The sequence below is a fragment of the Oncorhynchus mykiss genome, chromosome 27 (genome assembly GCF_057628025.1).
Source record: "Oncorhynchus mykiss isolate SJ-2025 chromosome 27, ASM5762802v1, whole genome shotgun sequence".
In the NCBI taxonomy this organism is placed as follows: domain Eukaryota; kingdom Metazoa; phylum Chordata; class Actinopteri; order Salmoniformes; family Salmonidae; genus Oncorhynchus; species Oncorhynchus mykiss.
In genome coordinates this window covers 33,959,627-34,031,715 of record NC_143048.1, presented here as the reverse complement: position 1 = coordinate 34,031,715, position 72,089 = coordinate 33,959,627, and the positions used below count along the sequence as shown (strand labels likewise).

The following is a 72,089-nucleotide window of genomic DNA, read 5'->3' as shown; positions in this document are numbered from 1 at the left end:
TCATTGACTGACAGTATTGGTTCAGTGAAGGTGGAGTGAAATGCAGGTGTGTCATAGTAGACTTGTTAGAAGGACAGAATGCCTTGTGAGGAGTTCAGATACACCAACTCTTGTCAGTGTTTGAGGAAACGACGTTTGAGGAGTCTCAGGCGCCAGGATTTGTCATTGTAACAAAATAAACAGTTGAGCTCTTAGGTTAAAGTTAGGGTTAGCTAAAATGCAAAATGAGAACTACTTTTGACGTTAATTTAACTTTTATGGCGGTACGCAAACATGTTAGAGGTGCATGCCGCCACCCACTGTACAGGGTAGTATACGCGATAAAAATAAAACATTAAGGGAAAGGTGAGAGATAAATCACATCGTTCCCAAATAATAAACAAATGACAAAGAAACAACTGATTGCTACAGGCTCTCTGGTGCCTGAGAAAGAATAACATATTCAGACAGTATTCCTTATGTTTCAGCCGTCAAATCCTGGATTCCCAAGACCCTTTCACCCGCAGATACAACGATGGCCAGTTTCTTAGACTCGTTTGGCCAGTACAATTAATCACTTGCACAATAAAACGCCACGAAATCAACCTTGACGATCAGTATATCAGTTTCCCTCAGCAGTTGAAGTGGGACCATTCTAGTCAATGAGACGGCAGATACGCGTGTGAACATGCATATAACACTGATATAAAGTCGTTTTTTCAAAGTTGCCGAAATTCCAAGTGTGTCAACTCATATCAGTGCATTCGTAACAACCTACCATTAAGAAACTTCATTCGATCAAATAAACCATGAATTGAACATTGAGACTCGGAGTGTAAGAACGAGTGGGCTACGGTCGTGAAAAAGAAAGGAAACAAAATAAGTAATGTTGAGATGGAAACTAAGAAATCCCTAGATTCGTTTATAGTCGGAGTGAGGGGGTTGATGTCACCTGTATGGAACGCCGCTTGGGTCTTAAAGCACGTGGTCAAAACGCGATCCTTCTAATGCTACGTGTGTAAAGTAAACAGGTGTAGGCGCTAAATTAACGTATTAACGCGTTCAATTAACGCCTACACGAATCAAATAGCGTGCAAATGTGCTTGCAGGCTGTTCAATTTGTGCTAAATAAAAGTTAACGCCTAGAGCTGCTAAGTATACACCTACACACGCTAATTGAACGAGTTCCTTAATATGCTAATTGTTTCCCTAGTTCCTTCTTTCAATCAGGTAACACAGTTTGAAGGAACGTCCTTTTCCACTGCAAGCCGAGTTTGAACAATTACAAGGTAACTTTGAAATTTGTTGTTACTGAATCGTAAAGTTTATCAGCTAGTTTACAGTGGAAGGATCTGTTTCTCATCACTGGCTATAAAATTCAGCTAACATTAATCTAGCACCAGGATCAGCAGTGTTTAGCATAAACTAAATCAGATATTTTGCTAGCTAATTTAGCTAACGTCGGTAGCCTCGAACCCCGGCCATATTATATCATACATTAGTTAGCCTCAAACTTTTCTCGGTCATACTGCTAGCTGCAGTGAACGGCACCATCATGTTTTATTAAAAACAATGCTGAAAAAAACATGTAAACTATAACAGCCACGGAAACACATTGGACTGTGTTAATGCTATCAAGGTAAATTAATTTACATACTAGCAAGATTGTTGCTGGCTTGCAGGGCCAGGCATACATAGATTAGACAACGGAGATGCTCAAAATCCTGGTAGTTCTCGATTTTTTTGGACTATTGTCTTTATTTTGCTTTATAATTGACTTAAGACAAGCTACCTAAATTGTGACTTATCGGCTAGTACTGAAGCAGGACATGTTTTTGAGTTACGTTTTTAGCCCAAAGCCTTGTATTTAAGCAAAACAACTTATTCAGACTGGCTTTCATTTAAACGCTAACGTTAGCCGCGCTAGCGATTAGCATGAAGACACAGAAAGCTCACAAAGCAAATTTGGCTAGTGACAACCTTATAAAGCCATTGCTAACGTTACATGTCAGCTTTCGAACAGAGTAGACTAATGTGCACGTTCACTTTTTTAAATATATTCCATCGAAGTTTATTAGAATAAAATAAATTCAGGCATATACCTAGTACTGCTTCAAAGGAATAGGGTTCCCATTCCTTCCGCTTTATTTTCACACAATTGTGTCTTGCAGAAGGGAACCATGAAGAGGAGCTTGGAGTGGGCAAGGGAGAGGCTGATAAAGCAGCAGAGGTGACCTGATTCATCAAGTATCAATTAATTTAGGTGATTCTTAACTGGTTGGCATGCACAACATAAGGAATGCAACATTAAGTCCAATCAAATATCCAATGTTATTAAAACATGTATCCCAATTTAAAGTCGAGCAACGTTTGTCAGTTGTGCTAATGTTATGAACTACAAACAATCTATGGTTCTTGGAGTGAATGAATCAATTGAAAGTGACTACAATTCGACAGTTTAAAACTGTGCCAGTAAAGATGACAAAGTAATCTGCTCTTATGGTTCTGTTTACATTTTTTCCAGACACTTCAATCTGACACTCTTGTTAATGTTTGACGTCAGGCAAAACGTCTTCAGCCACCGTAGGACGGAGAGCCGCTGGTTGGCATTTGACTGCAGTGTCTGTCTGGGTGTACCAGGAAAGGACGTTAGAAGTTAGGTCCCCATGATATCAAAGCTTCTTACCGTCTCCACTGCAGCCCAGTCGATATCGATAAAAAAAATAAAACTGGAACAAAGGATTGTACGACATTATGTACAACTCCAGTTTGCCTATTGTCCCAACAAATGTCAATTATACATTTTTACATACGTCAGAGTGCATTTTCTTTTATAGCTTTGCGTTCAACGCCATCCTTACCCACAAACTGGTTAGCAGGCTCTGGGTGTAAATCCTGTAATAAATGAGATTTTTTACATTATAAGAATGTGTATCCCCAGAATGGACCTGACACTACCATGGTACACATGAGTACATGAAGGAGCTGTGGGACCTGACAATGGTGATAGGACAAGTCTCAGCATAAGCAAAACAAAGTAGATGGTGATACTTGACCATTCTCCCATCTACTGTACATTGACATGGAGATGATCAGCAGCTGCAAGTTCCTGGGCACCCTGATATCCTTTTCTGCCCTCAGTTACTTCACTCAAAGTCCCACTTGTGCTTCTCCACTACCCTCAAACTTGCTGCACCATGACCTATGTACCAACTACAGTGTATTTTATTGCCATAACACATGTAAAGGAAATGTCCATATTTACTGTAAGATTTATTTATGGTAACATTGCACATATTGGAACATAGTCCCTTGACATACATGACTTAACTACTTTGCATAATGCTCAGTTTACCCACTAAAATCATAAATGTATTTAAATATTAACGCTGCATTATGTATTACTGTGTCCAATTTATTCTGATTGGTTGTAATGTTTTTGAAAACTTTTTTTTTGTTGCTGATGGACAATCCTGTCGGAAACTTTCATAATATAAATTATTTTGGGACACATCAATTAACATTGGCTGCAGTATTCTGAACTTACTAGGTGGTCATGCAATGAATGTTCTGGATAATTCCCCTTAAATTAATTATTTAAATCAAATTGTCTTTGTCACATGCACCAAATACAACAGGTGTAGTAGACCTTACAGTGAAATGCTTACTTACAAGCCCTTAACCAACAATGCAGTTACAAAAAAAGTAAATAATTAAAGAGCATCAGTAAAATAACAATAGCGAGGCTATATACAGGGGGAGTACCGGTACAGAGAATGTGTGGGGGTACTGGTTAGTCGAGTTAGTAAATAGGTAGAGATAAAGTGACTGCATAGAGTAGCAGCAAATAGTCTGGGTAGCCATTTGATTATATGTTCAGTAGTCGTATGGCTTGGGGGTAGAATCTGTTTAGAAGCCTCTTGGACCTAGACTTGGTGCTCCGGTACCGCTTGCCGTGCGGTTGCAGAGAACTGTAGCTGTGGCTTCACTGGCAATCCCAGCCTGGGAATGCTGAAGCCCCCGACGTGAAAATGAACCACTCCATGGTTAAAGGGTGTGTTCCCCCCTGAAAAAAGGGAAGGTGGGGACATTAATGTCCTTAAGTAACACTTGTTGGAGACCACAATACTCTGAAGTGAAAGTAGTTTAGGATTTAATTTACTACATTCTTAGGGGGCCCATGGAAGAATAAGGCTACAAAATGCTGTCCCACAGTTGAGTGATTAGGTGATGTTTTACTGATGTGGGCCATGTTACTTCAATGATCTCAGTCCCTCCAGAAACATATGACTCTTCTCTCTCTATTGCTCATTGATTGGTACCAGGTGGGGAGCGCTCTGCTTTGAAGAGAGAAGCTATGCCTTTGGCCAAAAAAGGTTTGTCAGAGTAGATGAAAACCTCTGAAGAGGCTTGAGTGTCTATTCATGTAAGGCAGGAGACCTATACACTCCAGACCCTCTTTGAATCTATAAAGTAAAAAAAGTATATGAATTTGCCCTGAAGAATTTAACTAAACTTGAGATTCCTTAGATATATGGAAACTCACTACTCAAGAGCATCCCGTATCCTGCTTTCTAAGTAGAACTTTGTGGCTGACTCCACCAGGGCATCCCTCACCAATGTACGAATGTATCTCACTGGACCCAACATTACCACTTCCTGTGCCTCGTCAACAATTTCTGCTAACTGGATATTAGATTGTTTATTGAACTGTTTTGGGACAAATTAGCAAAACAATAAACTGATTATCACTACCCTTAAAGATTGACTGCCAACAAAAATAAACCAAATCCATTTGGAAAAGTTCTGGGTTTTTTTCAAACTTAGTGCAAATTAACAGTAACATAACATCTATCACAATATAAAGTACTTACCTTCTCCAACTTCTCTCTGAAGTCATATTCCACAATTTCTTTCAGTTCTGGCGCAAGAGGTTTTAGGCCAGACACTTGCCTGGACAGCCTCTGAAAAAATGTGTCTCTACACCCCCATGTACCAGACAGACAGCAATCATGCGGCCCACCTGCTTGTATACGTCATCATAGAGTGCTGTCACACAGAAGACAAACAGTAAACAAAGGACACATTACATACAACAATTAAATGTCTTACTCAAGTCATATATATATTGCCATAAACAAATGTGTCTTTGTTGGTGTAAAAGTGTAACTCACCTTGAGAGTTGCAAGAAAGGCATTTTGTCAATCAGGCCCCTCAAATATTGCAGAGGAATGGATGGCACTCATTAGCAGCTGGAGAAATTCTCGAGGGACCACCCTCATCAGCTGCCCCTTTTCCATCAGCATCCCTAAAAACCATGTCTATTTTTGCCTCCAGATTAAAGCGGGCTCTCTTAAAGCCTCTCATTGCACAATCAGAAACGTTGTCCCTCATGACGTTCATTTGGTTGGCATCTCATTAACTTCAGCAGTGTTTGGAGGTCAACACTGAAAGAGACATTCAGAATAACAAAGCTCAGATACTTCCCACAATTCATCTGTAAAAACAAGACATTTCATTATTTACAGGGATGACTTACTCATTGTCATCACCAACATCAACAGAAGAGTGTGGTGAAGGTGGACGATAAGCCTCAGGGAATGGTGGAGGGGAGGCCACAGGAAGTGGTATAGGTGGAGGGGGGCCACAAGAAGTGGTGCAGAAGATGGGGTGCCACAAGTGTAGCCTCGTTTGTAGAAGTAGTCTATAAAAGGTCATTTAAAGGCTTATACATTTCAAAAACATGGAGAAAGCAAAAAGCTGTCCAACATAATGTGATTGCGTTCTGAAAAAAAATGTAGCCTCATGCATCACTCACTATAGAATGTAATCAATGTGTAGGCCAAGAAGACATTTTAAGGATGCATGTAGCTATATTTTTTAAATAATATTTTCAATATGTATTACATTCAACAAGCAGACAGTGTTGTTTTCTCCTCCATGGTCCGTCCTAACTCAGTACTGCTGCGATTGTTGCTGGAAGCACGGAGAAACACGGCGGCTGCACCCATCAATGCCACCATGTATGACTATCCTCTACCTAAATCAGAAAACACAGCACTGGTTGATACAAAAGCTGAACATATGAAATATACAAACATCACCATCCTCCTTTACCACATAGATGCTACATCGGGTTCCTGCAGTATATAACAAAGCAGCAGACCCGATATTAAATTAACATCCAAAATGTGGAACAATGTTGATGAGTCAAGAGGACAGACTCTCCTGTTGTTCACACTTAGGCACAAATGCTTTGTTCCAACCGTTTTTGCCTCAGTATGTCCTCAATGTAAGCATGTTTGTTAATTTCATGATGCAGGTATTCTATCGATCACAGAAGTAGCAGGAACACAATAAAACAATTATTATCCACCTGACTGACATATTGGGCCATTGCTTGCTAAACTGAACTGTTAGTTGTTGATGAACAATTTGACATGTACAACTTCTCACCAGTGATATAGATAATTGTGTCTATCACAAAGATACATCTACCTTATCAGTTTGTGGTTTCCATCAAGGTGCCATAACGAGTTTGGTCCAACAACACGGTATGACCTTCTATGTAGCCTCTGCGACATGGCTCTGAGGGCAGCCACCCTCGGGTTAACACAAATCATGCTGTCCCTCACTCTGCGTCTCTGCACCTGGATTACCAATGCCCTTAATTGTGCTCGAACAACTTCCGGTCCAAGTTTGTCGTTCCCAGCCTCCAAGTCAACCTTTTCATCCAGAGCCAAGTCTGACATGTCAGAATATAATGGTGCATGTGACAGATTGAAGTGTCTGGGGAAAACAATTGTAACAATGGACGGGGATGAGGTAATGTATATCATCATAGTAATTCTAAAGTCATGTTTTGATTGTAGTCATTCTAAATTGTTTGATTGGTAAGAAACTGGAAACCATGCATCTAAAATCTGTAGTTTATAGCATTTCGCCCAAGAACAACTGACCTTAGACAACTTTTGAGTGTTGATCGGAACACATGTTGAATATCTGAAACATCTGAGACACACTGAAAGCACACGACATCAGAAACCTCAGTTGCTCTTGAGTGATGGCATAACAAGATGCACCTCTAGCTCCTCTCCAAGTCCGAGGAGCCTGGTAACCGGAACTGGCTGTAACAATAACACTGTGCTTAATGTATTGTCACACCGCCCGCCCCCCTCATTGTCACAAATTGTGGCCAAGTAATGTTTTTATAGTATTGGATTTTAAAGCCAAGACATAAATAGGAATGTTGACCAAGAACGAATACAACGGGCAGCAGGAGAAGGAAGAGTGAAAGAAACAACAGTAAACCAAACCCATTACAATGCTGCTTACCTTGTTGTGCATGCCAGCCAGACGAATGAATCTCCTGAATGAACTGAGATACTTGATCAATTGGATCATCTGCTGAAGCATCATTGATCAGCCTCCCCTAGCCCAGGCTCCTCTGCATGGTTTCCATTCTGCAAGACGACAGTTTTGTGAAAATAGAGAACATAGGACTGCGATTCCTGTTAAAACAGTGCCATAGTACTAACGTTAACGTTCCTGGTTCTGAAGTTGTTAAATTCTGCATCGTAGGCTTAGATTAAATATTACAATTTCAAAGGGTATTCAAAAGTAATATCTGTGCTGTTGGAAAGCTGGTATGTTGTAGATATTAGCAACGTTTTTAGAGGGTTGTCTTAGGTCAAATGAGCTTTATGTGAGTTTTGTAAGTGGCTAAGTGGCATTGCAATTATAGCTAGCCAGCATGAAAATACAAAAAATACCTAAAAATACAAAAACGTGTTTCACGTCAGTACTCCTCGACAATAAATCACCTTTACGTAGCTAGCAGGGCTATAAAAATGTTACAAGACTGCGCCGTTCACTGCGGCAATGGCCGGGGTGTGCGGATCAACTTTATGATTAATGGTATTTAAAAAATAATCAACCTTGTTAAAGTGGACTCAAGGGCATCAAGTCCAGGATTATCAGAGAGCAGAAGCCAAGTGCACTTCTCGCCATCTTCAATTGATGTGTTGTTGCATCAAATTGACTGTACGCTGATTATTGAAACCTGGTTGAAAGAAGGAGCTAGGGAAATTGGCTAGTAAAATTAGCATATTAAGGAACGCATTAAATTAGCGTGTGTAGGTGTATATTTAGCAGCTGTAGGCATTAACTTGACGTGTGCAGGACCGATTGCAGACGTTTATTTAGCACATGTTGAACCACCTGCAAGCACATTTGCACACGCTTATTTGATGAGTGTAGGCGTTCAATTAAAACTTCTTAGGGCTGAGATCCCGTTAACGGGATCGATATGACAACAGCCAGTGAAAGTGCAGGGCGCCAAATTCAAAACAACAGAAATCTCATAATTAAAATTCCTCAAACATACAAGTATTTTATACCATTTTAAAGGTAATCTCGTTGTTAATCCCACCACAGTGTACGATTTCAAATAGGCTTTACAGCGAAAGCACCACAAACGATTATGTTAGGTCAGAGCCAAGTCACAGAAAAACACAGCCATTTTTCCAGCCAAAGAGTGGAGTCACAAAAATCAGAAATAGAGAGAATTAATCACTAACCTTTGATGATCTTCATCAGATGACACTCATAGCACTTCATGTTACACAATACATGTATGTTTTGTTCGATAAAGTTCATATTTATATAAAAAAATCTCAGTATACTTTGGCGCGTTATGTTCAGTAGTTCCAAAAACATCTGGTGATTTTGCAGAGAGCCTCATAAATTTACAGAAATAATCATTATAAATGTTGATGAAAATACAAGTGTTATACATGGAAATATAGATAAACTTCTCCTTAATGCAACCTCTGTGTCAGATTTCAAACAAGCTTTACGGAAAAGCAAACCATGCAATAATCTGAGTACAGCGCTCAGAGACCCAACAAGCCAAGAAGATATCCGCCATATTGTGCAGTCAACAGAAGTCAGAAATAACATTATAAATATTCACTTACCTTTGATGATCTTCATCAGAATGCACTCCCAGGAATCCCAGTTCCACAATAAATGTTTGATTTGTTTGATAATGTCCATCATTTATGTCCAAATAGCTACCTTTGTTAGCGTTTTTGGTAAACAAATCAAAACTCACGAAGCACGTTCACTAGTTGCAGACGAAATTTCAAAAGGTTCTGTTACAGTCCGTAGAAACATGTCAAACGATGTATAGAATCAATCTTTAGGATGTTTTTAACATAAATCTTCAATAATGTTCCAACCGGAGAATTCCTTTGTCTTCAGAAAAACAATGGAACGGGAGATACCTGTCATGTGAATTCGCATGACCAGCTCGTGGCTGGTCACGCGCAGTAGAAGCCTCAAACAAGTTTCTAAAGACGGTTGACATCTAGTAGAAGCCTTAGAAAGTGCAACATGACCAATATCCCACTGTGTCTTCAATAGGGGCTAAAATGAAAATCGACCCAACCTCAGATTTCCCACTTCCTGGTTGGATTTATTCTCAGGTTTTTGCCTGCCATATGAGTTCTGTTATACTCACAGACATCATTCAAACAGTTTTAGAAACTTCAGAGTGTTTTCTATCCACATATACTAATAATATGCATATATTAGCAACTGGGACTGAGGAGCAGGCAGTTTACTCTGGGCACCTTATTCATCCAAGCTACTCAATACTGCCCCCAGCCATAAGAAGTCATTTAACGTGTGAATACGTTCATTTAGCACCTGCACCTGTTTACTTTACACACGTAGCATTTAAAAGATCATGTTTTAACTACGTGCTTTAAGACCCAAGCGGCGTTCCATACTCCTGGGCCTGGGAGATTCTCACCTGGGGGTTTCATTTGGAGTATCGTGGATGCTTTGGATGAAGTGGCGTCAGTGAGTCAAGAGCTGGTCTTATTCTGATGAATGTCCGCGGAACAGAAGAAGCGTGCTTTGCGCCTCAAAACGATTTTTTTATGTTTTCATTATAGATTACCTGTCACAACTTCTGCCGAAGTCGTTGCCTCTCCTTGTTCGGGCGGGGCTCGGCGGTCGACGTCACAGGCCTGCTAGCCATCATTGATCCATTTTTCATTTTCCATTGGTTTTGTCTTGTCTTCCCACACACCTGTTTTCAATCCCATTCATTACATGTTGTGTATTTAACCCTCTGTTTCCCCTCATGTCTTTGTCAGAGATTGTTTTATGTCAAGTGTTGTTTTTTGGTGTATAGGTGCGCGACGGGTCCTCGTACCCATGTTTGTTTATGTATGTACATATTTAGTGTTTGGAGCATGTTAAGTGGACTTATATTAAAAGACTCCATTTACACTCTGTTTGATTCTCCTGCGCCTGACTTCCCTGCCACCTATACACACGACTCTGACATTACCGAAGCAGGGTGCCTGTCAGAGGGGTTATCTCTGGGGTTTTTATTTTTTTAATTAACCTTTATTTAACCAGGTAGGCCAGTTGAGAACAAGTTGTCATTTACAACTGCGACCAGACCAAGATAAAGCAAAGACCGAGGTAAAGCCAATTTCAGGATGGATATTCGACGGATATTCGCCTGTAGTTCTCCTTACGGCCACCAAGAGCAGTTAGGGACATAGTGACAAATCAAATTTTTCAAATTTCAATTGCTCTTTAACCATTACTCCTAAAACTTTCAAAACTGGTTGTAGCTAACCCGATGGCATAGACACACATTGCACACACTTTGTTTTGTCGATTTACATTTCACACTATTTTAAATGATTTATTTACATTTTTGAAATTCAATAGCTCATTGGTCATGTGACCTACTGGTTCAGAATGTCCACTGACTACCCTTCTATATTGCACACCCTTTAGGTTGTCCATTTTCATTTCACATGATTTTACATACAGTGAGGGAAAAAAGTATTTGATCCCCTGCTGATTTTGTACGTTTGCCCACTGACAAAGAAATGATCCGTCTATAATTTTAATGGTAGGTTTATTTGAACAGTGAGAGACAGAATATCAACAAAAAAATCCAGAAAATGTTATAAATGGATTTGCATTTTAATGAGGGAAATGGTTATGGTTATTATGGTTACATAATGTCTCTAGAGGCACCTGTTAAGCCAGGTGAGGACACCGCATGTGTGGGGGGTGGAACAAAAGGGCTATCTAAGGCATGTTGGGCAGGGCTGGGGGCTCTACAGTGAAATAAGACAATAATCACTAACCAAAATTGTATTTTATTTATTTTTATTTCACCTTTATTTAACCAGGTAGGCTAGTTGAGAACAAGTTCTCATTTGCAACTCCGACCTGGCCAAGCTAAAGCAATGCAGTTCGACACATATAACAACACAGAGTTACACATGGAATAAAAAAACATACAATCAAAAATACAGTAAAAAAATCTATATACAGCATGTGCAAATGAAGTAGGATAAGAGAGGTAAGGCAATAAATAGGCCATGGTGGCGAAGTAATTACCATATAGCAATTAAACACTGGAATGGTAGGATGTACAGAAGATTAATGTGCAAGTAGAGATACTGGGGTGCAAAGGGCAAGATAAATAAATACAGTATGGGGATAAGGTAGAAAACAGCAATTGACAAGGCATATTGACATCAGGGAGAGGCATGTGTAAGCCGAGTGATCATATGGTCCAATGAGCAGCACTAGATGAGTCAGGGAGCCAGGGTTGCACATTCAAGTGGATGCAAATGTTATACCCGAGGAAGTAGGTGAAGTGATTGGTGTACTTATTTTTACAAGTCTCTCCCTTCTCATGTTAAACTAGGCTTTATGATATACCCTATAATAGCTTTTGTGCATAATCCCCTCCAGTGTTATAAATGCAAAAGATGTGGGCATGTATCAAGTGTATGCAGAGGGAAATTATATCATATACCAGTTGAGGTTATATGCTGCAACTGTGGTCGCGAAATGCGCCCGAGTTCCCGGATTGCCCGGATTTTCTTTCCAATTTCATATTTTGAAAGATTGGAAAGCAGCTGCGGTCATCCCCCTCTTCAAAGGGGGGGACACTCTTGACCCAAACTGCTACAGACCTATATCTATCCTACCATGCCTTTCTAAGGTCTTCGAAAGCCAAGTCAACAAACAGATTACCGACCATTTTGAATCTCACCATACCTTCTCTGCTATGCAATCTGGTTTCAGAGCTGGTCATGGGTGCACCTCAGCCACGCTCAAGGTCCTAAACGATATCTTAACCGCCATCGATAAGAAACATTACTGTGCAGCCGTATTCATTGATCTGGCCAAGGCTTTCGACTCTGTCAATCACCACATCCTCATCGGCAGACTCAACAGCCTTGGTTTCTCAAATGATTGCCTCGCCTGGTTCACCAACTACTTCTCTGATAGAGTTCAGTGTGTCAAATCGGAGGGTCTGTTGTCCGGACCTCTGGCAGTCTCTATGGGGGTGCCACAGGGTTCAATTCTTGGACCGACTCTCTTCTCTGTATACATCAATGAGGTCGCTCTTGCTGCTGGTGAGTCTCTGATCCACCTCTACGCAGACGACACCATTCTGTATACTTCCGGCCCTTCTTTGGACACTGTGTTAACAACCCTCCAGGCAAGCTTCAATGCCATACAACTCTCCTTCTGTGGCCTCCAATTGCTCTTAAATACAAGTAAAACTAAATGCATGCTCTTCAACCGATCGCTACCTGCACCTACCCGCCTGTCCAACATCACTACTCTGGACGGCTCTGACTTAGAATACGTGGACAACTACAAATACTTAGGTGTCTGGTTAGACTGTAAACTCTCCTTCCAGACCCATATCAAACATCTCCAATCCAAAGTTAAATCTAGAATTGGCTTCCTATTTCGCAACAAAGCATCCTTCACTCATGCTGCCAAACATACCCTTGTAAAACTGACCATCCTACCAATCCTCGACTTTGGCGATGTAATTTACAAAATAGCCTCCAATACCCTACTCAACAAATTGGATGCAGTCTATCACAGTGCAATCCGTTTTGTCACCAAAGCCCCATATACTACCCACCATTGCGACCTGTACGCTCTCGTTGGCTGGCCCTCGCGTCATACTCGTCGCCAAACCCACTGGCTCCATGTCATCTACAAGACCCTGCTAGGTAAAGTCCCCCCTTATCTCAGCTCGCTGGTCACCATAGCATCTCCCACCTGTAGCACACGCTCCAGCAGGTATATCTCTCTAGTCACCCCCAAAACCAATTCTTTCTTTGGCCGCCTCTCTTTCCAGTTCTCTGCTGCCAATGACTGGAACGAACTACAAAAATCTGTGAAACTGGAAACACTTATCTCCCTCACTAGCTTTAAGCACCAACTGTCAGAGCAGCTCACAGATTACTGCACCTGTACATAGCCCACCTATAATTTAGCCCTATCAACTACCTCTTTCCCAACTGTATTTAATTTATTTATTTATTTTGCTCCTTTGCACCCCATTATTTTTATTTCTACTTTGCACATTCTTCCATTGCAAAACTACCATTCCAGTGTTTTACTTGCTATATTGTATTTACCTTGCCACCAAGGCCTTTTTTGCCTTTACCTCCCTTCTCACCTCATTTGCTCACATTGTATATAGACTTGTTTATACTTTATTATTGACTGTATGTTTGTTTTACTCCATGTGTAACTCTGTGTTGTTGTATCTGTCGAACTGCTTTGCTTTATCTTGGCCAGGTCGCAATTGTAAATGAAAACTTGTTCTCAACTTGCCTACCTGGTTAAATAAAGGTAAAATAAAAATAAAATAAATAAAACATTTATTTCACAAAGTGTAATGGATTTACACTCCAGTCCAGTTTGTGGCGGTAATGCAGCTTTTGGTTGCCAACTGTCATTTTAGAAGTCACAGAAGAAGAAGAAGTCTTACTTTCGTGGACAGATTTTCGGCAGAGTAAATCAATGGAGTAATGCAAATGATACTTTAGTTCCTCTCGTTTCGCGACTTCCGCTCTGCTGAAACATATTACTATTTTCCATATTGGATAAATATTTTGGTTAATTGCTGCAAAATATATTTTACGATATTGTTATTTTCCTGGAAAAGATAGGTAAGTGTTTGCTAACTGTTAATTGTTCACCTTATTTGGCCGGTGGTTTATTTGATTTCTGTAAAGGTGTCCAGCAAGCGAACAAGGCCTTGGCTGTTACTAGCTGGCTAACGTTAGCACTGGTAGCTAGCTATTTGCTTAACTACGCGTATGAACCTTGATACTAGGTTTTATTTATTTTAAATGTTGTATTTCTATCGTTAAAGCGATTATTTAGCTGGATGTAAAAGTTACAAATTGTGACAATCCAGTCAGCTTTAACTCGGTAGCTAACGTTAGGGGGCGGGACGGTGCTTATCCGGAGACTTAACTAAGAAATGCACACCGCCATCCAAGCTAGCTTCAACTCACAACGTTTTAGTTTGCTTGACCACATATTTAATGTTGGCTTGACTAGTTCGCTAGCTAGCTTGCCACCAATATAAACGTAGGATTCACTTGTCTCCATGTATTTTATATTTGACCTCATGGTTGTCTGCATTGAAATGAATGGGTTAGCTTTTCTGATGCAGTTACATATTTAGCCAACGTTACCATCGGAAAGAAACGTTATAGATTGCCAGAAGATACCAACTCTACCTTTACGCTTCTTTACACTGAGCAGCAGCGTAAACAAGCGTAACGGTAGGGTCTTTAGCATCATGCTAACCTTTAACAGTCCTTTAGAGGTTTTTGCTCAATGGGAGTAACTATTGCAGCAGGGCATCATTTGCAAATATACATGTTAGAAAAGGGAACGTTTTTTTTCCCTACAAGTTGCTAGTGTCCATCTGTAAAAAGCAGCTGAAACAATATATTTGTGTTTTAGATTAGAATGTCAAACTGAAATCGTGGTTTTATCTGATCTATTTTTCCCCTTTTTCTCAGGAGAATGGCTGCTGCCGAGGTGAACAGTAGTTCTGCTCCGGTGATGGAGGAAAAGGAGCCTATAGAAGTCACCACCGAAGGCGAGCACACAGAGAACTACCAGACACTAATTGATGCCGGACTGCCGCAGAAAGTGGCTGACAGTCTCAACAAAATATTCTCTACTGGTGCGGCATCCGTCATACAATGGCTGAGTAATCTATTTTCCAAAGAAACATGGTGTTGCTCAAGAATGCATGAAGTGGATAAAGGCCCGATTGTAATAGTACAAATCTGTCTTATACCAACAGGGTTGCTGGCATACGCTGACCTAGATGAGAGGGCCATCGATGCTCTGCGGGCGTTCAATGAAGTGGGAGCGTTGTCTGTACTGTCGCAGTTCAAAGAAAGTGACCTGACCCATGTCCAGGTGAGTTAGTGTGACCGGAATGAAAGAGAAGTCGGTTTAGATAATTGCATTCAAATGAGTCTAAGAAGTTGACATTGAGGGGTTTATAATTTTTCCTCTGATCATAACACCAATACATGAATCAACTCTGCTGTGGTTTGCCTTCCAGAACAAAAGTGCTTTTCTTTGTGCAGCTATGAAGACATACAGACAGAGGGAAAAGCAAGGAAGTAAAGTTCAGGAATCCTCTAAGGGTCCTGCTGAGTCCAAGATCAAGGTAAAATGCAGCTGTTTGAACATTCATTCAGTGGGTCAATAGAACCTGCTGTGTGTGTGAACCTGCTCAGGTTGTGTAGTTCTGTTGTGGTTATGCTGTTGTCGGCGTGTTCTGCAGGCTCTGCTGGCGCGGACAGGATACACCCTGGACGTCACCACCGGACAGAGGAAATACGGAGGGCCCCCACCAGAGGAAGTGTTTAAAGGAGCACAGCCTGGGATTGGAACTGAGGTAAAGCTGCTGGAGATGCTCGGTTTTCAAGTAACACTATTTGAAAGGTTTATGGTCATCGCGGCAAAGCTGTTAACTGATATAGAGTAGAGAGATGAATGTCAATTGAGAAGTTTATAGCAATACCACAGCATTCTTCCACGATCACACTGGAACCCTCATTCAGGCGGTTTTCTGCCTTTAGGTGTTTGTGGGAAAGATCCCCAGAGACCTGTATGAAGATGAGCTGGTGCCTCTGTTTGAGAAGGCAGGCCCAATCTGGGATCTGAGGTTAATGATGGACCCCCTGTCGGGTCAGAACCGGGGCTACGCCTTCATCAACTTCTGCAGCAAGGATGCAGCAGCTGAGGCGGTGAAACTTGTAAGTCCTTGCAGTCAGACATGGTCTTAGTTTACCTTCTAAGAACCAAAGGGCTGATTTCCCAGACCCAGATTAAGCCATGTCCTGCTTTTGAAAACCACTTTCAATAGGGTATCTTCATTGAATGTGCTTTTTAGTCTAGGGCCAAGTTTAATCTGTGTATCGAAACCGGCCCAAGATGTGATGCATATTTAATTTTGGAGGGGTCGTCGGCCATCCTCCTGCTACCTTATCAACCCTACAAAGCCATCTTTCCTCTATTCTTGTTTTCAGTGTGACAACTATGAAATCCGGTCTAGGAAACACCTTGGAGTGTGCGTATCTGTAGCGAACAACCGCCTATTTGTCGGCTCAATCCCAAAGAACAAGACCAGAGAGAGCATATTGGATGACTTCAGCAAAGTCACAGGTCAGTGACAGTGCAGACACCCCAATTTGGTTTACTTGGTTTTATGGTCTGTGGGTAATCATTGGTCAGATATCAGTTATGTCACTCTCGTTCTTGTTCCTCCAGAGGGGCTTCAGGAAGTGATCCTCTACCACCAGCCGGATGACAAGGAGACGAACCGTGGCTTCTGTTTCCTGGAGTATGAGGACCACAAGTCTGCAGCCCAGGCACGCCGCTGCCTCATGAGTGGCAAGGTGATGGTGTGGGGGAACCCAGTCACTGTGGAGTGGGCCAACCCGGTCACTGAGCGCGACACGGATGTCATGGCCAATGTGAGTCATCTCTCACTTTCTCTGTCCATTTCTCGCTTCCGCCCCATCTTGTTTGTTTTACATCAACACATGAACAACCCCCCCCCCATGTGTTCCACATCTGACTTTTATTTATACTTCTCTAAACGGAGTTCAACTTTGTCTCTGTGAGTCAGCAGGCGAAGGTCTTGTTTGTCAGGAAGCTTGCCACCTCAGTCACAGAGGAGCTACTAGTGAAGACGTTTTCTGCCTTTGGCAAACTGGAGCGGGTGTATAAGCTCAAAGACTACGCCTTTGTCCACTTTGAGGACAGGGACGCCGCTGTGAAGGTGGGTTACCCTCAGTAAAAAAAAGTATATATTTTTTAGCATTCTTCGGATATCTGATAAATGTTTTCTGTTTTTCTCAGGCAATGGTAGACATGAATGGAAAGGAGCTGGGGGGAGAGGCGATTGAAATAAGAATAGCAAAGAAGAAGAAGGCGCGGAAGACTCAGCGCCAGACCACCAGAAACCCAGGGTGAGGCCAATGAGACTGGTATTGACTTATATCTGATTTAGTAGATCTCCCATCATGGGATTACATTGAAAGTTATGTTTTTCCTGTTTTTCAGCAGGAATGCCGATTACAACCAGCCACCGCCACGCATGCCTCCACCAGATAGGGGCAGGGGCCGTGGTCACCGCGGAGGCTACGCCTCCTACCCTCCAGACTACCACAGCTACGATGACCACTACGGCTATGACTATCATGACCCCTGCAGGGGTTACGAGGACCCCTACTACGGTTACGAGGACCCCTACTACGGTTACGAGGACCCCTACTACGGTTACGAGGACCCCTACTACGGTTACGAGGATGTGTACAGCGAGAAGGGCCGTGGCAGCAGGGGAGTTCCGCCCCCTCCTAGGGCCCGTGGAACACCACCCACACAGGGCCGAGGGGGCTATGTGCAGAGGGGGCCACCCATCAGAGGGCCCAGGGGTGGCAGAGGGGGCCGTGGGGGACTCTTTCAGCCACAGAGGGCCCACAGTACCCGAGGAGCCAGGGGGAACCGTGGGGGCAATGTGGGCGGGAAGAGGAAGGCAGACGTCTTCAACCAGCCTGACTCAAAGCGCCGGCAGACCAACAAGCAGAACTGGGGGTCCCAGCTCATCACCCAGCAGCAAGGCGCCGACTATTCTTATAACTATGGTTAAGGTAATGACACCCTGGAGTTTCACAGGGTTATTATGGGCATTGGTGGAAGTAGACACATGAAAAAGGTATTTGACAACAAAAAAAAGTTTAGCAATTTTTGAATGTCTTTTTAATCTTCATCCCTTACAAAAAAAATATGAATTGTCTGGAATTGCATTTTGAAATGTGAATGTAACCATTTTGCTGAATAATTACTTGTAGTTACATGGGACAGATGTTTTAACACATCACTTATACCTAAAAGTGTAGGTCTAGCGTTTTTCTGGAGGTAGATAAATTGTTTTTTAAAATGTATATTATTATACCTTTGTTTTCTTTGGGAAGCCATAGCAGTTTGTTCTCTTTTGTATTTATACATACTTTTCAATTAAACTCAGTTGAGCATCATTCAATTGCCAGTCTATTCCTCACCTTACCTAAAATATCACATTTGGAACACTATTTTCTCTACTTTTTGCTCAAGGAATAAATCAAGAGACCAAATGAAATGGTAGAATACCAAAAGACTCCATGGCAGAGCGCACAAACAATATATGAATGACTGAATATTCTATTTCAACCCTTTTTCTTTTCCAGGAACTCGTTGACTTTTTGAGAGGAGTCTTTTTGCACTCTTTCCATAGAGAAATGCTAAGAGCAAACACCTTTGGTTCAATGACATCACCATTTTGTTTGTTTTGTCCTTCTATTCCAATTTACACAGGTGGTGAGGTGAGAGCGACAGCGCTTGAGTGAGACAAACTCACCCTGAACTTTGTTCCTTACAAAAGGGTGAGCTATAACTAGTAGTGTCTAGCCCAAACCGTTCTGAATCTACAGATTATTTTGTGAGAAGACCGATTTCCAAAAGATGTCTCCTGGTCTGACAAACACTGCTGTAGCTCTGCGCCACCTTCCACTGCCGATGCGGTGGATTGAGACGCGGCCCATGCAAACAAAAGTCTAGTTTAAACTAATGGATTTTAATGGTCATTTTGTTTATTTGATTTATTATGCTAATTACAGAGCAATTTGCTTGCCTTGCATATGCCATTCAATGTTTTCTCGTCAACTATTAGGATAAAGATTTGAGATGTCAGCAAAAATCACCAGTGATCAAGCTCCACTGCATATTTCTGGTCTTTTTTCCATGCAAGTCAAGAAGATAACAAAATAGATCCCGTAAAGGGGCCCGGTTTACAAAGTGTAGGCCAACTTCTAGACTAATCTCTTGTGGACAGATGAAATGGTGAGAATCTGTCAAGGCTCATATAAAATGATGTGATTACGAGCAGCAGTAGTTCCTGGTTTTGGGTTTTCGTCATTGATTTAAGTGGGACGAATCAGGTTTGGGCGACGGCAGTGTAAGAACTGGTGTGAGGAATTGAAGCATGTTTGCGGATAAACGGTTACCACATCCACAAAGTCAACTGTCTATTTCGTAAAAATTAATATAAACAAGTGTACGTTTTAATCATGTTAGGACACTAGGCATTACATTTCTGTAAAACCAATTCAGTGTGGCTAGTGTCAGTCTATTCCTTCATTCAGGGGACCCCTGTCAATGATGAAGGTCCTATCCAAATAAATTAAACCTCAGTGACATGAATTACTTAGACATCCCCTCACACTAAAGACACAGTATGGCTACCTTCCTCTTTAGTACCTGGCCATACATAGTCCTTTTAAGTGACGTTGTAAAAAGGCTATCTTTTCACACACTGAAGGTCCTATGCAAAATCAATCCATTTGACATCAATGTAAAGGACTTCCCTCACAATATGGACACAGCCTAGACGTGCCCTCCAATTTTAAGTGGCATTGTACACTGAACAAAAATATAAACGCAACATGCAACAATTTCAAAGATTTGACTGAGTTACAGGTCATATAAGGAATCAGTCAATTGAAATAAATTAATTAGGGCCTTATCTATGGACTTCAGATGACTGGGTAGGGGCGCAGCCATAGGTGGGCCTGGCAGGGCATACAGTTGAAGTCGAAAGTTTACATACACTTAGGTTGGAGTCATTAAAACTAGTTTTTCAACCACCCCACAAATGTCTTGTTAATTAACATAGTATAGTTTTGGCAAGTCGGTTAGGACATCTACTTTGTGCATGACACAAGTCATTTTTCCAACAATTGTTTACAGACTATTTCGCTTATAATTCAGTCGGTCAGAAGTGTACATACAATAAGTTGACTGCCTTTAAACAGCTTGAAAATTCCCAGAAAATGATGTCATAGCTTTAGAAGCTTCTGGTAGACTAATTGACATAATTTGAGTCAATTGGAGGTGTACCTGTGGATATATTTCAAGGCCTACATTCAAACTCAGTGCCTCTGTTTGACATCATGGGAAAATCAAAAGAAATCAGCCAAGACCTCAACAAATAAAATTGTAGACCTCCACAAGTCTGGTTCCAAACCACGTTCATCTGTACAAACAATAGTACGCAAGTATAAACACCATGGGACCACGCAGCTGTCATACCGCTCAGGAAGGAGATACGTTCTGTCTCCTAGAGATTAACTTTGGTGCGAAAATTGCAAATCAATCCCAGAACAACAGCAAAGGACCTTGTGAAGAGGTTGGAGGAAACAGGTACAAAAGTATCTATATCCACATTAAAATTAGTCCTATATCGACATAACCTGAAAAGCTGCTCAGCAAGGAAAAAGCCACTGCTCCAAAACCGCCATAAAAAAAGCATTCTTAAAATAAAATGGTGATCCTAACTAAAACAGGGAATTTTTACTAGGATTAAATGTCAGGAATTGCAAAAAACTAAGTTTAAATGTATTTGGCTAAGCTGTATGTAAACTTCTGACTTCAACTGTAGGTCCACCCACTGGGAAACCAGGCCCAGCCAATCAAGATGATTCCCCCCCCCCCACAAAAGGGCTTTCTTACAGACAGAAATACTCCTGAGCACCCCCCCCAGACGGTCCTGCAGGTGAAGAAGCCAGATGTGGAGGTCCTGGGTTGGCGGGGTTATATGTTGTCTGTGGTTGTGAGGCCGGTTAGATGTACTACCAAATTCTCTAAAACGATGTTGATAGAGAAGTTAACTTTAAATTCTCTGGCAAGAGCTCTGTTTGATATTCCGGCAGTCAGCATGCCAATTGCAAGCTCCCACAATCTGGCATTGTGTCGTGTGACAAAACTACACATTTAAGAGTGGCCTTTTATTGTCCCCAGCACAAGGTACACCTTTGTCATGAACATGCTGTTTTAATCAGTTTATTGATATGGTGAAAGAATTACCATGGCAAAGGAGAAATGCTCACTAACAGGGTTGTAAACAAATATGTGCACGAAATTTGAGAGACATGAGCTTTTTGTGCTTATGGAATGTTTCTGGAATATTTTATTTCAGCACGTTACAAATTGTGTTTATTTTTGTTCTGTATTAAAAGGCTGTCATTTCAGTTTTTAGCACAAATGAATGTGAAACTACTAGCTCTGTATAATATCAAAGCCTATAGCCAGGTAATTTAACCTGGAGGTTAATCTAATCCATGTGATGTGGTATAGCCTAGCTAGCTGCAGAAGCTGTGGTCTAATAGCACTCCAATGACTATCTGGTGATTGGGAGTTATCACTTCAAACCTCTCAGTACTGGGCCTATCAATCTGAACTGGTGGTGAGTGCCTGTCTTTGTTTCTGCATCGGTGTGATACTTGGATATGTTCATATACAATGATAATGTAATTATTATATAATTATCTGTTCCTTGTTTTAATGAGACCATGATACTCTATTATAAAACATGCATAAAGGAGGCTACATCATTAGCATGGACTGCTGTAGTACCCACATGCTATCCTTGGGACATCCCAACCTCATTGTGGAAAGTGGACATTTCAGATGGTTTAGGTAAGGATTATTGTTAGGGTAGGGATGTCAAGTATCCTTAATACCACTGACAATATCACAACATGGCTGCTTTTACTCTGAACATCTGATTTATCAGCAAAAAAGTAAACATTACTTTAAATGAGTGAGTCCTGTCTTGAGTTGTTGGCACCAGCCAGATGTCATAGTGTATAGTGGTCAGCTGAGGGCGCCAGAAGATGTGTTTTTACCTCAACATCCTGAAGGCTGTCAGCAAAAATTGTACCTTCAAATTCAGGATGCAGTGTGTGCACCCCTAGGTAAAGCTAGGTTCTCTGCTAGAGCACGATTGCCAAACCAACCAAGAAATAAAACTGATACAAAAGGCCACAGATTTCTTTGTTTTCTCGTCTGTATCGTCCTACCCTCAAAGGGTGTTACGGGGATAGGTCTGCTTCTTTCCTCTATGCACTATGTGGCAACAATACCCAGTAGACCATTACCTTGGGGAAGCGCTGTAGTCTACTATTCTCTAATCTCCCCTCTCTTCTGGGTGTCTCATTAAAAGTTGGAGGGAGACAGATGGTGCGGTTTAAGTCAAGCATGGCTGACTTCAAATGTCAGCTTCTCTATCTCTGTGTGTGATGTTTAGTGTACATCTTAGGCAGTGTTCAGACAGGCAGCCTAATTCTGACAAAAAAAATCTCACAAAATTGGTCTTTTGACCAGTCACATCAGCTCTGAAAAGATCTTATGAGCACAGCCTGACACTCTTCTCCCTCTCTCTCCTGCCCTGAGGGCGAGTGTATATTCCTAATGGTCCATCCTTCAGGGTTGAGAGTGTGGATGGATTGGTGGGATGAAAGTATAAAACGTGTTGGGGTTAGGAGTTTAAGAAATCCTTCATATAAAAACACATTTGAACATTTTTTATAATACACAACACCACAATCATACATATTGTACATGTAATAGTTTGATAAAATGTATTTCCATTATTACTCAAATAAAAACACCCCGAACCCCGAGAACAATGTACAGAAAAAAAGCTAAGGAGAAGCTCCCCTTGTAGCTGAACGCAACATATCATACAGAATAGGTCAAACATTCAACCACTATATTGAATAAGTATGCAGTTCATATACAGTAGGACCTCAGATTGGGAATCCAGGTTCTTTCAAAAACGTTGAAATGTTTGTAATTTTGCAATGTACTGGGGGGAAAGAGTTCAAACAATTATGGATAATATGAATTGAGTATTTCCATGTATTGGTCAACTGGATATGGTCTAGACTCCATCTCTATCATGGACTCAGAAGTACAGCAGTTTATTAGTAAACATTCAACAATCCTTTTCTCTAGGCCAATTTAAGACCTAACACAGGGACACTGATGAATAGTCATTGACTGAAAATGCTGGATAAAGTGGTTCAGTGAAGGTGGACTGGAATGTGTGGAGGTGGGTCAGAGTGTCAGAGTAGACTAGGTAGAAGGACAGAATGCCTTGTGAGGAGTTCAGATACACCCCAACTCTGTCAGTGCTGGAAGAGGGGGCAGGTATGACCGTGTGCTCATTTTTGTGCCAGACAGAGAGTTTGAGGAAACCATGTTTGAGGAGTCTTAGGCTCCAGGATTTGTCATTGTAACCAAGCAAACAGTTATGCCCTTTTCCAACCCTGCTCATGTGTTTATATGCCACACCTACATGAAACCCTTTCCCACTACACTCTGCCTCCCAGTAACAGCACCCAGTCAGACCCTCTCTACACAGCACCTGAGGACAGTCATTAAATCTTTCTGTGTGAGGCAAACATAGATGATCATCATCCTCCCATGTCACAGTTCTTCCGTTGTTAGACAGAGAGAGCGTTTTGTGTGCTGTGTTAGGGTCCAGTGTGAGCGCACAGGCATCTGCAATAAATAGAGGTTAGGAATCGGTACACATGCCAAGATTAATTTATGCATTTAGGAGACTAGAGAAGTTAACGATGAAAAACATACACTTCTTCAGGCCTGGTTTTAAGTAGCACTCTTCATTGTGTTCCACACTAAGGGAAGCAGAGGAACAGTGATTTAGTGACAGAAACAAGACTTGTAACTCAGTGAAACCGGCACTGAATAGTTATTCAGACACAGGTTAAGCCTAGTTTTGGACTAAGGAGCACTTTCAAGTTACTTGATTTACTTTAGTATGAAGAGTGGATCGCCCAGTACATCAGAGAGCAGTCTCACTCCTCTGTCTCCTGGGTGATTGTAGCTCAGATCCAGCTCTCGCAGGTGTGAGGGGTTTGACCTCAGAGCTGAAGCCAGAGAAGCACATCCTTCCATTGAGACAAGACAGCCAGAAAGCCTGCAAAAGGAAGACATCACTATTTTAAAAGACTTCTAACTACTCATTTCATATATGTACATGGTTAATTAATTAAATGGGCTATCTATTGAAATGGGCTGTGTATGACAATTTCATAATCTCATAACTACCTCAGTGTCTCCAGTTCACAATGTTTACTCCCCAGTCCAGCAGAGAGCAGCTTCACTCCTGAATTGTGCAGGTTATTGTCACAGAGTACTAGCGTTCTCAGGTATGAGGGGTTTGAACGTAGAGCTGAAGCCAAAGAAGCACAGCCTTCCTCTGTGATGCCACAGGATGACATCCTGCAGGAAGAGTTCAGAGAAATCTTAAATATTAAATACCACAATATTTGTGAGATTGTTTAAGGTGTAGTTACAAGGTTAAACCTTTAACATTTCTACCTGCAACGAGCACCAAATGCCAGTTACATCGTAGTAGCAGAGGAATAGAAATCCACGAGCGTAAAACGTACTTTGTAGAACGCTGTCTGATGGTGTAAAAATCAGCCTTTTTGTTGTGACTAGCCCGTTCGAATGTCACGTGTGCAACTTCCTGTATTATGATTGGGCCTCGTTGGCGTGGTTGATAAGGTAAGAACCAGTACTAAGGCTGGGTTTACACAGGCAGCCAAATTCTGATCTTTTGCCCAATTATTGTCAAAGGATCTGAATTGGGTTGCCTGTGTAAACCCAGCCTGTCATTTCAGGTGTTTCAAGGTAGTGTCCTTAAAAGAGTGGCTGCTTATTCGACTTTTCAGATATTTTGTTCTCCAGGCTAAAGATCCCGAAACGTTGGGATGTGCGGATCACATTTGGAGCTTCTGTTTATGCTCTACTTTACACACATTCTCTGCTCTACTACTCTGGTGAATGGTTAGATCAAAGCTGAATCAATGTCTGCAAAATCGCATAATCATAACAGAACTGAGTATAATAGTATTAATGTATGTTATTGTAAGACAAAAAACACATTTTTCCTCCCATGTGGCCGAAACTCAACATTATGCAAAATAAACACAAACTATGCTATGGTTTGTAAACACCATCTGCGCAAAAATCTGGTCACTGTACATCATTCAAAAACACTGTATAACTCAAGAAAATCTAAATGCACACCCCCATAAACTGATTGAAGTCAAATAGTTGGTATGCAGATGCTGCATGGACGTGTCATCAGTAAAACTTGAATAATTATCATTCCCGATTGACAGTGACAAATGTGAAGGGAAGGCAGACTTGACAGGTTTAGCAAAAATGTCTAGCTAAATGACCACAAAACACGCCCACAAGGCCTTTTCGCCTCAATTTGTAGGGACATGGGCTAGAGGTCGACCAATTAATTAGGGCCGATTTCAAATTTTTATAACAATTGGTAATCAGCATTTTTGGTCGCTGATTATGGCTAATTACATTGCAATCCACGAGGAGACTGCATGCGAGGTAAGTTGCTAGCTAGCGTTAAACCTATTAAAAAAAAAAAACTATCTTCACATAATCGTTGCAATCCTGCGTTGCAAATAATCAATGCGTTGCCTGTTAATTTATCATCGAATCACAGCCTACTTCAATTTCGCCAAACTGGTGATTTAACAAAAGCACATTCGCGGGGAAAAAAGCACCCTGTCCCTAACCATAAACATCAATGCCTTTCTTAAAATCAATACACAGAAGTATATATTTTTAAACCTGCATATTTAGTTAAGAAATTCATGTTAGCAGGCAAAATAGGAAAATTGTGTCACTTCTCTTACGTTCAGTGCAAGCAGAGTCAGGGTATATGCAGCAGTTTGTGCCGCCTGGCTCTTTGCAAACTGTGTGAAGACCATTTCTTCCTAACAAAGACTAATTAAATTTGCCAGAATTTTACATAATTATGACATTGCAGGTTGTGCAATGTAACAACAATATTTAGATTTAGGGTTGCCACTCGTTCGATGAAATACGGAACGGTTCCGTATTTCACTGAAAGAATAAATGTTTTGTTTTCTAAATGATAGTTTCTGGATTTGACCATATTAATGACCAAAGGCTCGTATTTCTCTGTGTTTATTATAATTATGTCTATGATTTGATATAGCAGTCTGAGCGGTGGTAGGCAGCAGTAGGCTCGTAAGCATTCATTCAAACAGCACTTTACGGCGTTTGCCAGTAGCTCTTAGCAATGCTTGAAGCACAGCGTTGTTTATGACTTCACACCTATCGACTCCCGACATTAGGCTGGCAAAACTAAAGTGCCTATAAGAACATCCAATAGTCAAAGGTATATGAAATACAAATGGTATAGAGAGAAATAGTCGACGTGTCATAATTCCTATAGTAACTACAACCTAAAATGAATTAACTGGGAATATTGAAGACTCATTTTAAAAGGAACCACCAGCTTTCATATGTTCTCATGTTCTGAGAAAGGAACTTAAACGTCAGCTTTTTACATGGCACAATTGCACTTTTACTTTCTCCTCCAACACTGTTTTTGCATTATTTAAACCAAATGTAAAGTTTCATTATTTATTTGAGACTAAATTGATTTTATTGATGTATTATATTAAGTTAATACAAAAGTGTTCATTCAGTATGGTTGTAATTGTCATTATTACAAATATATATATATATAAAAAACTCCCTCACTCTTCGACCTCCTCCACGAGAAAATTACCAATTTATTTTCTGTTTTTGTTGGCTCCCCCACGTGGGGGTTCATGCTCTCTGATTGACTCAAAGTCACGTTGTTGGCCACTGACGAACATTGCGATTCTACAAGTAGAATGGTAGGTTCGTCACTACCGGGTCGGCATGCTGCAGTTACCGCTTTTGTTCTAGCAAGAGAAAAGGAACGGCCTCCCACTGTGATAAGTACCTATCGGCAGTGAGAGCATGGTGTGTTTCCTGCTTTAGTCAATCATTCCAGAAGAGGTCAAAGGTCTCTAGCTTTTCTTTACTACAGAACACGCTTCTCTTTCTGAACAAAAAAAATGCACATACATCAAAGTCTCCAATTTCTGTAGTCCAGCAGAGAGCAGTTTCACACCCGAATCTTGTAAATCATTGCCACCCAGGTCCAGCTCTCTCAGGTGTGATGAGGTTGAGCCAAGAGCAGACTCCAAAGCTGAACAACATTCCATTGTTAGATTGCATTGATTTAGCCTTAGGAAAAAAATATACAGAATTATGGTTAATAGTCATAGCCTCCTACTGTCTATACAGAAATAAAAAAATCATTCAAAATAGACCAGAAAGCATAATTTCATTAGTTTAGGGAAAACAATAAGCTGTGGATTGTTTTAAATCGCATTGCCCACAAATCAGAAGGGCGAATTTGGGCAGTGCATGCTGAAAATACCAAATAGATGGTTGAGTTGCGACTGTCAGTGAAAAGTAGAGGCCCAGCTAGGCATACTTTTATTTAACTAGTCAAGTCAGTTAAGAACAAACTCCTATTTACAATGACAGCCTAGGAACAGTGGGTTCACTGCTTTGTTCAGTGCAGAACGACAGATTTTTTACCTTGTCAAGTCGGGGATTCGAGCTAGCAATCTTTGGGTTACTAGTCCAACGCTCTAACCACTAGGCTACCTGCCACCCCTACTGCAATATTTTAAAAAACAATTGCGGGAAACCATAGATATTTGCTTTCCAAACTATTGCTGTAAAGGGAAGACAAATACTTTAGTTATACAAATGATCTACTTAATTGAGAGAACAGTATAGCCTGTCTTATTGGCACCAGCGAAGAGCATCGGTCATATCCCGAGCTGAAACAAACACTTGAACTGGACAACTTTATCTCAACCTGTTCATTCAAAGACATGCTTACTGACAGTTATGGCTGCTTTCCGTGATGTATTGTTGTCTCTACCTTCTTGCCCTTTGTGCTGTTGTCTGTACCATGTTTTGTGCTGCTACCATGCTGTTGTGTGTTGCTGCCTTGCTATGTTGTCTTAGGTCTCGCTTTATGTAGTGTTGTCTATCTTGTCATGTGTGTTTTGTCCTATATAATATAAATATACACACACACACACACACACAGTGGGGCAAAAAAGTATTTAGTCAGCCACCAATTGTGCAAGTTCTCCCACTTAAAAAGATGAGAGGCCTGTAATTTTCATCATAGGTACACTTCAACTATGACCGACAAAATGAGAAAAAAAATCCAGAAAATCACATTGTAGGATTTTTAATCAATTTATTTGCAAATTATGGTGGAAAATAAGTATTTGGTCACCTACAAACAAGCAAGATTTCTGGCTCTCACATACCTGTAACTTCTTCTTTAAGAGGCTCCTCTGTCCTCCACTCGTTACCTGTATTAATGGCACCTGTTTGAACTTGTTATCAGTATAAAAGACACCTGTCCACAACCTCAAACAGTCACACTCCAAACTCCACTATGGCCAAGACCAAAGAGCTGTCAAAGGACACCAGAAACAAAATTGTAGACCTGCACCAGGCTGGGAAGACTGAATCTGCAATAGGTAAGCAGCTTGGTTTGAAGAAATCAACTGTGGGAGCAATTATTAGGAAATGGAAGACATACAAGACCACTGATAATCTCCCTCGATCTGGGGCTCCACGCAAGATCTCACCCCGTGGGGTCAAAATGATCACAAGAACAGTGAGCAAAAATCCCAGAACCATACGGGTGGACCTAGTGAATGACCTGCAGAGAGCTGGGACCAAAGTAACAAAGCTAGAGAGCATTTTTTATCCAGAAGAATATTTGGAGGATGTCATATGGTCAGATGAAACCAAAATATAACTTTTTGATAAAAACTCAACTCGTCGTGTTTGGAGGACAAAGAATGCTGAGTTGCATCCAAAGAACACCATACCTACTGTGAAGCATGCGGGTGGAAACATCATGCTTTGGGGCTGTTTTTCTGCAAAGGGACCAGGACGACTGATCCGTGAAAAGGAAAGAATGAATGGAGCCATGTATCGTGAGATTTTGAGTGAAAACCTCCTTCCATCAGCAAGGGCATTGATGATGAAACGTGGCTTCGTCTTTCAGCATGACAATGATCCCAAACACGAAGGAGTGGCTTCGAGTGGCTTCGTAAGAAGCATTTCAAGGTCCCGGAGTGGCCTAGCCAGTCTCCAGATCTCAACCCCATAGAAAATCTTTGGAGGGAGTTGAAAGTCCGTATTGCCCAGCAACCGCCCCAAAACATCACTGCTCTAGAGGAGATCTGCATGGAGGAATGGGCCAAAATACCAGCAACAGTGTGTGAAAACCTTGAAGACTTACAGAAAACATTTGACCTCTGTCATTGCCGACAAATGGTATATAACAAAGTATTGAGATACACTTTTGTTATTGACCAAATACTTATTTTCCACCATAATTTGCAAATAAATTCAAAGTGATTTTCTGGAAAATATTTTCTCATTTTGTCTGTCATAGTTGAAGTGTACCTATGATGAAAATTACAGGCCTCTCATCTTAAGTGGGAGAACTTGCACAATTGGTGGCTGACTAAATACTTTTTTGCCCCACTGTGTGTGTGTGTATATATATATACACATACATACACACAGTTAAAGTCAGAAGTTTACATACACCTTAGACAAATACATTTAAACTCAGTTTCACAATTCCTGACATTTAATCATAGTAAAAATAAATAAAGGATCACCACTTTATTTTAAGAATGTGAAATGTCAGAAAATAGAGAATTATTTATTTTGGCTTTTATTTATTTCATCACATTCCCAGTGGGTCAGAAGTTAACATACACTCAATTAGTATTTGGTAGCATTACCTTTAAAATTGTTTGACCCAAGTTAAACGTTTTGGGTAGCCTTCCACAAGCTACCCACAATAAGTTGGGTGAATTTTGGCCCATTCCTCCTGACAGAGCTGGTGTAACTGAGTCAGGGTTGTAGGCCTCCTTGCTCGGACATACGTTTTTTTTCAGTTCTGCCCACAAATTTTCTATAGGATTGAGGTCAGGGTTTTGTGATGGCCACTCCAATACCTTGACTTTGTTGTCCTGAAGCCATTTTGCCACAACTTTGGAAGTATGCTTGGGGTCATTTTCCATTTGGAAGACCCATTTGCGACCAAGCTTTAACTTCCCGACTGATGTCTTGAGATGTTGCTTCAATATATCCACATAATTGTCCTGCCTCACGATGCCATCTATTTTGTGGAGTGCACCAGTCCCTCCTGCAGCAAAGCCCCCCCACAACATGATGCTCCCACCCCCGTGCTTCACGGTAGAGATGGTGTTCTGTCTTGCAAGCCTCCCCTTTTCCCTCCAAACATAAATGGTCATTATGGCCAAGCAGTTCTATTTTTGTTTCATCAGACCAGAGGACATTTCTCCAAAATGCATGATCTTTGCAGTTGCAGATTTGCAGTTGCAAACCGTAATCTGGCTTTTTTTAATGGCAGTTTTGGAGCAGTGGCCTCTTCCTTGTTGAGCGGCTTTTCAGGTTATGTTGCTATAGGACTCGTTTTACTGTAGATATAGATAGATACCAGTCTCCTCCAGCATCTTCACAAGATCCTTTGATGTTGTTCTGGGATTGATTTGCACTTTTCGCACCAAAGTACGTTCATCTCTAGGAGACAGAACACGTCTCCTTCCTGAGCGGTATGACGGCTGCTTGGTCCCACGGTGTTTATACTTGCGTACCATTGTTTGTACAGATGAACGTGGTACCTTCAGGCGCTTGGAAATTGCTCCCAAGGATGAACCAGACTTCTGGAGGTCAACAATTTTATTTCTGAGGTCTTGGCTGATTTATTTTAAATTTTTCCAAAATGTCAAGCAAAGAGGCACTGAATTTGAAGGTAGGCCTTGAAATACATCCACAGGTACACCACCAATTGACTGAAATGATGTCAATTAGCCTATCAGAAGCTTCTAAAGCCATGACCTTATTTTGTGGAATTTTCTAAGCAGTTTAAAGGCACAGTCAACTCAGTGTATGTAAACTTCTGACCCACTGGAATTGAGATAATCTGTCTGTAAACAGTTGTTGGAAAAATTATCAATTAAAGTAGATGTCCTAACCGACTTGCCAAAACTATAGTTTGTTAACCAGAAATTTGTGGAGTTTTTGAAAAATTAGTTTTAATGACTCCAACCTAAGTGTATGTAAACTTCCGACTTCAACTGTATATATTATTTTTATCCCCCGTCCCCACAGGAGGCCTTTTGGTAGGCCATCATTGTAAATAAGAATGTTATTTCCTGACTTGCCTAGTTAAATTAAAAATCATCATAAATATCCCCGGTGATGGCGGTAGATGAATGACACGAGAATGGGCCTCAGGTTCTCGTCACAGTATCTGTGTGCATTCAAATTGCCATCAATAAAATGCAATTGTGTTTGTTGTCCGTAGGTTATGCCTACCCATGACGCAATACACGCTGCCTGCCATCTGCCCGGTACAGTTGAAACCAAGATTTATCCGTGAAGAGCACACTTATCCAGCGTGCCAGTGGCCAACGAAGGTGAGCATTTGCCTACTGAAGTTGGTTACAACACCCAACCTGCAGTCTGGTCAAGACCCTGGTGATGACAACGAGCTTGCAGATGAGCTTCCCTGAGACGGTTTGACAGTTTCTTCAGAAATTATTTGGTTGTGCAAACCCAGTTTCATCAGCTGTCCGGGTGGCTGGTCTCAGACTATCCCGCAGGTGAAGAGGCCGGATGTGAAGGTCCTGGTCTGGAGTGGTTTCACATGGTCTGTGGTTGTGAGGCCGGTTGGACGTACTGCCAAATTATCTAAAACCACATTGGAGGTGGCTTTTGGTAGAGAACTTAACAATCAAATTTGTGCACAGAATGAGAGAAATAAGCTTTTTGTGCGTATGGAACATTTTGGGGATCTTTTATTTCAGCTCATGAAACTACAGGACCATGCTGAGTTTATATTTTTGTTCAGTGTAAAAGGGCAACATTTTCCCAAGGGTGCAGTGAGAACCAATGGGTTGGACGATACTTCTCATCATCTTTAAAAAAAATAGTATACTTAGGGCCTCCCAGGTGGCGCAGTGGCCTAATGCACTGCATCGCAGCGCTAGCTGTGCCACGAGAGACTCTGGGTTTGCGCCCCAGGCGGGTTTGGCCGGTAGGAAAATCCTTGTCTCATCGCGCACCCTGTGGCAGGCCGGGTCCCGTGTACGCTAACCAAGGTCGCCAGGTGCACAGTGTTTCCTCCGACACAGGGTGGCTTCCGGGTTGGATGCGCGCTGTGTTAAGAAGCAGTGCGGCTTGGTTGGGTTGTGTTTTGAAGGATGCATGGCTTTCGACCTTCGTCTCTCCCGAGCCCGTACGGGAGTTGTAGCGATGCGACAAGACAATAATTACTAACAATTGGATAGCACGTAATTGGGGGAAAAAATAAATACATTTAAAAAAGGTATACTTAACTGGAAATCAACCAATTCTCAGTCGTTAACGAACAGGTAAAATTATGTAAAAATTGGAAGTGTGTAGGCTACGGAGAGAAACAAAGTGATGTGGGCGCTGGATATGGAGGTGTGTGCTAGTGGATCTGGACAGGTGTGATGTAGTTGATGTTTGTTTATAAAATATATGAAAAAGGAATAGTCTGCAAATGTGATGATGAATATTGGTTTACCCACGCTGCCTGAGGTAGTCTACACACATACTGTAATTACACCTAAATGTGGCACAAACAAACAAAATTTGCTCACCTCAAGATCCTCAGTTTACAGCTTTGACTACACAACCCATCACAGAGCAGATCCATACGAGAGTGCTGCAAGTCATTGTAACTCAGGTCCAGCTTTCGCAGTAAGTTTGTTGACTTTATAGCTGAGGCCACTACTCCCCAAGACCTCTCTGTGAGGTTACAGCCAGCAAGTCTACAACAACAGAGTAAATACAATTAAACTAACCTCTACAAATGTGTAGGTACAGTGCATTCGGAAAGTATTAAGACACCTTCCCTTTTAGTTACGTTTCAGCCTTATTTTAAAATGGATGAAATACATTTTTCCTCATCAATCTACACACAACACCCCATAATGACAAAGAGAAAACAGGTATAAAAATATTTGAAAAAACAGATACCTTTATTTACACAAGTATTCAGACCCTTTGCTATGAGACTCGAAAATGAGCTCAGGGTTAGGGTTACAGGCACACACCTGTCTATATAAGGTCACACAGTTGACAGTGCATGTCAGAGCAAAAACCAAACTGAGGTCGAAGGAATTGTCCGTAGAGCTCAGAGACAGGATTGTGTCGAGGCACAGATCTGGGGAAGGGAAACAAAACATTTCGGTTGCATTGAAGGTCCCCAAGAACAGTGGCCTCCATCATTCTTAAATGGAAGAAGGTTAGAACCACCATGACTCTTCCTAGAGCTGGCCACGCGGATAAACAGGGGAGAAGGGACGTGATCAAGAACCCGACGGTCATTCTGGCAGAGCTCCAGAGTTCCTCTATGGAGATGGGAGAACCATCCAGAAGGACAACCAGCTTTGCAGCACTCCACCAATAAGGACTTTATGGTAGAGTGGCCAGACAGAAGCCACTCCTTAGTAAAAGGCACATGACAGCCACTTGGAGTTTGCCAAAAGGCACTTAAAGGACTCAGACCATGAGAAACAAGATTATCTGGTCATGATTAAACTCCTTGGCCTGAATGCCAAGCGTCACACCTGGAGGAAACCTGGCACCATCTCTATGGTGAAGCATGGTGGTGCCAGCATCATACTGTGGGGAGGTTTTTCAGCAGCAGGGACTGGGAGATTAGTCAGAATCGAGGGAAAGATGAACTGAGCAAAGTACACAGAGATCCTTGATGAAAACCTGCTCCAGAGCGCTCAGGATCTCGGAAGGTGAACCTTTGCCCCCAGTCTAACAGGACAACGACCCAAAGCACACAGCCAAGACAACGCAGGAGTGGCTTCAGGACAAGTCTCTGAATGTCCTAGAGTGGCCCAGCCAGAGCCCGGACTTGAATCCGATCAAACATCTCTGGAAAGACCTGAAAATAGCTGTGCAGCGACGCTCCCCATGGAACCTGACAGAGCTTGAGAGGATGTGCAGAGAAGAATGAAACTCCCCAAATAGGTGTGCCAAGCTTGTAGCGTCATACCCTAGAAGACTCAATGTGCTTCAAAGGGTCTGAATACTTATGCAAATGTACTAAATTTATTTTTAATACAATTGTAAAAATGTATAAACCTGTTTTTGCATTGCAATTGTGGGGTATTGTGTGTAGATTGAGGGCAAAAAAACTATTCAATCAATTTTAGAATAAAGGCTGTAACGTAACAAAATGTGGAAAAAGACAAGGGGTCTGAATACTCTGTATGTGCATAATTAGCTTAACACTCACAAAGCGTTTCTGCAGTACTTGATAAGTGGAATCAGCCTCTTTCGTCCCTCCTCACAAGTGTTGAACTTCTTTAGGTCAAACTCATCCAGAATCTCCCTTGACATCAGCACAGTAGCCAGAGTTGTGCATTTAGCAGGTGAGAGCTTTGTTCCTCCACGATTTCCTGACCTCAGGTACGCTTCAACCTCTTCAGTAAGTGTATTGTCATTTATTTCAGCCAAACAGTATACAAGGTTAATGGATCTCTCGGGGGAGTTGTGCAACCTCAGCTGTTCCTTTATGTAAAACTTTGTTTCTTCAACACTATCTGCATAGCTCTCCGTCTCTGACAGTAGGTCTTGTAGGAGTCTCTGATTGGAGTCCAGTGAAAGGCCAAGAAGGAAGCGGAGCATAAGGTCCAGATGTCCATTCACACTCTGCAAGGCATTGAGCAATGCACTCTTCAGTAACACATGGAAGGATGGTTTTTCATGTAGAACCAGCTCTGAAGACTCAGAGCCAGACACTTCTTCAGCCTCATCATCATTGAATGACTCGGAGTGTTCCTCAGGCTCTTCCTCCAGAGTTGAGTTTTCTTCAATAGTGGACTCTAGACTTTCTCCAGACTCATCACTCTGCGAAGCATCTGAATGGTCGCCGTTATCACCAAACAAAGCCGCAGAACCTTCTTCCAGGTCCTCCTCAACAAACCCCTTATGGAGGAAAGACTCCAACACACAAAGGTTATCGGTTGTGTAGCAGTAGAGTAAATACAGAGCGGCAAAGTACTCCTGGATGGTGAAATGCACAAAGCAGTAGACTTTCTCGCAGTAGAGCCCATCTTCTTGTTTAAAGATTTCTGTGCACAATCCAGATTTCACTGAAGCTACATTGATGTCAAGGCCACACTCTATCAGATCCTTCTCATAAAATATGAGATTGCTTTTCTTCAGGTGTTCAAAAGCTAGCTTGGCCAGCTTTAGAATGATCTCTTTATCTGATTCTTTGATCCTCCGCGCATCTGTCTCATTGCTGTTATGATACTTCTGGTTCTTCAGGTTTGTCTGAATGAGCACGAAGTGTGTGTACATCTCAGAAATTGTTTTTGGGATTTCTTTGCAGTCATTTGTCAACATCTCCCCTAGAACCATAGCAGTGATCCAGCAGAAGACTGGAATCTGGCACATGATGTTGAGGCTCCTTTTTGTCTTTATGTGGGAGATGATTCGGTTGCCCAGGTTCGCATCCCAACAGAATCTCTTCCTGAAGTACTCCTCCTTCTGTGAGTCATTGAACCCACGCACTTCTGTCATCTGTGTTATGTTCTTCCTGGGGATCTGATTGGCTGCTGCTGGTCGGGAGGTTATCCAGAGGCGAGCACTGGGTAGCAGATTCCCCTTAATGAGATTTGTCAAAAGCACATCAATGGGCGCTTCTTCTGTCATGTCAAACAATATCTTGTTTCGATTGAAATCCAGTGGAAGTTGGCTTTCATCCAGACCATCGAAAATGAACAGAACTTGACAACCTGCAATTTTCTTTGCATCTATTTCTCTAAGTTCATTGTGGAAGCTACACAGAAGGCCATGAAGACTGAACTGTTTTTCGACCAAATTCAAATCCCGGAAAGGAAGCAGAAATATGAAATCCAGATGCGAATTGGCTTTTCCTTCTGCCCAGTCAAGGATGAACTTCTGGACTGTGACTGTTTTTCCGATCCCAGCAATGCCCTTGGTCATCACAGTTGTGATTATTCTGTCCTGTCCAGGTAAAGGTTTAAAGATGTCGTTGCAGTTGACAGGAGTGTCTTCTGATGTGCATGTTCGGGATGCTGTCTCAATCTGCAACACCTCATGTTTGTTACAGAGCCCTTCGGTCTCTCCTGCTGTGATGTAGAGTTTTGTGTAAATATTGTTGAGAAGAGTTTCATTTCTGGCGTTGCCTTCAAACAGGTGCTTACAGCGGCTTTTCAGTCTGGCTTTATGCTTCTCTTTGACTCTCTGTATGAGAGCATCCTCTGCAAGGACAAAGTTACAGGGACACAAAACACACAGATTAAAAAAAAGGTAAGGTATGTGATGATGACCACCAGTTGAAAAGCACACAAGTGAAATAATCACATTGCCAAATCACCACATGATATCTACTTAGCAGTAGGAAGTAGGAAGTCTTCTATGTGTCTGCTTTGCTGTAACTTGGATGTGCACCAGGTACAGGCTGTCAGGCCACCCTTCACTTACTGTAGAAACAGGACAGAAACACAATCAGTTTATGGTGCTAAAATTAAATGGTGAGGATAAATGCAGAGTCCATTTGATCCAGTTTAGGATACTGTAAAAACCCACTACTACTATGACTGCTACTGCAAGTACACTAATCATTTGCATAATACACTAGTCTATAGTGTTCGAAAAATGTATGTCTTACCCTTGATCACTGCTTTGTGGAGCCGCTGACAAGTCCACTGGAATATACAAAACATAAACATTGCTTAGGATACAAATCATTTGGAATTTGAGTGGCACATTCTATATGAAGAAAAAAATAAGCAAAGCACAAGGTCTACCTAATGAAACGAATGTTATTCATGAGTAATTATAAAATGAAGTTACTGTTTTAAATGTATTCAGATGCTGATTAGAATCATAACAGATACACTTACCGCTCTGTTGAGATGACACGTTAATATTAACAGAGCCCAAAATATAGTTGTTGTTGAGTTGTGGTGCAACATTAGTGCCTCCAGACTGGGCTGTGTAGGAATGTCCAAAAGCATGTGCTGCTAACATGAGGGATGGGGAGGAGGAGACTGGTGGAATGGATGACGGGAGAGGAGGGCCCAGTGAAACCGAGGATGGGGAGGAGGAGACTGGTGGAATGGATGACGGGAGAGGAGGGCCCAGTGAAACCGAGGATGGGGAGGAGGAGACTGGTGGAATGGATGACGGGAGAGGAGGGCCCAGTGAAACCGAGGATGGGGAGGAGGAGACTGGTGGAATGGATGACGGGAGAGGAGGGCCCAGTGAAACCGAGGATGGGGAGGAGGAGACTGGTGGAATGGATGACGGGAGAGGAGGGCCCAGTGAAACCGAGGATGGGGAGGAGGAGACTGGTGGAATGGATGACGGGAGAGGAGGGCCCAGTGAAACCGAGGATGGGGAGGAGGAGACTGGTGGAATGGATGACGGGAGAGGAGGGCCCAGTGAAACCGAGGATGGGGAGGAGGAGACTGGTGGAATGGATGACGGGAGAGGAGGGCCCAGTGAAAGAGGATGGGGGGTGGAGACGTGTGGTGAAACAGAGGATGACAGAGAGGAAAGGTGAGGATGAGTAAGATGTGGAAAGGGGGGTTGCCGTGGTGTAACGGAAGAATGGAGAGGCTGGCAGTTTGATGAAAAGGAAGAGGATGGGAGTGAAGCTTGTGTCTGCTCCGTGGTAGGTTGATCTCCTAGACCTAGAGAGAGGAAAGAGAGTTGGATACTACATACTTGTCACTTACAAAAACTCTGACTTAGGGATAGCCCCCTTTGTTTCAATTTTCACCTAAAATGACATAACCAAATCTAACTGCCTGTAGCTCCGGCCCTGAAGCAATGATATGCATATTCTTGATACCATTTGAAAGGAAACACTTTGAAGTTTGTGGAAATGTGAATTGAATGTAGGATAATATAACACAATAGATCTGGTAGAAGAAAATACAAAGGAAAAAAGTTTTTTTTTCTACCACCACCTTTGAAATGCAACAAAGGTCCCAGTTCTAGCCATCACTCTGGTTGTAATTCCGATTGTGCGTATGAAGAGTTTCAGACGGATAACTTGAAGTATGAGCGAACTACATGACATTTAGTGTGAAATCACCCAGGAACATTTGGGCGAATCGCGAAGGAGACATTTGCATTCATATGACATTTTTCTGCAAGAATATCGTCAAATCTGTATACTTAGACTTTGATTTAGCTTTTCCAGTATTAGTAGCCATATTATAAGTTCAACATTTACAAAACAACCCGTTTTCATAACTGAATATTCTTATAATTTTTGTCCAAAAGGAAAAGGCATACTGTTGCAAAAGGTTAGCAGCTACATTTTACGACAGATACAGGGTTTCTGGATACTCCCGTGAAGCCCAGCTCATTGGCTATCTAGCTAGCTCTGTTTGACTGCGATTTGTACTTATTTGACAAAGCTAGAGTCAATCAAGTGAGAGTCGGCCTGCCATGAAGGCGTCGCTCTTTTTTCCTATAGGATATACTAATGATAGTGAAGTCTAGTTACGTTCTAGGATCTCTGAGGAATAAATACGAACGTGATTTGACCGGTTTAAACTACGTTTAGGGTTAGATTTTCACAGATTCTTTGAAAATTGAACGAGTGGAAATACAAAATCAATTGTGCATGCTATATGGACCTTTTTGGGATATGAAAAAGGATTTTATCTAACAAATTCATGTTATCTCTGGGAAGGACAACAACCACCCGAGCCACTGCCTGTTCACCCCGCTATCATCCAGAAGGAGAGGTCAGTACAGGTGCATCAAAGCTGGGACCGAGAGACTGAAAAACATCTTCTATCTCAAGGCCATCAGACTGTTAAACAGCCACCACTAACATTGAGTGGCTGCTGCCAACACACTGACTCAACTCCAGCCACTTTAATAATGGGAATTGATGGGAAATGATGTAAAATATATCACTAGCCACTTTAAACAATGCTACCTATTATAATGTTTACATACCCTACATTATTCATCTCATATGTACATGTATATTCTGTACTCTATATCATCTACTGCATCTTTATGTAATACATGTATCACTAGCCACTAACTATGCCACTTTGTTTACATACTCATCTCATATGTATATACTGTACTCGATACCATCTACTGTATCTTGCCTATGCCGCTCTGTACCATCACTCATTCATATATCTTTATGTACATATTCTTTATCCCTTTACACTTGTGTGTATGAGGTAGTAGTTTTGGAATTGTTAGCTAGATTACTTGTTGATTATTACTGCATTGTCGGAACTAGAAGCACAAGCATTTCGCTACACTCGCATTAACATCTGCTAACCATGTGTATGTGACAAATAAAATTTGATTTGATTTGATAAATCAGAGCAAGATTTCAGACTAAGTACACATTTCATCTTCAGAGGAGAATTTATCAAACCTATCGCGGTAAAAAAAAGTGTTTTGTTGTTAGGCGCTCTCCTCAAACAATAGCATGGCATTTTTTTCCGCAGTAATAGCTACTGTAAAGTGGACAGTGCAGTTATATTAACAAGAATGTAATCTTTCAGCCAATATAATATGTACCGACATTTGTTGTTTCTCTAAAATGCGTGATCATGACACAAGGCGCTGCATGATTTACAACAACTCTCCCGTTGACGGGACACCTAACCCTAACAAGTTTTCATTTTAAATGGCTTACTCCTTTTCCTGTTGCTTGAGGGTAGGTCGTTGTGTTGTTGTGGTATCTGTCCAGGCGTGTCAATGGCGGGGGAACTCTTAGGGCTCTCCCTACACTGGGGACAGGATGCTGATGGGGGACAAGACCTGCCAAACATCTTTCTAATACATGGCTTGGTGCCAAGATTCTTCTTCCACTCAGGGTTCTGCAACAATAATAGTGAATAAGACTACACAAAATGTCATTGGTAAAGTTATTGGTATCGCTTGAAAAGTTGTTAGAAAGAAGTTATGCTTTTTAGCCAAATATACTGAATATTTTAGAAAAGGGATGACTGACGACATCATTGTTTATATGACACTTGTTGAGAATTGCAGATTTCATTGACAGATATAACATGTTTAATCATCAATATAAGTGGTAATATGGGCTTATGTAATGCTTTACAAAGTTACATTGTAAATACAGGAAATAAGCAATACACATACAATTAAGAGAATAAATGAAATGTTCCATTAACCTTAGATTTACAGAGAGCCATTGACTGACCTTTGCCATGGTGCGTCTCTTTTTCCTGTCCATGGTGTCCTTCTCCAAAAGGTGTTCTTACAGGCTGCGACCAGTTTCCCCCTCTTGTCTATTTCATAGAGGCTGGGGGAATCAACAGTACCATGCAATGGAATGTTCATTATGCTCGGGAAAACAACTCGCATGCAGTCTCTCGTCTGTAGCTTATATGGGTCATTCTCATGTCATTTTTCATGTGATTTCCTCTTGGATCACTGAGATTAGGATCTGTACACATCTATTTCATTATGTTTTTTTAATCAGATATATTTTACCACAAAATCATCATCTACAGTTTCATAGTCCAAAAAAGTAAAAACAAATACATTTCTAATATATTATTTTACATTGCTGCCCTTATGAAAAGGCTTGAGTTAAACGTAACATTGAAAATAAAAATAATTTCCCAATTTCAGAGTTTTAGTATTGAGAATGCCAAGTAGGGTTAAGGGGGTGTTTGAGAATAGGAACCTCATGCTGATGGCATTTAAGTGAATAAATGAACGTAAAGATGCACTATGCAGAAATCACAACACCATTTCATGGTTGCTAAAATTCTAATAGTTCACCTACTTTTAGTTTGTGACAAAACAAGCAGTTATTGTGTAGTGAATGATTGTATCATCTAAACCACTGAAATATCCTTCTATAACCAAAAATATTGTATATTCAGCTGTTTGAACACAAAAAGGAAACATAGAAATAATACACATAGAACAGATCTACCACTTCTTAGATTTGCTTTCAACTGGAATGAAAGATCTATAACTCACATTTCTATGTGAATTTGGTCAGGAATCCCAAAAAGTTACATATTGTAGCTTTAACTTGTGCTCATCTAAGGACTACTCCTGGGGATTATGCATCATGGGTGAATACGTTTTTACAGAAACTTGAAAAAGTGTCAAAATTCAACTAGTATTTTAATGATTTATGGACAAACTACCACAAACATTTTTTGTGTTAAATGAAAATAAAGTAACATTTTATTTAGGGTGAAAACGTACAAAATAATATTCAATAAGACACTTAGCCAAGTGTCAGAATAATAGTTGATTTTTGCCAATGCATCATGGTTTTGTAACTCAATTTCCTACAGACTGGTTTCATTAGAGAGAGATCCAACCAAATCATGAGAAAACAAAAAGATACTTACTTGATACATTGGAAAGAATTAACAAAAAAAAGAGCAAACTAGAATGCTATTTGACCCTGAACAGAGAGTACACAGAGGCAGAATACCTGGCCACTGTGACTGACCCAAAATTAAGGAAAGCTTTTACAATGTACAGACTCAGTGAGAAAGGCCACCGTATGCAGACCTGGCTCTCAAGAGAAGACAGGCTATGTGCACATTGCCCACAAAATGAGGTGGAAACTGAGCTGCACTTCCTAACCTCCTGCCAAATGTATGGCCATAGAAACACATATTTCCCTCAGATTACACAGATCCACAAAGAAATTGAAAACAAATCCAATTTTGATCAACAACCATATCTATTGGGTGAAATACCACAGTGTGCGTCAGACTCAGACTCCGTCTAAACTGTACTGAACTGTACGGCGCAATCACCACCACACGCTACAACCGGATCTAGCTCTCTCTAGACAAATAAGTAGTCCAGATCGCTAGCATATGAGTAGTACTCGTCTCACTACAAAGGAGAGGAATGGAATAAATGGTGTTCGCACCTGCGAGACAATCGAACGTTTACAATAAGTAACCTAGTTCACTTTAAAAAAATATATATATATATAGGAACAGTGAAAAAAATGCAGCGAGGACTGCAGAAGCAATTTACCCGAATAGGCCATTGTCCTCGTCCAAAGCGGGCTTTGTACTGTACTTTTATTTCCAAGTCAATTTGCTTTGCATATCCCTTCAATGTATGTTTACTCGTCAACTATTATGATAAAGATTTGTATGAGACAATCCAGCTAAATTCACCGGTGGTACACATTTCGGGGTTCATTTAATTCCAGGAAGCAATACAAGCACAAGAAAAAAATATTTTAGAGTAAAGGGGCGCGGTTTACAGACTGCATTTCCTTGCCAAAAACGAACGTCCATCTGAATCCTAGTCTCCCGGCCTAAACAGACGGTTTCCCTCCAATGATTCATATACACACTAGATTACTTATAGGAGGGGTGTGTTGAAATGAAATCACCGAGTACGACAGGCGTATAGCCCATTCCCAACAAAGCAGAGTTAAAAAGTAAGAAATATTTGCTAAATAAAAAAGAAAATAGTAACACAAAAAAATACATTTTAATTTAACACTTTTTGGGTCACTACATATTGATGTGTTATTTCCTATCTTATTATTATACAATGTAGAAAATAGTTAAAATAAAGAAAAACCCTTGAATGAGTAGGAGTGTCCAAAGTTGACTGGTACTGTATATAAAAACATTTTCCTTAAAGTATAATTTTTAGAGATGACTAATGTCACTGTCCCCACTACCCTAAAAATGTAATCTAAATACTGTAGAATTTCATTCATTCCTATGGAGGACTGCTCCTACTAGGGAGTGCTTCAAAACCTCTCAATGGCCAATACATAGCATCAGTAATCCAGGGTTTGTAATCCAGGGTTTGTACACATTGGTTGCAACCCACAATGTAACAATGTCCCAGAATTAAAAAAATAAAAAGTAATCAGTGTAAGTGAATTTTTTCATTTTTCTGCAACTTTGAACCTAAATCCAATGACATTGTTCATTTTTTATTTTTTTTTCACATTGATTGACAACTCAACCAAATGTAAATCAAAACGTTGAACTGATGTCTGTGCCTACAGGCTATATAGAATTAGTGTGTAGCATCATAGTGAAGCACATTTGAATTATGGTAGGAGGAAGCTAGGAATTGGGATTCCATAAAACCAGTCCAGCAGGGCATTAGTGCCAGTCTATCCCTTCACTCATCATGAAAGTCCTATGCAAATCAAGTCAACCTCAGTGATGACATAATTACTAATGGACTTCCCCTCACAATGAATTCACATGACTACTTTCCTATTTAGAACTAGTCTATAGATAGTCATTTCGTTTAAGTGACATTGTAAAAAGGCCATATCTTTTCACAGTTTATAGTAGCAAAATAAAGGGGAACTAGCTCTGTATAATATCAAAGCCTATAGCCAGGTAATTTAACCTGGAGGTTAATCTAATCCATGTGATGTGGTATAGCCTAGCTAGCTGCAGAAGCTGTGGTCTAATAGCACTCCAATGACTATCTGGTGATTGGGAGTTATCACTTCAAACCTCACTTAGGACTGGGCTACTAACTTAGACTTACGAATATGTTCTGGTGGTGTCTGCCTGTCAGTATTTCTGCATCTGTGTGATACTTTGTTGATATGTTCATAATATTCATATGAACAAAGTATACACATTCCTTCAATTCTTTCAATGCACTTTGCAGTAGTTCGGTCACAAAATGTGGCTCTGTTGTTGGCTGTGAATTCACCCATGTTTTGCCTCTGGTGCACAATGTCCTACCTAATTCATAGGCAAAATATTTGCGTGGCAATTATAATTCTCTCTTATTTAAATTAGACTCTGAAACTGTGTTATAAAACAGGCGCATCTGAAGTGTTGGCCCCCATGTTTCATGAGCTGTAGCATGTGGATAAAATTATAAAGTCAACATTTGTGGGGTCCCTAACACTTAACCATAACGACTACACTATGTTTGCTTTTACTCTTCTCTGAACAGCTGACTTATCAGAAAAAAAGTCAACATTACTTTCTTTGGAAAATAGCAAACTTGTGAGGACTGTCAACAGTTGGCTCCAGCCAGATGTCATTGAGTGTAGTGGTCAGCAGAGGGCGCCAGAAGACACGTTCTCTTTTGCCACACAACGTCCTCAATGCCTCCTCGTGGTGAGCTCAAAGTCAACAAAACAATTGTACCTTCAAATTCGGAATGCAGTGTGCACCCCTTGGTAAAGCTAGGTTCTCTGCTAGAGCACACGGTTGCCAAACCAACCAAGAAGTACAACAACAGATACAAAAGACCAGGGATTTCTGACTTTATTTTCCATTGTCTGTGAATTGTCCCCCCATCAAAGGGTGTTCAAGTGATACCCGCAGTGCTTCATTTGTAATTCGAGAGGTGCCAGAACAAAAAAATAATTTCTTCTCTGTGTGTGACCTAGGGAGCCCTGAGGTACCGGAACGCATGAGAAATTTAATAAAATATGAGGAAATTATAGGCCTAAACATGCCTTCCAGTTTCACTGGCTCACCCAATGAAGCGCAGCTCACTCGCTGGTGATGGCCGATGCGTTCCTGCCAAAAGCCCAAAACTTGCGCTCGTCTTACTTTGTAAAACAATATTTGGAAGTTAATAAAATATTTAGTTAGCCTACAGCAGACAGATTATAGCTCTCTTTTCAGCAGGAGCCATTTGGTTTCCAACCTGTTTTCCATATTGCGAAAGGACTGTTTGTGTACTGTTCACTGACAGATTTGCTGCGCGTTCCTTGTTGGACTACACACAATCTACAGCTGCGCAATTAAAAAAAATAAACTAGCAATCATCTGTGGTTTAATTAAGGTCATTTAGATGCTGTAGTAGGCTATTCTGAAATATTTCATGTATTTCTGAACAGACAGCAGTTATTCTATAACTTTGGTAAATGTTTTTTAATTTATCAGGGGTGCTGCAGCTCCTCTAGAACCCCTTCACGCGGCTATATGAAGTGCAACGCTGGAGAGATGAGAGTTTCAGGCTCATGTCTATCTGAGCAGAGATAAGCCAAACCACACGGCCAACAACAGTGGAAACTTTATGGAACACAAAGCCTTCACTATCTCATCCTGGAATATCCAAGGCCTGAGATCATCTGCCTTTATGGAACACAAAGCCTTCACTATCTCATCCTGGAATATCCAAGGCCTGAGATCATCTGCCTTTATGGAACACAAAGCCTTCACTATCTCATCCTGGAATATCCAAGGCCTGAGGTCATCTGCCTTTGGTCTAAAGAACAGGAACCTGGACTTCAAAGAAATCAGAAATACAGACATTGTCATCCTACAAGTAACATGGTATGGAGGAGACGGACCCCACTGGTTGCCCTCTAGGTTACAAAGAGCTTGTAGTTCCATCCACCAAACTACCAGGTGTGGAACAGGGAAGGGACTAATGCTAATGCTAATTTGGTACAGAGCAGACCTAACTCACTCTATTAAATGAATCAAAACAGGAACATTTTACATTTGGCTAGAAATTCAAAAGGAAATTATCTTAAGAGAAAAATGTTATCCTGTGTGCTACCTATATCCCCCCACTAGAATCCCCATGCTTTAATGAAGACAGCTTCTCCAACCTGGAAGGGGAAATCAATAATTTCCAGGCCCAGGGACATGTACTAGTCTGTGGCGACCTAAAAGCCAGAACCTGACACCCTCAGCACACAGGGGGACAAACACCTGCCTGGAGGTGACAGCATTCCCTCCCCCATATGCCACCCTCGGAACAACTATGACAACATAACCAACAAAAACGGCAGCTCTGTCGCACGCTGGGTATGTACATAGTCAATGGTAGGCTTCGAGGGGACTCCTATGGTAGGTACACCTATAGCTCATCTCTTGGCAGTAGTACTGTAGACTACTTTACCACTGACCTCAACCCAGAGTCTCTCAGAGTGTTCACAGTCAGCCCACTGACACCCCTATCAGTTCATAGCAAAATCACAGTCTACTTGAACAGAGGAATACTCAACCATGAAATGCTATAGATGGAAGGAATGTAGTATGGAAACCTACCAAAAAACTATTAGGCAACAACAAATTCAATTCCTTTTCGACAACTTCCTGGACAAAACGTTCCACTGTAATGGTGAAGGTGTAAACTTGGCCAACAACAGAAAATATAAACAGTATAGTTGACCTCTAAGCTTCCCTATCAAATCTAAAAATTAAAAAAAACAGGAAACCAAAGAAAATTTACAATGACAAATGGTTTGAAGAATACAAAAACCTAGGAAATGAAATTGAGAAACCTGTTCAACCAAAGACAGACACCCAGAAAACCTGAGTCTAAGCTTCACTATGGTGAATCACTAAAACAATACAGAAAACTAAGGAACAGCACATCTCAAATCTGCTCAATGTAATTGAAGAATCCATAGACTAACCACTTCTGGGAAAATTGGAAAACATTAAACAAATCATTATCTATCCAAAATGGAGACGTTTGGGTAAACCACTTCTTCAATCTTTTTGGCTCTATAACAAAGAGCCAGCAAACAGCAAAAACATATACATGATCAAAAACACATCTTAGAATCAACTATTAAAGACTACCAGAAAACACTGAATTCTCCAATTACCTTGAATGAACTACAGGACAAAATAAAAACCCTCCAACCCAAAAAGGCCTGTGGTATTGATGGTATCCTCAATGAAATTATAAAATATACAGACAACAAAAACAAATTGGCTATACTAAAACTCTTTAGCATCATCCTTAGCTCTGGCATCTTCCCCAATATTTGGAAAGAATGACTGATCACCCCAATCCACAAAAGTGGAGACAAATTTGACCCCAACAACTACTGTGGGACATGCGTCAACAGCAACCTTGAGAAAATCCTCTGCATTATCATTAACAGCAGACTCGTATATTGTCTAAGTGAAAACAATGTACTGAGCAAATGTCAAATTGGCTTTTTACCAAATTATCGTACGACAGACCATGTATTCACCCTGCACACCCTAATTGACAAACCCTTTGTTTTCAAAGGCAAAGTCTTCTCATTTAAAAAAAAGCCTTCAACTCAATTTGGCATTAGGGTCTGATATGCAAAATGATGGAAAGTGGTGTTGGGGGGAAAAACATACGACAATATAAAATTAATGTACACAAACAACAAGGGTGCAGTTAAAATTGGCAAAAAAAAACATTTCTTCCCACAGGGCCATGGGGTGAGACAGGGATGCAGCTTAGGCCCCGCCCTCTTCAACATATATAAACGAATTGGTGAGGGCACTAGAACAGTCTGCAGCACCCGGCCTCACCTTATTAAAATCTGAAGTCAAATGTTTACTGTTTGCTGATGATCTGGTGCTGTCACCAACCAAGGAGGGCCTACAGCAGCACCTAGATCTTCTGCATAGATTCAGCCAGACCTGGGCCCTGCCAGTAAATCTCAGTAAGACCAAAATAATGGTGTTGCAAAAACGGTCCAGTCGCCAGGACCACAAATACAAATTCCATCGCGACACCGTTGCCCTAGAGCACACAAACAAAACAATACATACCGTGGCCTAAACATCAGCACCACAGGTAACTTCCACAAAACTGTGAACGATCTGAGAGACAAGGCAAGAAGGGCCTTCTATGCCATAAAAAGGAACGTAAAACTTGACATACCAATTAGGATCTGGCTAAAAATAGTAGGCCAGCATCCCGGAATCGTCTCTTCACTGTTGACGTTGGGACTGGGGTTTTGCGGGTACTATTTAATGAAACTGCCAGGTGAGGACTTGTGAGGCGATTGTTTCTCAAACTAGACACTCTAATGTACTTGTCCTCTTGCTCAGTTGCGCACCGGGGCCTCCCACTCCTCGTTATATTTTGGTTAGAGCCAGTTTGCGCTGTTCCTTGAAGGGAGTAGTGCACAGCGTTGTAGAGATCTTCGGTTTCTTGGCAATTTCTCGCCTTCATTTCTCAGAACAAAAATAGACTGACGAGTTTCAGAAGAAAGTCCTTTGTTTCAGCCCATTTTGAGCCTGTAATCAAACCCACAAATGCTGATGCTCCAGATACTCAACTAGTCTAAAGAAGGGCAGTTTTATTGATTCTTTAATTAGCACAACAGTTTTTAGCTGTGCTAACATAATTGGAAAAGGGTTTTCTATTAATCAATTATCCTTTTAAAATGATAAACTTGGATTAGCTAACACAACGTGCCATTGGAACACAGGAGTGATGATTGCTGATAATGGGCCTCTGTACGCCTATGCATATATTCCATTAAAAAAAACTTCAATTTCCAGCTACAATAGTCATTTACAACATTAACAATGTCTAAACGGATCATGTTATGTTATTTTAAAGGACAAAAAGTGTTTTTTTTGTAAACAAGGACATTTCCAAGTTTCCCCAAACTTTTGAACGGTAGTGTATGTTTCCCATGCCAATAAAGCACCTTGAATTGAATTGATAAGGAGAGAGATCATAGAAAGTGAACCTCATTCGAGTTCTGTGAGAGATACAGACGTGCTACTCACACTCACAATGTTACGCAAACCATAAACCTGGGCTGACCCAACCCGAATCAACTCTTAGAATATTAGGCTTGGGCTGAATTGAATTGAATTTCTTCACATTTGGGCAGTGGTGGAAAAAGTACCCAATTGTCATATTTGAGTAAAAGTAAAGATACCTTAATAGAAAATGACTCAAGTAAAAGTCACCCATTAAAATACTACTTCAGTAAAAGTCTAAAAGTATTCTGGTATTAAATGTACTGTATTGCACTGTATTTTTTTTATGCATAGCCAGGGGCACATTTCAACACTCAGACATAATTTACAAACAAAGCATTTGTGTTTAGTGAGTCCGCCAGATCAGATGCAGTAGGGATGACCAGCGATGTTCTCTTGATAAGTGTGTGAATTAGACAATTTTCCTGTCCTGCTAAGCATTCAAAATGTAACTAGTACTTTTGGGTATCAGGGAAAATGTAAGGAGTACATTATTTTCTTTAGGAATGTAGTGAAGTAAAAGTTGTCAAAAATATAAATAGTAAAGTAAAGTACAGATACCCCAAAAAACAACTTAAGTAGTACTTTAAAGTATTTTTTACTTAAGTACTTTACACCACTGCATTAGGGATTGATTAAGTCTTGGACAATTAACAAAGAGACAACTCGAATTAACTGCAATTGCTTTTATTAGAATATTGCATTGCAAAATGTGACCATTATTTGTCATGCCATGAGAGGTACCGGATCAAAACAGTCCAAAACACATTTGCAAATGATTAATAAATGATACATAGATTTACTCATATTGTACTCACAACTGTACAAGCTATTTTGAGATATAAACCACACTTTAAAGGTCCAATGCAGATGTTTTTATCTCAATATCAAATCATTTCTGGGTAACAATTAACTACCTTACTGTGATCGCGTTCAATTAAAATTGTAAAAAATAAAATAGCTTATTAGCAAACAGCAATTTCTCAAGCAGAAATGTGGACTGTCTGGGAGTGGTCTGAGTGGGGAGGTGAAAACTGAAAACTAGCTGATATGGGAAGAAAGGTTTTATCTATTAACTAATTTACCACCTGGCGATGTCCCCAGGCAGGCCAAAACTCCGTCCCACCAAAACAGGCTGAAATTTCAGGCAGTCTTATCAAACAGCACTCACCCAATGTCACATCTACTCCCACTCCTCATCTCCAGTGCTCAGCGTCACCGGTCTTCGCAGGTCTACTAACCACCGGTCCTGGCAACCTTCATTACGCACACCTGCACCTCATCACTTCCCTGATTACTCCCCCTTTATCTAGAGCTCCTTTTTAATGTTTATTTTCACCCATCAGGCAGTATTGTTTCTGTGTTATGTTCAGATGCTACGCTGGTTCCTGTAGCCACTCTGGGTGTTCTTATTAAACACTGACTGCACCTGCTTCCTGACATTAAAAGTGCATTATCACAATTTCACAGTAATATTCCAACCTCATAGTGTGGAAATATGTACACTGTGAAACACAGTAATATCACTTTTTTGACTGCGCTGGTCCTTTAACCATGACCCATTATGACATTTAAAAATGACCCACATTCAGTTGTGTAACTTTGTGCGTGGTCACGCTATTGATAATGACGCTGTGATTATTCTACACTATCTAAGGCACTAATAGGGATGTCATGTATTGCCCACCTGTTATCCAATTATCAAGTGAGGGGTCACAGAGAGGGGTCACAAAGATAAGAGTGGGAGGTCTTAATGGGGGAGATGGGGAGGTCAGAATGGGGGATGGATGGAGGAGGTCAGAATGGGGGATGGATGGAGGAGTCAGAATGGGGGAGATGGGGAGGTCAGAATGGGGGAGATGGGGAGGTCAGAATGGGGGATGGATGGAGGAGGTCAGAATTGGGGATGGATGGAGGAGTCAGAATGGGGGAGATGGGGAGGTCATAATGGGGGAGATGGGGAGGTCAGAATGGGGGATGGATGGAGGAGGTCAGAATTGGGGAGGAAGGGAGATGGGGAGGTCATAATGAGGGAGATGGGGAGGTCAGAATGGGGGATGGATGGAGGATGGATGGAGGAGGTCAGAATGGGGGAGATGGGGAGGTCAGAATGGGGGATGGATGGAGGAGGTCAGAATGGGGGAGATGGGGAGGTCAGAATGGGGGAGATGGGGAGGTCAGAATGGGGGAGGAAGGGAGATGGGGAGGTCATAATGAGGGAGATGGGGAGGTCAGAATGGGGGATGGATGGAGGATGGATGGAGGAGGTCAGAATTGGGGATGGATGGAGGAGTCAGAATGGGGAGATGGGGAGGTCAGAATGGGGGATGGATGGAGGAGGTCAGAATTGGGGAGGAAGGGAGATGGGGAGGTCATAATGAGGGAGATGGGGAGGTCAGAATGGGGGATGGATGGAGGATGGATGGAGGAGGTCAGAATTGGGGAGGAAGGGAGATGGGGAGGTCATAATGGGGGAGATGGGGAGGTCAGAAAGGGGATGGATGGAGGAGGTCAGAATTGGGGAGGAAGGGAGATGGGGAGGTCAGAATGCGGGAGGGATGGGGAGGTCAGAATGGGGGAGGGATGGGGGAGGGAGGGAGATGGGGAGAACAGAATGGGGGAGAGAGGGAGATCAGAATGGGGAGAGAGGCAGATGGGGAGGTCAGAATGGGGGGCGGGAGGAAGATGGGGAGGCAGAGAGAGTGGACATCAAAGGAACTGCCATTATAAATGGTACTGCTAACCTAGAGTCCATTCAAATGAAATATATACAGGATGACAATGCATCCTAGCAATAACCAAAAACATGCTCCCACACATAAAGTAGTAGGCGCGTGCACACACGCACACACGCACACACGCACGCACACACGCACACACACACACACACACACACACACACACACACACACACACACACACACAGCTTGTATAAGCAATGACTAATGTGCAGTGTGTGATTGTGTGCAGAGGAATGGAGATGAGAGGAGGAGAGGGTAGAAGTGGAGGTGGGTGTATAGGAAGGAATAGCCTTCTGTGGAGCAGCAAATTAACCCCTGAAGAATGTACAGTATGTCACAGCATCCCACCAGTAGGATCTGCTGTGAAAGTCAGAATGCGCATGGAGCGCTAGCTGCTGTTTCCCAATCAGTTAATTACAAGCAGGGTTGTGTTGTTCTCTGAGTAATTTGGTTCATTATAGGGTCAACTGAGTTGTGGCGTTTCATAATTAGCTTGTTTGTTTCAGAGGGTGCTCAGTTCAGTCAGCTCATAACCAGGGATTTCAGGTTGTTGACACTGGAACGTTAACTACCTGGACTTACACCAGATCAGTCTCGGTCTCGAGACCACATTTTGAGACCACATTTTGAGACCACATTTTGGGTGTCCAGGTCTTGTCTAGGTGTCAGATACATTTGTATTCGGTCTTGACGCAGTCTCGGACAGTGAAGACTTGTCATTTCTTCAGGAGACCAGCAGAGTAAAAAAACTCACAATTATCAGCTTCCATTCAGTCAGCGCATTAAACCGCTTCGCCAGGCCAAATATATACACTCCTTTCTTGAAACATTAATACCTGCAGTCTTTTAATTAGAATTTTATTTAACCTTTATTTACCTAGGCAAGTCAGTTAAAAAGTCAAGGGGTGGCAGTTAGCCTAGTGGTTAGGGCGTTGGGCCAGTAACTGAAAGGTTCTTAGATCGAATCCCCGATCTGACAAAAATCTGTCATTCTGCCCCTGAACAAGGCAGTTTCACCCCTAGGCCATCATTGTAAATAAGAATTTGTTCTTAACTGACTTGCCTAGTTAAATAAAGGTTAAAGAACAAATTCTTATTTACAATGAAGGCCTACCAAAAGGCAAAATGCCTCCTACGGGACCTGGGATAAAAAATATAAATATAGGACAAAACACACATCACAACAAGAGAGACAACATTACATAAAGAGAGACCAAAGACAACAACATAGCAAGGCAGCAACACATGACAACACAGCATGGTAGCGGTACAAGCACTTATTGGGTACAGAAAACAGCACAAAGGGCAAGAAGGTAGAGACAACAATACATCACATACTTGTGATATATTTACACTATATATACAAAGTATGTGAACACCCCTTTAAATTAGTGGATTTGGCTGTTTCAGTCACACCCGTTGCTGACGTGTATAAAACCGAGCAAACAGCCATGCAATCTCCATAAACAAACATTGGCAGTAGAATGGCCTTACTGAAGAGCTCAGTGACATTCAACGTGGCACTGTCATAGGATGACACCTTTCTAACAAGTCAGGTCGTCACATTTCTGCCCTGCTAGAGCTTCCCGGTCAACTGTAAGTGCTGTTACTGTGAAGTGGAAACGTCTAGTATTTGGTGGATGCCAGGAGAACGCTACCTGCCTAGATGCATAGTGCCATCTGTAAAGTTTGGTGGAGGAGGAATAATGGTCTGGGGCTGTTTTTCATGGTTTGGGCTAGGCCCCTTAGTTCTAGTGAAGGGAAATCTTAACGCAACAGCATACAATGACATTCTAGACGATTCTGTGTTTCCAACTTTGTGGCAACAGTTTGGGGAAGGCCCTTTCCTGTTTCAGGAAATGAATAGCTGCTTGTGAAATTGTGTCTTAATCCTAATTGATCAAATGATGTATTTTTTTTCTTCATATTAATAACTCCCACCGATAGTCCCTGCAGTCCCTTGAAGGTAAACCTCTGTCAAGGTTTAATTTTCTTTGAAGTAGAAATGAATAGATATTTCTGAGTGTGTCACCCTGAGTGCTCCCCCAACACACAACCTACTTTTTTGGTGCTTTGCACTCGTGTGGGTTTACATTGAGTCAGACTTCAAAGGGATTGGCTCAGACTGTCATGGAGTTCTGTATGTGGTTTAGCTCAGAGGGATAACATAATCTTGTGGCACACAGGATACCCAAGTTTCGAACCCTGGTGGACCACGTTTACCTTGGCTCTAGCATTCAAGTTGTGTGCCCACTTGTTGAACTTACTTCAGCCTCAACTTGTGTGGTCTTAGAGTAAACTCACTTTTGCCACAGACACAAACCGAGAGGAAGTTTGGGAAAAGCAAAACACTTTCTCCCAGTGGCATGTGTACATCACACAGGAGGGGAGTAGCTAGATTAATTAAAATAAAGAAGGACGAAAATGAGAAGCTTCATTATTATCAAACCCTGGAGTCCCATTTCAGGGGTGCATGGGCATTCTCCGGCTAGATGAGACCATCCAGCTGCAAGTGGAACCAGACACCAGCCACCTGTCCAATTACATTTCACCTTTAATTAATGGGAAATAGGCTATAATTAAACTTGCAATAGGCTGAAAATGACAATTTCATTATCATCACAGAAAGTAATTCCAAATACTAACATGATAGGTCGCTGAATTTGTCTGGGGTCCCTAAAGATCCCCCCCAAAATTCTCCAATTTGTCTGGCTCTTGGGATGCGAGAAATGACAGTTCGAGTGAGAGAACCGGGAGGAAGAAATGATATAGTTTTTCTGGTCTTGCACAAAGAGCGCTAAAAAGACATGAGTATGAAATTAGGAAAAGGCTGTTTCTTCAGCCTCGGTTCAAGGAAGTTAATTACAAAGTTTGGATTTGTCTCCAACAGATAGGATCAGGTAAAGTAGTGTAGAGATGGTCTAGCCTAATTTAAAGTGTATCCCAATAGGGGTGCAGCTAGTGACCTCAAGCAGATGTTACCATGGTCATAGGAGTCATTGTTTTTCTTTCTCTCTTTTTCTCTCTCTCTCTTTTTCTCTCTCTCTCTTTTTCTCTCACTCTCTCTTTTTTTCTCTCTCTCTCTTTCTCGCTCTCTCTCTCTCTTTTTCTCTCTCTCTCTGCTGAGGAACAGAACCATTCTAGAAAAGTCAATGTGAAAAGAAAATATCCAAACTACCATAGTAAGGTTTTGGTCGGGCATGGTGTTGTCAAAAGGGCACAACAGTATCCTTCTTACTCTGTCCTCCTCTGTCTTTTTCTCTCTCTCTGTAGCACTCAGTGTTACTCAGCCACTCTACCACACCCTCTCAATGTCTATCTGAGAGCATTTCTCTATCTCTCTTTCACAACCAATTAATTTCCAATTGGAAGAAGCAAACAAGTATTGGATATGAAACTTGGTAGTGATAGCTTTTCTTCACTCAATTTGGTTTTAAATCAACTTGTGGATAACTGTTTCTTGTTGTGATGGAGGACTACCCTGAGGGAGTGTATTTAAACATAAATTGTTTTTTTAGGTTCAGTGCCATTACAAATTAGGGGGAATCACATCTGTCAACACTGTGTTGCTTTCGATTGTTGGTCATTGACCTCAGCTAAGTTTGTTAAACAAGTATAATGGCTGACTTTAAAGGGCAAATTTAATTGGCCTGCATGTTTTCCAATACAAAATCTAAACTTGTTGACCTCTGAAACAGCATGTTTTAATAAGAAAATAGGAACTGTTAGCCTGCAATTATCCGCAACTACCATAATTCAACCATAATTCAATTAAGAACTATTTACAAGATTAAATCCCCATATATGAACATATTAAAGCCATTTGGTAATGTTGCTAATGCTAATAGATCATTTGAGTCTCTGATTCATATCTCTCGATTTGGGCAGACAAGAAATGGGAAAAGCTGTTCGAATAACAGTTCATGAAGGTGACCCTCACATAAACTGACATACACAAGAGCACAGAGTGACTTGGTCAGATACAGCTGTAGTGAAAAGCCTTCACATTAGGAGGGAGCACCTCAAAATGTTTTGTGAAAATCTTGTTTATTGTTACAGAAAATGTGTTATTTATTACACTGTCATTAACTGTCTCTGGCTAGAATAGTCTGCCTCGTCTAGTTATAGCTTCACAATGTGTCTGGCCTGTAGCAAATGTTTAGGTCTCCTGACTTAGTCTGCTCAGCTGAAAACTGATTTGATTTTGCATGCCAATTGAACCGACATGTATAGAGCAAATGCAATTTTGAGAAGAGCTCTGCTCTAAAGGGACATTAAATCTTAGATGTGGCAGAAAACTGATTCATGGCTTTTGAAAGTCAGATTCTTTTTTAGAGGACCGGATTTCAAAGACAAGAGAGAGTATAGATCAGAATCACCTTTATTTGCTAAATACATTTGCATGTTCAGGAATTTGACTCGGTGGAATGGTTGTCAGGATTTGGCCAGGATTGTTCTGGTTTTGGCCACTAGATGCCCCCATTGTGCTTTTTGACCCTTTTGTTTTCCCTTGTTCCCAGTTATTATTTGCACCTGTGCCTCGTTTCCCTTGAATATATTTAAACTCTTAGTTTTCCTCAGTCCTTTGCTCTGTGTTTGAATGTTAGCACCCAGCCCCAGTGATGCTGTGAACATTTGTTGCTCCAGTTGGACGCTCTTGTGGTACTCTGTTTTTGTTCTCGTGTATTTATTTTTGATTATCTTTTGAGGCTTTTCCCTGCTGTACCTTCCACCTTATGGATTTACCTTTTGACTTGGAGGATTACCTTTTTCTCTTGGAATTACTTTTGACGTTGTGGATTTATATTTTTGCCTAAAGAACGTTCCTTTTTTTCTTTATTGAAACACCGTCTCTAGTACTGCTGTGTCTGCCTCATCTTCTGGGGTCTGCCGACTATTAGTGGCTCAGTTTGCTAAGTGACTGTTTCTCACACCGGAGACCCGAGTTTGTAACCGGGTCTTGACAATGGTGCTGCCACAATAAACAGAATACACAGACAGACAATGAACACAGTATACAACAAAATGTATAGATGCAGAATTTACATTTGGAGCACTAGTCATTGAACTGCCTTTTGAGATAAATTATATAAGCTCATATTTTCCTACCAATTTGCCTGCCACAGTGGAGGTGACAATAGCTAGTTCAGCCTTTCAACTTGGAAGTACTGTAAAGCAATCCTCAGTTAATATCTGAATCAAATTATGAATTCTATGAATAATTAATGTATGGTGACTTATTGAGCGCTCAATGAATCATTACTATAATAATAAAGCAGATTGATTCTATATTCAGCAGATTTAGTTACATTTGGATAAATACACTTTTTGCTAAATGTAATATTTGGCCAAATGTTGAAAACACATAGAATGACTGAGTGCTATTTCTTAATTTGTTGATAGTGATGAAAAAAAGTGCCTAGTATATTTAAGGAGTACAGTCAGTGTTCACTAGTGGATTTATCTTAATTTATTTTCTTCAACCTCCAGTTTAAAACCATGCAGGTCACCCATATGCTACATTCTTCATATAACTTACACTGAACAAAAATATAAACGCAACATGTAAAGTGTTGATCCGATTTTTAAAATCGCGAAAATAAAAGATCCCAGAAATTTTCCAAATGCACAAAAAGCTTATTTCTCTTAAATGTTATGCAAAAATGTGTTTACATCCCTATTAGTGAGCATTTCTCCTTTGCCAAGACAATCCATCCACCTGACAGGTGTGGCATTTCAAGAAGCTGATTAAACAGCATGATCATTACACAGGTTGTGCACCTTGTGCTGGGGACAATAAAAGGCCACTCTTAAATGTGCAGTTTTGTCATACAACATAATGCCACAGATATCTCAATTGGCATGCTGACTGCAGGAATGTCCACCAGAGCTGTTGCCAGAGAATCGCAGGTTCATTTCTCTACTATTGTCATGCCCTGACCTGAGATAGCCTTTTTATGTCTCTAATTTGGTTTGGTCAGGGTGTGATTTGGGTGGGCATTCTATGTTCTGTATTCTATGTTCTTTAGTTCTATGTTTTGGCCGGGTATGGGTCTCAATCAGGGACAGCTGTCTATCGTTGTCTCTGATTGGGAATCAAACTTAGGCAGCCTTTTCCTCTTTGTTATTTGTGGGAAGTTGACTTTATTAGAGGCATTATAGCCGAAGTTAAGCTTCACGGTTGTTTCCTTGGCTACATTTTCTATAAATAAAAGGAATATGTACGCTTACCACGCTGCACTTTGGTCCACTTCTTATGACGCCCGTGACAACCATAAGCTGCCTCCAATGTAATTGTAGAAAATTTGGCAGTATGTCCATCCAGCCTCACAACCACAGACCATGTGTAACCACGCCAGCCCACGACCTCCACATCCGGCTTCTTCACCTGCGGGATCATCTGAGACCAGCCACCCGGACAGCTGATGAAACTGAGGAGTATTTCTGTCTGTAATAAAGCCCCTTTGTGGGGAAAAACTAATACTGATTTGCTGGGCCCAGCTCCCCAGTGGGTGGGCCTATGCCCTCCCTGGCCCACCCATAGGGCGGCGCACAATTGGCCCAACGTCGTCTGGGTTAGGGTTTGGCCGTCATTGTAATTAAGAATTTGTTCTTAATTGACTTGCCTAGTTAAATAAAGGTAAAATAAAACAAATAACAAATAAAAATGGCTGCGCCCCTGCCAAGTCATGTGAAATCCATAGTTAAGGGCCTGTATTCAATTGACTGATTTCCTTATATGAACTGTAACGCAGTAAAATCATTGAAATCGTTTTGCATTTATATTTTTGTTTATTATAGTTACAGGCACACTGGCACAGTTTCAAAACCTCATCAAAACCTAATAAGGATGATGCTCTACCCCATAAAGTCATGGACACAATGCAATCTATAGAAACCAACCGCTTGGATAGGTCAGGTCATAGTACTGTAGACCTCTCTATAGAAACCAACCACTTGGATAGGTCAGCTCATAGTACTGTAGACCTCTCTATAGAAACCAACCGCTTGGATAGGTCAGCTCATAGTACTGTAGACCTCTCTATAGAAACCAACCACTTGGATAGGTCAGCTCATAGTATTGTAGACCTCTCTATAGAAACCAACCACTTGGATAGGTCAGGTCATAGTACTGTAGACCTCTCTATAGAAACCAACCACTTGGATAGGTCAGGTCATAGTACTGTAGACCTCTCTATAGAAACCAACCACTTGGATAGGTCAGCTCATAGTACTGTAGACCTCTCTATAGAAACCAACCACTTGGATAGGTCAGGTCATAGTACTGTAGACCTCTCTATAGAAACCAACCACTTGGATAGGTCAGGTCATAGTACTGTAGACCTCTCTATAGAAACCAACCACTTGGATAGGTCAGGTCATAGTACTGTAGACCTCTCTATAGAAACCAACCACTTGGATAGGTCAGGTCATAGTACTGTAGACCTCTCTATAGAAACCAACCACTTGGATAGGTCAGGTCATAGTACTGTAGACCTCTCTATAGAAACCAACCACTTGGATAGGTCAGGTCATAGTACTGTAGACCTCTCTATAGAAACCAACTGCTTGTGTAACGGATGTGAAACGGCTAGCTTAGTTAGCGGTGGTGCGAACTAAATAGCGTTTCAATTGGTGACGTCACTTGTTCTGAGACCTTGAAGTAGTAGTTCCCCTTTCTCTGCAAGGGCCGTGGCTTTTGTGGAGCGATGGGTAACAAGGCTTCGTGGGTGACTGTTGTTGATGTGTGCAGAGGGTCCCTGGTTCGAGCCCGGGTATGGGCGAGGGGACGGTCTAAAGTTATACAGTTACACTTGGATAGGTCAGCTCATAGTACTGTAGACCTCTCTACAGAAACCAACCACTTGGATAGGTCAGGTCATAGTACTGTAGACCTCTCTATAGAAACCAACCGCTTGGATAGGTCAGCTCATAGTACTGTGGAAAAAGTACCCAACAGTCATACTTGAAAGATACCTTAATAGAAAATGGCTCAAATAAAAGTGAAAGTTACCCAGTAAAATCCTACTTGAGTTAAAGTCTAAAAGTATTTGGTTTAAATGTACTTAAGTATCAAAAGTAAATGTAATTGCTAAAATATACTTAAGTATCAAATTAAGTAATTTCAAATAAGCAAACCAGATGGCACCATAATAAAAAATAAAAAAAAGTACTTATAGCCAGGGGCACGCTCCAACACTCAGACATCATTTACAAATGAAGCATGTGTTTAGCGAGTCTGCCAGATCAAAGGCAGTAGGGATGACCAGCGATGTTCTCTTCATAAGTGTGTGAATTAGACAATTTTCCTGTCCTGCTAAGCATTCAAACTGTAATGAGTACTTTTGGGAAAACGTATGGAGTAAAAAGTGCATAATTTTCTTTAGGAATGTAGTGAAGTAAAAGTTGTAAAAAATATAAATCGTAAAGTAGTAGTAGTACTACTTTCAAGTTTTTTACTTAACTAATTTACACCACTGGTTAATTTATTATATGTCCCCCCCTTTCTTCTCCCCAATTTTGTCATATCCAATTGGTTAATCATATGAGTAACGTTAGTTCTTCATATCAGAGCTGTACCTCCGCCCACCGGCGAAGTGGCGCAGAGGCGCAGAGCATGCTGGGCGATCACCAGCTCAGAGAAGATCAGCTCGAGAGACGTGAAGTGAGAGAAAGTTCCAGCTATCCTTGTGTTTTCCCACCAGTTAGGCTTCATTGTGTTAGCCAAGGCCAATGTGGGTCCTTGTTGATATGTAAGTACACATTTCATATCTTTCAGCGGTTTAAGTCTGAAGATGCACTCTGTGGCGATAATGTCAGATTTATGGTTATGTTAATTCGTAGTTTATACTGCGAGCCACTTAGCTATTGTGAGCTGATTGTCATATAATTTCATACGTTTAACCCTGTATTTGTAAAGAATAATTTCCCCCAGCGCGTTGTTTATATACACTGTAATTGTATACGTGTACGTGTAATAATTCACAAAAACAAGCGTAGCAAAAATGATAAAACGTGTCCCGGCGAATATATATGAAGTCCGCACGACTTAAGGAACCGTTTCAAATGTTTCTTGTAGAACCATCCAAGTGGTTGGTTTCTGTAGAGAGGTCTACAGTACTATGAGCTGACCTATCCAAGTGTAAAGAATAATGTCCCCCCAGTGCGTTGTTTATATACCCTGTAATTGTATACGTGTATGGTACATCATTATATGGGTATTGTATTTCACTGTTTCTAGGAATTCAAGTTCATTGTGCAGTTGTAGCCCTGTACTGAATATGATGGTGCTATGCTTTGTAGTACACGTACTGCGGCACCCCATTGATCTCAAATTAGTGCAGTCACAGTCAAATTGTATTGCACTGTATGGTCCTGTATAGCATTAAATCATCATAGTCATATTATGTTGTTTATAAGAGATGTGAATTGGAGATAGTATTCTGTAATTTACTATTGTATCTTTATTTATCTCTTTACTTGCAGACCACACAGTCACACACTGGTTGAAGCAAGTTGCCAGACCACTAAGTGCCCTAGCCCATCCATACTACATACTGTCATACTGTAGTATTGATCTGTCTGTCATCTGTGCCCTTACCAGCACACGGGAGCGAACACATAAAGTAAGACCTAACCTAAAGAATATACAGTCCACCAAGTCCTCACTAACATTGTGTTCTGTTCGAGCCGGATAAAGGTGTTTACTCCAGGATCAAGATGCAGTGAGTTACCGGTGAAGCCTGGACCTGGTCTGATCATCCAAGGCACCAATCCTCACCGTATCCAAGTTATACGAGCACAGGACAGTATGTACATGGACAAGATGACCTTCAGCCTCGCATGGAGGGAGCTGCCAAGATGACACCCCTCACTCCACCCAGTCCCTTCCTCTCCAGCCAGGCCAGATGGGACACAACTCCAGATGAGTGGGAGACTTTCAGAGAGTACAGGGCCATCCTAAACCCTCATCTGACCCATGAGAGCAGAAGGATGAGCCACAGTAAGCAGAGTAAGGAGCAACATACAGGTCTGTCCATGCTCTACAACAGTCCCTGTGAACACAGGACGCCACCTACACAGCACGAGCTAGTGAGAAAGTACATTGAGCAAGATAGAGGCCAGCTGTGGCAGTCCCAGCGAGCTATGCAGGTCAGGCCCACTCAGCCACGTGAGAAACAAGAAGAGATGGTACAGGTAGCCGAGACGCTCCTCTCCTCTCCGTGCTGCCACAGCTTACATCCCAGTCTATAGCTAGTCTCTCCCACTAAGCCAGCCCCTACAGAGCCCTCATGCCGAAGTATCCTTCCAGCAGATAGTTCAGCTGACACCACTACGGCCCGCGTCAGAGCTGGTTGAACATACAAAGCCATCACTCAATGAAGAAGATACAGCTTGTGATGGACAGTATGACAACAGTGAGTGGCCTGACCCCCCCCCCCCCCCCCCCCCCACCAACGTGGTCTCCAGCATGTGTTGAGTCATTACTGCCATGTCATCAGAGTGACTCCAAGCCTATAGTGTGGCTACCAAGAGCCTCCTCCAGCAGCTATGAGTTCTCTCAGTCCCAGCGCCACTCCACCTGTCAGGAGGCTACTCTTCCACCAGTGGTCCAGCTAAGAGAAATACATACCTGTCAGCTCCTAGACACTCTGTGTGGAGTATCAGCCCCTTGATGGTGCCAGGGTGTGTCTACCTGTCCCTGCCATTGGTTTTCAGTTCGCCCTCAGCATGGGTATCCAGCCTGTTCCTGACAAGGTGTTTCAGTCTGCCACCACGAAGGACCCATCAGTCAACAGTAGTCTGCAGCCAGCCATTGTTCCAGAGTTGCCACCCGCTCCTGCTACAGAACTGATGTTAGTCAACGAGGTGGACTCTTTAGCTGCTCCAGCCACAGGGGCTCTGCCTACCCTGTCCTGGAGCCTAGCCTGTTTACTTCCGGCGCCGACAGAGATGGCCGCCTCGCTTCGCGTTCCTAGGAAACTATGCAGTTTTTAGTTTTTTTACGTGTTATTTCTTACATTAGTACCCCAGGTCATCTTAGGTTTCATTACATACAGTCGAGAAGAACTACTGAATATAAGATCAGCGTCAACTCACCATCAGTACAACCAAGAATATGATTTTTGCGAAGCGGATCCTGTGTTCTGCCTTTCAACCAGGACAACGGAATGGATCCCAGCCGGCGACCCAAAAAAACGACTCCGTAAAAGAGGGAAACGAGGCGGTCTTCTGGTCAGACTCCGGAGACGGGCACATCGTGCACCACTCCCTAGCATTCTTCTCACCAATGTCCAGTCTCTTGACAATAAGGTTGATGAAATCCGAGCAAGGGTAGCATTCCAGAGGGACATCAGAGACTGTAACGTTCTTTGCTTCACGGAAACATGGCTCACTGGAGAGACGCAATCGGAGGCGGTGCAGCCAGCAGGTTTCTCCACGCATCGCGCCGACAGAAACAAACATATTTCTGGTAAGAAGAGGGGCGGGGGCGTATGCCTTATGGCTAACGAGACGTGGTGTGATCACAGAAACATACAGGAACTCAAATCCTTCTGTTCACCTGATTTAGAATTCCTCACAATCAAATGTCGACCGCATTATCTACCAAGAGAATTCTCTTCGATTATAATCACAGCCGTATATATTCCCCCCCAAGCAGACACATCGATGGCTCTGAACAAACTTTATTTGACTCTTTGCAAACTGGAATCCATACATCCTGAGGCTGCATTCATTGTAGCTGGGGATTTTAACAAGGCTAATCTGAAAACAAGACTCCCTAAATTGTATCAGCATATCGATTGCGCAACCAGGGCTGGAAAAACCTTGGATCATTGTTATTCTAACTTCCGCAACGCATATAAGGCCCTGCCCCGCCCTCCTTTTGGAAAAGCTGACCACGACTCCATTTTGCTGATCCCTGCCTACAGACAGAAACTAAAACAAGAAGCTCCCACGCTGAGGTCTGTCCAACGCTGGTCCGACCAAGCTGATTCCACACTCCAAGACTGCTTCCATCACGTGGACTGGGATATGTTTCGTATTGCGTCAGATAACAACATTGACGAATACGCTGATTCGGTGTGCGAGTTCATTAGAACGTGCGTTGAAGATGTCGTTCCCATAGCAACGATTAAAACATTCCCTAACCAGAAACCGTGGATTGATGGCAGCATTCGCGTGAAACTGAAAGCGCGAACCACTGCTTTTAATCAGGGCAAGGTGACTGGTAACATGACTGAATACAAACAGTGCAGCTATTCCCTCCGCAAGGCTATCAAACAAGCTAAGCGTCAGTATAGAGACAAAGTAGAATCTCAATTCAACGGCTCAGACACAAGAGGTATGTGGCAGGATCTACAAATCAATCACGGACTACAAGAAGAAAACCAGCCCAGTCACGGACCAGGATGTCTTGCTCCCAGGCAGACTAAATAGCTTTTTTGCCTGCTTTGAGGACAATACAGTGCCACTGACACGGCCTGCAACGAAAACATGCGGACTCTCCTTCACTGCAGCTGAGGTGAGTAAAACATTTAAACGTGTTAACCCTCGCAAGGCTGCAGGCCCAGACGGCATCCCCAGCCGCGTCCTCAGAGCATGCGCAGACCAGCTGGCCGGTGTGTTTACGGACATATTCAATCAATCCCTATACCAGTCTGCTGTTCCCACATGCTTCAAGAGGGCCACCATTGTTCCTGTTCCCAAGAAAGCTAAGGTAACTGAGCTAAACGACTACCGCCCCATAGCACTCACCTCCGTCATCATGAAGTGCTTTGAGAGACTAGTCAAGGACCATATCACCTCCACCCTACCTGACACCCTAGACCCACTCCAATTTGCTTACCGCCCAAATAGGTCCACAGACGATGCAATCTCAACCACACTGCACACTGCCCTAACCCATCTGGACAAGAGGAATACCTATGTGAGAATGCTGTTCATCGACTACAGCTCGGCATTCAACACCATAGTTCCCTCCAAGCTCGTCATCAAGCTCGAGACCCTGGGTCTCGACCCCGCCCTGTGCAACTGGGTACTGGACTTCCTGACGGGCCGCCCCCAGGTGGTGAGGGTAGGCAACAACATCTCCACCCCGCTGATCCTCAACACTGGGGCCCCACAAGGGTGCGTTCTGAGCCCTCTCCTGCACTCCCTGTTCACCCACGACTGCGTGGCCACGCACGCCTCCAACTCAATCATCAAGTTTGCGGACGACACAACAGTGGTAGGCTTGATTACCAACAACGACGAGACTGCCTACAGGGAGGAGGTGAGGGCCCTCGGAGTGTGGTGTCAGGAAAATAACCTCACACTCAACGTCAACAAAACTAAGGAGATGATTGTGGACTTCAGGAAACAGCAGAGGGAACACCCCCCTATCCACATTGATGGAACAGTAGTGGAGAGGGTAGTAAGTTTTAAGTTCCTCGGCATACACATCACAGACAAACTGAATTGGTCCACTCACACAGACAGCATCGTGAAGAAGGCGCAGCAGCGCCTCTTCAACCTCAGGGGGCTGAAGAAATTCGGCTTGTCACCAAAAGCACTCACAAACTTCTACAGATGCACAATCGAGAGCATCCTGGCGGGCTGTATCACCGCCTGGTACGGCAACTGCTCCGCCCACAACCGTAAGGCTCTCCAGAGGGTAGTGAGGTCTGCACAACGCATCACCGGGGGCAAACTACCTGCCCTCCAGGACACCTACACCACCCGATGTCACAGGAAAGCCATAAAGATCATCAAGGACAACAACCACCCGAGCCACTGCCTGTTCACCCCGCTATCATCCAGAAGGCGAGGTCAGTACAGGTGCATCAAAGCTGGGACCGAGAGACTGAAAAACAGCTTCTATCTCAACTAACATTGAGTGGCTGCTGCCAACACACTGACTCAACTCCAGCCACTTTAATAATGGGAATTGATGTAAAATATATCACTAGCCACTTTAAACAATGCTACCTAATATAATGTTTACATACCCTACATTATTCATCTCATATGTATACACGTATATACTGTACTCTATATCATCTACTGCATCCTTATGTAATACATGTATCACTAGCCACTATAAACTATGCCACTTTGTTTACATACTCATCTCATATGTATATACTGTACTCGATACCATCTACTGTATCTTGCCTATGCTGCTCTGTACCATCACTCATTCATATATCTTGATGTACATATTCTTTATCCCCTTACACTGTGTATAAGACAGTAGTTTTGGAATTGTTAGTTAGATTACTTGTTGGTTATTACTGCATTGTCGGAACTAAAAGCACAAGCATTTCGCTACACTCACATTAACATCTGCTAACCATGTGACAAATAAAATTTGATTTGATTTAGACCAGCTACTGAAGATGGGGCCCAGTCTGCCACCTTCCCCAGGGTTACTGCTGATCCCAACAAAGCTAACTCATTCTTCCCTCAGGTTCCTGTATGCCACTGACTATGGGGTCGAGCCTACCCCGTGCTTCAGCCTCCTGTCTGTTCCTGCTATAGGAGCTCAGCCTAACCCTGTCAAGTCAGACTCACTGTCTGCCAGGCATGAGGAGCAGCGTTCTCCATCCATGAGGGCCCAGCCTGTTTCCATCATCTTAGACCCGCTGCCTGCTACCCGGGCAGCCCAGCTGGACCTAAAGGTACAACCTGGCCCTGTCTTCAGGTCACCAGATTCTGCAACAGAGAACCATCGTGTTGCAGCCCCCAGACCACCGTTGATGCAGATCATCAGCCAGCATCTCCCTGGTTGCCACCAGCCACAGCCCATGGATCCTCAGCTTGTCTCAGTATTTCTCCTACCAGCTGCAGCCCAGGGGCCACCACCTGGCTTTAGACTGAGAGTCATCCCTGTTTCAGTTAGGGGGGCTTTGCCAGAAGCCAACGACAAGCCCCCACCTGCTCCTGATGAGGAGCCCAGTTAATCTCCAGCAACGTGCCCTCCACTTGGCCCTGGCTTCCAGACACTGGCTCCGTTGGGGATCCCCCACCTGGTCTTGAGTGGGAGCCCACCACTGCTTTAGCTGCCGCCCTGAGGTCCCATCCATTCCTTGCCAGCAAGGTTTTCTCTGTTTCTATAGGGGAGCCTCCGCCTGCTCCTCATCGGAGACCTTCAGCGACGCCTCCTGAGAGGCCAGAGCTTGACCCTGACTTCTGGGACTTTCAGTCATCTCACCTGCAACCTGTTAGTCCCTGCCTGTGAGATCCACCCTGGCTCAGTCGGGGAGCCCCAACCTGACAGTTGTTGAGAACCCTTTGCAGCTCTAGCCCAGGGTCCACAGCCACACCCTGCTTGGGGAGCTCTGCTGCCTTCTCTGGAGAACATGTCTGTCCCTGCTATGAGATCTCAGCTCAGATCTGGCTCCTAACCCTAAGACTCAGTTTCCCTTGGTCTGGAGGTCGCTGCCTGATCCGGTTGGGGAGTCTCCGTCAGAGCCTGAGTCCTTTAGGCTGTCCGCCGTAGAGCTACTACCTGGCCCTGCTCTAGGGATCAAGCCAGCTCCTGCCAATGGAGCCCAGAGCACTCCCCCCTTTGAGTCTCAGACTGTGTCAGCCCTAGAGACTGTTTCCTCTGACAAGTCTGCCCCTAGTACAGATTCCCTGCTGGTAGCCCCAACAGCCTCTGAGTCAGTTGTTGGAGACCTGTTGGACCATGTAGTAGGACCTGTCTGCCAGCCTTTACTTGCCAGTGTCCTTCCCTTGGTTATTAGTCAGGCCATGTTGCCAGGCCTTTAGGTGCCCCTGTCACCAGACATGCAGGTGTCCCTGGTGCCCTACTAGGTAAGCAGTCAGGTGTTCCCCCTAGTTTCCTGCCAGCTGACACCCTAGTAGTTTGGACTGTAACTGACAGCAGCGCCTACACTACTAGAGCAGAGAACCCTTTCCGTCATTTAAGCCCTGGACTAGAATTTATTTGTTTCTAGTGGTTTTGCCTAGCCAGGCCCTCTGTTAATGGGATGGCTAGACACCCCTAGACATCTGGTATTATGTCATATGTTTGGGTAATTGTTAAGATAGTCCTTCTACATAAACATTATAGGACTGAGGAGCTCAGTTCAGGTGACTTTTTAAGAGGACATTCTACTCCGAAATGAAATAAGTATGCTGACACCATCTAAAATAGAATTTCCACCTCCAGAAATGAACCCAATAACACATTGGTTAAATGATTTGTAAAAAATATCTTAACCTATTGGGCCATGTACAGTATATGGCCAATGCATGGGCCATAATATCAGGTATGCTATTAGCAATAAACATTATCACCTTTAGTCCAACTGATGCAGCAAAGTGCAAAGAAATTGGCAACCCCATGCTTCAGCCTATCTCCATTTACCCTATTGGGCATTTAAAAAAAATGTATTTAACCTTTTTAACTAGACAAGTCAATTAAGAACTAATTATTTTTTACAAATGACGGCCTACCCGGCCAAACCCAGACGACGCTGGGCCAATTGTGCACCGTCCTACGGGACTCCCATTCACAGCCAGATGTAATAAAGCCTGGATTCAAACCAGGGACTGTAATGACGGAGAGCCTTAGACCGCTGTGCCACTCTTGAGCCTCAACTCAAAATCATTAGCCAGATCTCAAATGTGATCTTTTAACTAGTTATTATCATATTGATGAATTTTATGACCCAAAAAACCTGCATAAACACAATGTAATGTAGGCCTAGCTGTTAGGGTAACTCGCCACCTGGGGTAAAAAGTCTGCCTGTCCTTCTCACAGAAACCACTTCATGTAACAATTTCCCCCCCAACACTTTCCCTGGTTTCCAATACTCTTGCTCAACAGAAAATATCTGTCTCATCACAATTTAAGTCATTCCAAATGAATTATTTTAAGGTAGAGAGGCATTGTACCCCAAGTCACCCTACGATTGACCAGTGTTATATTTAGCCCCACCCTCCCCTCGTGCTTAACCATTCTTCTGCTAAAAACCCTGGGTTTAAAAAGGCTCAGTTCGCTCATATTTAGGAGTTGATAAATAAATAAAGCAGGAATAGAAAGCTGGGATTCCTCTCCTTTTAACAAAAGCCATTAAAACGGCTGTTTTTGCAATTGCAAGAATTGTTGTGCATTGACTGCTTGTCAGAATGCATGTTTGCCTCCCCGTGGCACTTATAACATGAATGTTCCAATAGAGGAATATTTATCTAGCATAGAACACAACAACAAGCCGACTAGGTAAATGGATAAACTATTATACCATGGGATTGTTTGATTTTTCTATTAATTACTTGTTTTGTTTGCAGAGGAAAAGTACATGTGGAATGTTCTAGCATCTTCAATGCGCCTCAGCAGAAATATTTTTTCATGTTCCATATTGTTTTGGTTGCGTAATGGCAATGATTTTGCCGTGGCGCACCCCCACAGCAAATTGAGTACAGTGGAAACATTGGTCTGGTACATATAGGTACATACAGTAGATTGTGTGAGCGTGACCTGTTGCTTGCTGGGCTACAACCTAATCTCAGATAACTTCATATTATTCTGTATGTACATCTGAACACCCCATTTAGTATAGACCCTTTTGCCATACGCGACACACTGACAGATGTGCGTGACTTGACTGCAGTAAGAAAGCCATTGCCATCTGCGCCCATTTATCATAGCCTAGATTTACGTTTTTATTACTTCTAAACAAAACAACTTTTTGGCCTTCTCATACTCTTACAATGATGTTTTGATTCTTGCTTGAACAGTCGCTAAGATTATATTTGTTTGTGGTCTTTGCAAAATAACTATTTTGGATACAACAGTTGTTAGCTAGAATTCTAACACTCGATATAGCCTGGCTAGCTTTTGCTACAAAGATACATTTTACTGGTTGAAGTTTAAGTGTTTTTTAAAAAGTATAATGCAGTTGATTTGCGATGATGACAAACATGTTAAGAAAGACATTTATACAAGCCTTAAAATCCAATTATAAACCAAAAGTAGTGTGAACTGCACTTATAAGCAACATGTAAATAGAGGCCACCAACTTGAACACATCGCCCTTGTGCGACAATGTTTGCAAACATAGAAAGGGTCTATATGGCACTGAGTATCCCGGATTTACATTTACTATGTTATGGCTAGTCTATGAGACCAGGCTGGTCATGTGTGTAAAAATAGCTGCACTATTGTACTGCACTGTTCTTATATGGGACCAGGGCATTAGTTCAGCTCACATGTCATCAGATTTGTACAGGGACTGCATCTCTGCAAGGGATGCCAGCCAGGGGTGAAGAGTTGATGACTGTCAACACAACTCTAATTAGGGCTACTTCAGGCACGAAGCGAAATAACTTCACAACTGCAAGAGGAATCGTAAATATGTGGACACGTTTCCTTTAAGATTCCCCCCTCCCGTGTTGACAATTGTAGCGGGTGTGACGTTTTCAACATCTCGTCCGCTAAGGAAAATATGCTGTTCTACGCCTTCTAATCCGGAGAATTTCAAACTGGTAATGAAATTGTAACCGAAGAGGACAGCTATGAATTCATAAACTCAATGGAAGTGTTCCCGTCATTTCAACATCCACCCAAAAAGAACAACAGGACGTCTCGACAGGAATGTCTGGGTTTTGACAGCTTTCGACCGAAGTAGCAAGTTATCATTGCCCTGACTCTGAACCGCGAGGCAGTTTGGTAGGATCATTCAGAACCCCACACTGCTTATGACTAGACTACAATGTAACTAGCTCTAACTGACATTAACATCATTCATAGAGCCACGTTAAATTGATAGCGCTGCTGTCGCTGTTAGTGTATCCATAATAGTACGGCTACAGATTTGATAGCTATTTTTTTGTCTGTTCGTTCGAACAACAATAGCACTGATTTATACCCCGTTTCTTACATTGACGGCATATTTTAGCCCACAACTTTTACTGCAAAACCAGTGAATTGCACGTTCGGTTTAGATACGTTGCAATATATTATGCGATAGGCCTAAACTGCTATTAGTTTAGTTAGCTACAATGTCTAATATCATGGAGCTTGCTGGTGTCTACTACGAGCAAGCCAAATGACAACGTGTCAATAGCGTTGTGAAGATGAATCAATAACATTGTTGATGTTTCCATATATTATCGTATCAGTGGACCAACAGCAAGCCTACCCATCTCGCCCTTTCCTGGCCAGGGCTAATCGCCACACAGTGACAGGACTGTCTGTGTCGACTGCTGCCCAGATGCCCGGTGGAGGATGCCTTCGCAACAGCTAGGTAGCTACTAGCCTCTCTGTGAATGATGATGACGCTGTGATTTAGGGGTTGGAATTAAAGGGAACAACTGTCATTTCAACGTTTTGGTGGAAACAGATTCAGCCGTGCTATTTATTCCCTCCCTCACAGTAGCCTCTTTTTTTGGTGCGATACTAGAGCAGTGGTTCCCAACAAGGGGTACTAGGCCTGTCCACAGGGGGTACTTGAGAAGATTCCTGAGACCATAGGTCTAGTGGTAAAATGAACATATTGGGGGGGGGGGGGGGGGGGGGGGTGCTTCAGGGTTACTCCAGGCAGAGAAATTCAGTTGGTGGTATAGTAAGCAAAAATGGTTGGGAACCAGTAGACTAGAGCAGCCCATACAATATTGTGCTGTCCATTGTGCTGTCCAACAACCATTTAAAGACTTTGCTATTGAAGGTTTAAGATACACTCATTAAATGAACTACCAATATGACATTTCTTAGTAATAATACTAGTATGATAGTAATAATCCAGTAGTTATTAGCATAACATTATGAGAGATTTATACTCGAGATTCAACGCTTGCTGACTGACTCTCCTGGTTCCACCATTTTGCATGGCATCTGAGCGTTAAGCATCGTTGCTGAAAGAAAAAGATTGATCTGAAGATAGATCTGACACATGCAGCTAAAGTGTTCTCTAAATTGTTCCAACAGTGAGTGAGCCACAACCTCTCGCATGCTTTACAGAAAATTACACCTCTTTGCTGCCTCAGACTTACACCAATGCCCCAACCGGATGTGCACAAATTGATTTTGTCCCCCCACACCAAACGCGATCACGATACGCAGGTTGAAATATCAAATCAAACTCTGAACCATATTAATTTGTGGACAAGTCGAAAAGCATTAAACATTTATGGCAATTTAGCTAGATAACTTGCAGTTGCTAGCTAATTTGTTCTATTTAGCTAGCTTGTTGTTAGCTCATTTGTCCTGGGATATAAACATTGAGTTATTTTACCCGAAATGCACAAGGTCCTCTACTTCAACAATTAATCCATACATAAAACGGTTAACCAAATCGTTTCTAGGAATCTCTCTTCCCAGGCTTCTTTTTCTTCTTTGGCGATCGGCAACTAACTTTCATAATAAGGTGCATTACCACAATTGACCTCAGTTCATCTTTCAATCACCCACGTGGGTATATGCTCCTAAAAACAATGAGAAGATGGCACATGAGGATGAGGAGTTGGGAGAGGCAGAATGTTCTGCGGCACAAATGGAAGCAACTTCTATGTTGGTGCATGGCAACGCGTGTGAGCAGTATGGGTGCAATGGTTGAATAACATGTATGTGTACATTTATTTAGCAAAGCTATAGCACGTGATGCGTCCAATTTGGGCATGGTGTTAC

General features: G+C 42.1%; 3 protein-coding genes and 1 long non-coding RNA gene across 15 annotated transcripts in view; 3 read left to right on the top strand and 1 right to left on the bottom strand.

Annotated features, from left to right (window-relative positions):
* The first annotated feature begins 1,086 nt into the window (after positions 1–1,086).
* On the top strand, positions 1,087–3,366 carry LOC110507988 (uncharacterized). Of its 2 annotated transcripts, none has more exons than XR_005039960.2 (3): positions 1,087–1,268; positions 2,151–2,209; positions 2,504–3,366. It is a non-coding gene; the product is annotated as an uncharacterized LOC110507988 (long non-coding RNA). The 2 variants fall into 2 exon arrangements; XR_016492494.1 differs by having other exon boundaries at positions 1,158–1,268; positions 2,151–2,242.
* Positions 3,367–13,719: 10,353 nt separating this feature from the next.
* On the top strand, positions 13,720–22,245 carry LOC110507987 (heterogeneous nuclear ribonucleoprotein R). Of its 8 annotated transcripts, none has more exons than XM_090223879.1 (12): positions 13,720–14,012; positions 14,880–15,046; positions 15,170–15,288; positions 15,437–15,544; positions 15,662–15,775; positions 15,960–16,136; positions 16,410–16,545; positions 16,651–16,856; positions 17,015–17,164; positions 17,245–17,354; positions 17,452–18,035; positions 18,739–22,245. In XM_090223879.1, the coding sequence occupies exons 2-11, from the start codon at positions 14,884–14,886 to the stop codon at positions 18,032–18,034; spliced, it is 1,866 nt and encodes a 621-aa protein (XP_090080005.1). In that variant the 5' UTR covers positions 13,720–14,012; positions 14,880–14,883; the 3' UTR covers position 18,035; positions 18,739–22,245. The 8 variants fall into 8 exon arrangements, with proteins under 8 accessions (XP_090080005.1, XP_090080004.1, XP_090080003.1 ...); XM_090223878.1 differs by having other exon boundaries at positions 17,449–18,035; XM_090223877.1 differs by having other exon boundaries at positions 17,012–17,164.
* Positions 22,246–22,769: 524 nt separating this feature from the next.
* Positions 22,770–42,635, bottom strand: LOC110507986 (NACHT, LRR and PYD domains-containing protein 12). Its single transcript, XM_090223875.1, has 12 exons — positions 42,307–42,635; positions 40,487–40,588; positions 39,959–40,142; positions 37,176–37,967; positions 36,944–36,977; positions 34,535–36,532; positions 32,880–33,050; positions 27,190–27,351; positions 24,337–24,510; positions 24,041–24,205; positions 23,857–23,903; positions 22,770–23,766 (listed from the first exon to the last, which is right to left on the bottom strand). The coding sequence occupies exons 2-12, from the start codon at positions 40,517–40,519 to the stop codon at positions 23,231–23,233; spliced, it is 4,296 nt and encodes a 1,431-aa protein (XP_090080001.1). The 5' UTR covers positions 40,520–40,588; positions 42,307–42,635; the 3' UTR covers positions 22,770–23,230.
* Positions 42,636–66,659: 24,024 nt separating this feature from the next.
* Positions 66,660–72,089, top strand: part of slc36a4 (solute carrier family 36 member 4) — a 249,142-nt gene continuing 243,712 nt past the window's right edge. For 2 of the 4 annotated variants that reach the window (XM_036965569.2, XM_036965574.2), the window contains exons 1-2: positions 69,672–70,133; positions 70,586–70,710. In XM_036965569.2, the coding sequence (XP_036821464.2) occupies positions 70,692–70,710 (19 nt within the window). In that variant the 5' untranslated portion in view covers positions 69,672–70,133; positions 70,586–70,691. Of the gene's footprint in view, positions 70,134–70,585; positions 70,711–72,089 lie in introns of all 4 variants that reach the window. The other 2 variants (XM_036965570.2, XM_090223880.1) reach the window with 2 other exon arrangements.

Coding starts and splice junctions, on each gene's coding strand:
- LOC110507987 (XM_090223876.1), top strand. CDS start 14,884: ATGGCTGCTGCCGAGGTGAACAGTAGTTCTGCTCCGGTGATGGAGGAA. Junction 15,545..15,661: donor CTGCTGAGTCCAAGATCAAG/GTAAAATGCAGC, acceptor CGTGTTCTGCAG/GCTCTGCTGGCGCGGACAGG. Junction 15,776..15,959: donor AGCCTGGGATTGGAACTGAG/GTAAAGCTGCTG, acceptor TTCTGCCTTTAG/GTGTTTGTGGGAAAGATCCC.
- LOC110507986 (XM_090223875.1), bottom strand. CDS start 40,519: ATGGACAGGAAAAAGAGACGCACCATGGCAAAG. Junction 36,978..37,175: donor CGTGTCATCTCAACAGAGCG/GTAAGTGTATCT, acceptor TGTATATTCCAG/TGGACTTGTCAGCGGCTCCA. Junction 24,206..24,336: donor TGTGAACTGGAGACACTGAG/GTAGTTATGAGA, acceptor TTCCTTTTGCAG/GCTTTCTGGCTGTCTTGTCT.